The sequence below is a fragment of the Leptidea sinapis genome, chromosome 10, assembly GCF_905404315.1.
Source record: "Leptidea sinapis chromosome 10, ilLepSina1.1, whole genome shotgun sequence".
In the NCBI taxonomy this organism is placed as follows: domain Eukaryota; kingdom Metazoa; phylum Arthropoda; class Insecta; order Lepidoptera; family Pieridae; genus Leptidea; species Leptidea sinapis.
Genome location: NC_066274.1, coordinates 4,437,176 through 4,499,121, shown reverse-complemented (window position 1 = coordinate 4,499,121; position 61,946 = coordinate 4,437,176). Strand labels below are relative to the sequence as shown.

Sequence of the window (61,946 nt, the reverse complement as noted above, 5' to 3'; positions counted from 1 at the left end):
CGGGTGCAACAAACTCAGCGGGCTTTTTTTTTCATCAAATAAATATGTTTACAAAGTAACATTGTACAATTAAACTTACTATTTAATAGCCTGAATGGAGCGACCACCCGCTCCATTTCCAATCTGTGGTATCATTAAGAAAGTCATTTATGTTATAGTAACCTTTACCACACAAAGTTTTTTAACAATTATTTTGAATAACGTAATACTTTTGTTTTGAACATTTTCTGGGATCCTGTTGTAAAAAGTATTTACATCGCCCCACAAAAGACTTGATAACTCGACTTAGCCGAGTAGTAGGCATTATAAGCTTATGTCTGTTCCTGGTGTTAACACATATAGGTATATAATTTCTTGTATGTTATTCTCACGAGCTCATTTTTTCCCAAACTAGAAAAAGAAATATTCATAGCGATTATTCAAAAACGCTTAGCCGTATCATAATAATAATTGTAGGATAATGATTGAAGGATTGGCGAACAGTTTTGCAGAATACGCGGTTAAATAGATTAGACAATTAACTGACATAGATACGGAGCAACTAGTATACTTTAGTTATTTCCATAGAATTATGTGCTATGGTATATTGATGTGAGGCAGAGCTGCCGATATTAATACAATATTTGTGCTGCAGAGTGCTATTCGCGCTATTTATAACCTAGGCCCTACGGAATCATTGAGAGCAAAATTCAAAGAAATTGACATCTTGACTGTTGCTTCTCAATATATTCTTGATAATGTAGTGTATGTTCATAGGCACATAAGTGAATTTGCTAGAAACTGTCATAACCATAATGTTAACACCAGGAACAGACTATAATGTCTATAATGCCTACTCGACTAAGTCGAGTTAGCAAGTCTTTTGTGCGATGAACGAAAACAAAAGTATTACGTTAATCAAAAGAATTGTTAAAAAAAGTTTGCGTGGTAAAGGTTACTATAACACAAATGAATTTCTTAATTATACCACAGATTGGGAATGGAGCAACCGCCCTCAGACTATTAAATAATAAGTTTAATTGGACAATGTTACTTTGTAAACATATTTTTTGATGAAAAAAAGCCCGCTGAGTTTGTTGCGCCCAGTCTTCTCAGGCCAGAGGCATTTATTTTGAAATGGGTGGTAGTTATTTGACATACAATAAGTGATGTCACATCCTATTTCGAATAAAAATATTTTAATTTTGAATGATTAGATTAAGAATAATCTTTATTTGACTTTGGCTTTGATTCGTGACACAGAGAATTTAAACACTATGTTCAATTCGTCTCATTATTGAAGTGAAACTTCTTTATCGACGTATGAGAGGAATTTTATAGTTTTCTATAGAAATTTTATAGATGCGTCACGATTTTTGGTTACGCACCATCTTGTTTTAATCCAAGATGGCCGTCGTGCAAATTTATGACTTCAACAATATGGATCGAATCGTATTCGAGGTTCGAGGGTGCAGAGAACCAATTTGGGATCCTTTTTTTATAACTATATTGTGACATAAATAATTATAAATGATTCTGAAAATAATAAAATATAAAGACTTATTTGTATGCATGTCAAGAATATTAAAATAGCTTTAATTTAATATGGAATTTTTATTTCTTAAGCCTATTTTCCTATTTTCTATTGAATATCTGAGAAGTTGTAATTAGTAGAAAAATTATATTTTATAAGTTTCACTTCTCACCCATATTGGCATGGTACCCATATTTTACACACGTATTTTTTTGTAGGTACAACTTTTGCACAAGTTAGCAAATCCGATCTAAATACTACGTTATAAGAGGCGGGACTGTAAGGTACGATCTGTTATACGATCCTTACCTGGTTTGGATGCGACAAATTGAAAAAAAATGATCAGACACTTACGGCCGTTTTCAATAAGGTTATTGATAGGTATCTATCCTTAGTTTAACTTATTAGAGGTAGATAAATCTATCCTTTAACGCTTACTTACATTTCAATAACCTATCAATATAAAGCATTGGACTATAACTATGGATAGATAAGATCTTGTCATTAAACGGTGACAGTAATGTATCCGTAACTAGAGATACGGGCTCATCAAACTTAGCCCCCCAAAAAAAATTTTTTTTCTATTTTTGAATTTTCAATCTCGCATATCGTTAGTTCGTAGTTTGTTCTTAATTGTTCGCTATAAATAATTGTTTGTTCTTTTGTTGTTTATTTAAAAACAATTAATTAAAAACATACCCTTTAGTTGGCCCCCGCCCCCTGTTAATGGGGGGAAACGCCTACTATTTGGTTCTGGCACTCGCCGGCCGCTGCCGCGGCACGCTACGCTCGGCTCGTGCGTTGTTTTAACTGTTCTAACATAACCTAACCTAAATAATATTAATGAATTGCAATTTTTTTAAATAAATAAATCGAGAACAAACAAATGTTTATAGAGAACAATCAAGAACAAATGGCGAACTAACGATGTAATAAAAAAAATAAAAAAAAAACCGGGGGGCTAACTTTCTTGAGCTAGAGTTACGTGAAAACGGCCGTCTATATGAACATAAATGTATTATTTTACTCTTTGTAAATATACTCCCTGCTCTTTGCAGAACACAATTGCTCTGCGATGTTTATGTCAGAAAGTCAACTTGATTTGTTGTTAAATGTCAATTGTCAATTGAAAATTGAAATATGTCCGTTGAAATTGAATCCGCTTTATAGTACAAAAGTTATAAACATTGCTTTGAAGTAGTAGAATAGTGTGTTATTTAGCTAATGATATTATATAAAAAGTGACCTGGATAAGTGCCTATCTATAAATTTACACAATGAACCAAAGTCCTACACTTCAGTCACCTCTTACAAGGTTGAGCATTGGCGGGAGTTTAAGTAGTCCTCTCAGAAAACGCGATTCTCAACGACTTGGAGCTGCAAGAAAAGTACCGCAAAATCGAGCTGATGTATTACAAAACGAGGTATCAAATACTATTATATTTAAATCCTGTAAAACGTTTATTGCATATCGAACTCAGAACCTAATTTAAAAAAAATCCTTATGTGATGATAGTTATTATTGTCTATTATATGTATTAATGTAGCTAAACGTTATTACAGTAATACGATGGTTAACCTGATTGAGCTATATTTTTCAGGGTTTAGACAAGAGTTGTTAAGGTAAATAATAGCTGTGAGATAGAGACATTGATGTTCTTATGTTTCCTCTGTTATATGTAAAGTGATATATAACTCAAGCATTAAATACTCAATGTGTTACATAAGTTAAAAAAAAAGTAAATTTATAAAAAAAATACAAGTGTTATTGAATATAGTATCAATCCACAGCATTCAAGAGCCTATGTATAGATCACTACTACTGACTTGACTTGCTTTTAGCAGTTTAATTACTACCAGTAATAATAATTATTAGTGTGTTGAGTATAATATACAATATTTATGTTTTAGGTACAGAATGACGATGATGCTGAAAGATCATCACTTTTGGCCTCGGAGAGAGCTGTGGCCACATCCACACCACTTTCAAGAGGTACCTCGAGAGATCTTAGAGAGTCTATGTCTTCATCACCATTAAAAGAACATTATCAAGGATGCTTAAAACTTTATGCAGAAAATGTAAGTTTAAATGAACACTATAACTACTGAAACGTCCGGGCAACTAGAGCGGCTTTTTTCTTTAGACAGTCAAACATCCAGGCAACCAGAGTGGCCCAGTCGACTTGCGTATTTATTTTGTGTTATAATCTGTAGTATGAGTGAATTAGCTTGTCAAATACGATTTTTAAGACTCTATGGTAAGTAATTGTAATAGGCTTATCTTTAAATATCAAGTATCCGAGCAAAAATTAAAAGAAATAATTAATTGAAAATCGGTTTGCGTGGGGAATTGTCATTTGTTTATTTTTGTAGTGTCAAGTGTTTTGTTATTGTTTTGTTTATCATGTAAGTGTAATATTTTAATTACGTATTATATTTGTTTTATATATGAAATTAATCCTCATAATATCTTGTTTCCGATTTTATCTACAAATTACATATAAAATTCTTCTTACGACATTAAATCGACAAGTTATAACAGTATGATCGATACTACTTTATCGATTTGGTGTAAATATCAAATTTTTATTGTAATCCAATTAATTAACAGTAAATCATTGCTTGTAATAGGGACAAAATATCATAAATATAATGTTTATAATATTCAACAATCTGGATGTATTGAGACAACCAAGTATTTCACGTTTTACTTGTGCATTCCGCAGATAAATTGTAGGTATATACTAAGAATGGGTGCTTTATTTTAGTTTAATGCAACAATCCCGTAAGTCGAAGTAATGACATATTAATATCAAAAAATAGGTTGTATAGTCTATTTCAATAATAATCAAGTTGTATTAATGTGTGCGCTAATATTTTACATAAAAACTTAATATAATGAAAATGTTATCACATTTCTACCTATAATCTCGAGCTTTAACCTTTTTTTTATATATAACTTGGGTTCAAAAACATAATTTATGATTTTACACGTTGATTTTCTATACTTTTAACTACGTGAATGTATTTTTTATATAGCCATAGGTGGAGTCGTTATGTAATTATATCGCTTTTAATAATGATGAATCTCGCGCTCGCCGTCGGATAATCTTAATCGCGTCATCGGACGTTTCGCTACCTGCCAGCTGTCATTAATCGGACGTTGCAATAGATAACTGCATATACAGTTGTGGTCAACCAATTAGGGACATTCAAGATAGTGAAAAGAAATAACTGGTTATTTCCATATAAAACCCTATTGATTTCTCAGTTGCTATTATTTGCATAGTTTGGTCCAATTATTATGCAATAAATGGCTGTATATAAAAGATATGATTAATATATAAAAGTGTTTAATATCAAAGGTTAACCATGTATTCAATTTAAGGTATAATTCTGTAGCTGGACATTTAATTAAGGAAAGTAAAGTAAAATGAAAAATAGAGTTAAACAAAACTATTAATCTGCAGTATTTTAATTTCTTTAACAACTCCATTTTATTATGTGTACAATCAGTACCCAGTAGCAAAACCTTTGTTAGTAATTACCTCTTGATACCGATGTGGCATAGAGATTATCAGTTTCTAACATGTTCCAACAGGAATGTTTGCCCATGCTTCACAAAAAGCTCCATTAAGTTCATCTGAAGTTGTGGAGGCAACTTTTTTCTTGATTTTGTGCCAAACATGCTTGATTGGTTTGAGGTCTGGTCTATTTGCTGGCCAATCTAGCACTGATACCGACTGACTGTTAAGAAATGACTGAACTGAACAGGGAGTATGTTTCGGGTCGTTAGCATGCTGAAACATCCACATAATAGAGATATGTTCCTCAGAGTAGGGAAGTATAGTTTCCTCTAATATTGACTTGTATTGATGTTGTTCTAAATTTCCTCACAGGTCCCACTCCATGTCCAGAAAATAAACCCCACATTTTAATGTTTCCGCCTCCATGTTTCACCTGGTTTTTTGTGAATCTTGGATGCATTTCCGCTTTCACCAGATGCCGTACGTTTTGCCTTCCATCTGAAGAAATCAAATTAACCTGGGTCTCATCAGAGAATAATACATGTTGCCATTGGGTGTAGGTCCAATGTCCATATTTACGTGCAAAAGTCAAACGTGCATTTCCATGTTCAACAACGGTACTTTTCGAGCCACTCTTCCAAACAACCCAGCTTCTGCCAGATGTCGTCTAACGGTCCTCGCTGATACACCGGGTCTTTCGTTCGCCCCAAACACTTCGTGTTTAATTAAAACCGAGCCTAGAAACGGATCTTTCTTAGTTAGTTATCATTCCTGGTTATCTTTCTATCTTCATGCTTAGTTGTTTTTTTTCGATCTTTTTTTTCTGGGCACATTTAAAGCCGTGTTGTTGCGCCTGAAATGTTGCACTGGATTGCATACCATAGTTTGTGAACAATAGAAATATTCTGCTATCATGCGGTATCACCAACCACACTCGACAAACTCCTTGATGATTTGCGATTGCCCATTTTTCTTCAAAATAGTCAAAACTTAAAATTAATAATCTAGATTGCCTCCAAAACTACCAACAATAGGAGAAGAAATAAAAAAATATTCAGATTTTGAAAATAGAACGCAATATCTCAGTGTCCCTAATTGAAATGACCAGCCAGCATTTTTTTAAATTATTAAATCTTGTATCATTTTACAAAGAAATTTCTGTAAGTTTTAAAGTCCTTGATTCCTACTAACAGATAACAAATTTCTTGCTAATCTTTCAGAAAATAAATAAGGACAATGCATGGAATCTTCAGTTGATTGATTTCATGACATCAATGCTGAGACGTCACGATGCAAGAATGGAAAATTTGCAGACGGCCTCCACAGTAGTTGATGCTTCTACAAGAATTTACTCATTCAGAGTGGATGCTGTGCATTACGATGTATTAAAAATGGCAGGGGGATTGATAAAGGCTACCCAGGTTAGAGTCATACTATTTTCTGTCATATTATGTTTTAAACAAATAGTAAAATTTCGGTAGCAAGTATAAATTAGCAATAATTATATGATAAAAAACTAAAAAAATCTTTCCCAAAGAGTAACAAACTGTAAAGTAGGAAATTTAACGTAAGTATATTTTATAACTACATTTTAAACAATGTTTTAATGTTTTAATTTCGACTTTTCCCAGTTAATAATTCTAAAACATTGAATGTTAAAACAAAATTTTAAAATATTTTATATTTATATTATGTCTGAAAAAAAAAATATATATTATTGAAATAAAGAGTGTTGTTGACTATAACCAGTTATTTATAAATCATAGAGCAAAAGAGGCAAGAAAGATGATGATGCAGTAGAGGATGAAGGTGGAGAGGAAGGCAATGCAGCTGCAACTAAAAAGAAGAAAAAAAGGTCAAAAGGGGCTATTGCTACAAATCCTGACACACTGAATGGTGATTTTGATGCGATTGATTGTGTTGGTAAGTTACTATTTATTGAGGTTATTTAGTTTTCAAATGGGAGGCTTCTCATCACAGCATCACTTTTTACTGCCATCAAGCAGTAATGTGCGAGCATTACGCGATTGGCTCTGTTTGAAGAGCCCCAAAGCTAGTCTTATGTCTCACACTGACAATTCGTGCAAATTTTTATGTTTATATTATTCACTTACACATAGAGAAACAGACAAATTTTATAAACTACTAGCTATGAATACCCGCTTCGCTGGGTCATTTTTAATTGTTTACTTATTTGTTAATTTTAATAATCTATCACTATTTACTTCACAATTTTTTCACATAAAAGACACATTTTCTTTTTTCTTATTAATTTATTGATCTTACTTATTTTTACATTAAAATCTTACGACTAAGTAGACATTAATATCTTTTATCATCTAACATTAACTGATATCTTAAACATTTTTATTGAAATACATTCTTATATACTACATTTACAGTTTTGCATTCTGGTGCATAAACAAATACATTTTCTTTCTGTCCTACGCGTGAAAAAGCTACAGAGTTGACCATGTGAAAAACAGGATTCTTTTAAATTAACTCCACTAAATCGGAACGTCTGACCTTGCGCCTTATTGATATATAAGCTAATCGTACAGGAAATTGTAACCGTTTAAAATAGAATGGTAAATCATTCGAAATTATTGGAATTCTTGGTATAAAAACCAAGTTTCCTTTTTCTTTGCCAGTGAGAACTTCTGCCTCAATGATGTTGTTCAAAATTTGTTTTACGCATAATCTTGTACCATTGCACAATTTTGGCGTATTAAGATTTCGCATTAATATGACTGGTGATCCAATTTTTAGCTTTAATTCATGAGAAGGCATACCAGGTGGGTTTAATGAATTTAAAAATTCCGTTGGAAAGTTTAAACTTTCATCTTGATTCTTCATTGTATCTATTGATTTATAGATTTTTTCCTCTCCCGGTATCATTTCCTGTATTTTTTCATTTATTCGTTTTACTGCATCATTTTTTGTAACCAAAATTGTTCGCTCAGACAACCATGTTTTATTTAAATAATTTTGTTGTATGGATGGATAAATTTTGTCTATAAGGTGTTCTTCGGTGTCTATCACATGACATATCTCCTCAGTTAAAATGATTTTACCAGACTGTGGATCTAGTGGGTAGGTGCCATTCCCAATTTTCAAAAGATTGTCGGCAAACTCTTGTGCTTTTGGATCTCCAGTAATTAACGCTCGCATATTTTCTGTCAGTGATAACTTTTCAACATTGTTCCAAAAAATTGATCGCTTTAAACATGCATTTATTTCGTCAGCTGGTGTTGATTTTGGAATAACTGGTAACGTTTGTCTAAAATCCCCTGATAGTAGCAATAAAGCATCTCCCATTAGTTTTGTATTTTTCCGAAGATCCTGTAATGTTCTATCCAGCGCTTCCAGTGATTTTCGATGAGCCATCGTGCACTCATCCCATATTATAAGTTTGCATCTTATTAAAATTTGGCCACGTACAGAAAATTTTGTGATATTACAGACTGGGAATTCTTGTTCAGCTACATTTAATGGCAAATTTAGTGCAGAATGTGCCGTTTTTCCACCTTCCATTAATGTCGCGGCAATTCCAGAGGATGCCAATGCTAATGCTATTTCATTTTTCACCCGAATTGTAGCTAGGACCAAATTAATGAGGAAAGTTTTTCCAGTACCTCCGGGTGCATCTAAAAAGATTATTCCTCCTGCATTCGTCTCAATACGATTTATTATTGTGTTATATACTATTCGTTGTGTTCGTGTTAATTTTGGTTCATTTTCTTCAATGTAACGTTGCAATTCATCTTTATTATAATTAAGTTCTTTTGATAATTCAGAATTAGTCACGCTTAATTCGTTTCTTTTAGGAGATTGCACTCCGAGAGTAACTAAAGTTTGATTACATATTGCGAAACATCGATCTTCTAAAATTATCAAAGCTTCATTATAAATATTATCGTTGAATGTAATATTCATATCTTGATTTTCTCTACGTAGTCTTGCTAGAATATCATCACTCATACTATCACGATATTTCAGCCATAGTCTATTCGGATTTGAAGGATTACACGATGTTAGAATTATAGCAAAGAGTTCTCGCAGTTGATTCGCTGTTGCTGTTTCTGCTGCCTCTTTCATTGCCTGCTCCCATTGATTATCATCATCTCTAATAAACCACGACGCTGGCATGCTTCACGATACGTTTCGCAAATGTAACCATCTACTGTTCGAAGATCTTCAAAAGAAGTTGGTCCACGTACTTCATGAAGTAGTAGACGTAAATAGAAACATTCAGCATTCTTTGGATGTACCGTATATACTCGACCAATAGCTTTATCTTTAAAGACACCTTTAAATCCTTCAACCGAAACTCCTTTCTTTCGTCGATTAAATACTTTTCGCGATGAGTCCCATGTGTAATAACTGGGAACATCTCCATAAAGAAGAGTTCTAGCAAACAGATCACTTCGACACAATTCGAAAAATGCAGTTAACGTAGTATTCACAGGTTGGTTTGCAACTTTTTGTGCTGTTTGATTAGTAAAATATACCCGTTGCCCATTCTCAAGGTGAACTGCTAAGTGAAAAACAGCTGGATCCCTGCCATGAATCGGAAACCCCAATATACGCCAAGCTGCCTCATTACTATTTATATATCGTCCCATTTGATAACTTAAAATTTCATCATATCTATTTTCATTTGTAATTTCAAAGACAGCCATATCACTTCCTTTGTTAATATAGTTACACACATATTTAATTGACTGAACTGAACTGCAATATTCTACATTTATATGTGCATTAAACATTTTCGATAATAACGGATTATAAGGGACAACCCATCGATTATCAATTTCGATTTCTTCACCCCGTACTCTAATTTTTGCTGTAAATCCTCCTTCACTCGGTGGTCGACGTCGGTATTGCGGATATCCATCATCTCCCGTTTGCGTCTCACTCAAAAATGATCTTGGATATCGTTTTGAGCATTTATTATCTTTTATACAGGGTGATTGCATATTAAGTGCCCCGCAAGGTCCATGTATCATTTGTTTCACGATTATTTCATATAGAACAGGATCTTCAACCGGATTTGGGAATTCTGCTTTAATAACGTCATCGATTTGATTTGAGTGAATTTTTTCTTTCAGCCAAATTAAATTGTGTGAGTGTGGCAACCCTCTCTTTTGCCACTGAATGGAGAACATCCAGCTATTAACATTTCCGAAAATACAACTCTTCATAATTGTATTAATGAATTTTACTTGTTTCTGTTTAAACACGCGCGCAATTAAATCATGTCTGTCATGTGACTTTTGTCCAAATTGTAACTCATCTTTAATTTCCTTCCATGACGAATTGCACGTACACGTTATGAATAAGTCAGGACGACCATATTTTCTCACATACGCCATTGCGTCTTGTGCATATTGAAGCATATGCCTAGGGCTACCAATGAATGTAGAAGGCAAAATTACTAATCGTCCCAAATTTTCAACATCCCCATCATTGGCTACCGCATCTCGTAAGTGAATATATTCTACACTACATATATATACATATATATATATATATATATCCGTTCGTAATTTATTTTGATTTAGACGAATAAATAACAATCTTTCTGCTTCTATTTTTGCTTGCATATCAACAATAAACTGTAAAAACAATTTCCGACAATTGAGTATATGATTGTATTTATTCACTCTCTCCATTATCCGATATGCGTAAAATTCCTTGGAAGAAACTTTTATGTTTGTAGGGCTATTTGTTTGTGGATTAACATGCTGAATATTAAAATGGTAACCGTCTTCACCATGACAAAATATTAGTGGATACTGTAAGGCGTCATACATGTGATGAGTTTCAGCGATGCGTTCCAACTTATTACTTCTTCGTTGTACCACAATATCCCTATAACTACTTTCATTGTCCACCATAACTACGGCTATTTCATTTACTTGAGGTGCATTAAATGGTCTTTCGTGTTCGCCAATTGGCTTTATATCTGCCCGAATTATTATTTTATAATTATCCGAAACCATTTTTTCCATCGCAGTCTTAAATATCTTTATCAACATTGTTTTCATGTAGGAAGCGCTGTAAATGAAGAATTATATCTCGACGCAATTCTGTAAAATTTGAAAGCCTTTGATCCAGTTCGTCTTCTTCATTTCCTACAAAGTAAATTTGTAAAAACTTCGGAGTATTATTTGGGAGTGACAATAATGATCCAATTTTATGATATACTTGTCCCTGTATTTTAAATACTGGATTAAATCCTTTTTCTTCAATTTCTGCAGTTGCTCCAAATGAAGTCATTTGAAAGCATGCATTGTAATTTCTAATTTGTTGTAAGAATTCTTTAGAATTTTGTGTTTCTCCTTTCATATATTCTAGAAATTCCGGTGGCAGTGATTTTAACTCTGGTAATTTAATTTTGCGACTTGAACAGCATATACTTTGCGTTTCTCCTTTGAATTTTTTAGCTTCACAAAATTTGCATACTTCATTCATTCTTCCGATCACTATACTTGAATGTTCAAAATAATTTCTAGTAGGATTATAATGAAACGCCTCTTGTTCAAGACTGTATTTTTCCCGACGTTTTTGACGAACAGAATATACAGTTGTTTTAGAAACTTGAGCCTCCATTTGTTCATTTAGTCGAAGATCACGCATTCTTATTGCATTTTGTATTCTTCTATCATCTGCCTGTTCATTTGTCTTTCTTTTTCTTTGCAATCTTTTTCTGATTCGGTCCGTTTCTTTAGAATCATTAAGCTGCTCTTCAGTCTGATTATTTCGACTTTGATGATAATTTTCTCGAAGTAATGTGAGACGTTGTTCTCTTTCGTCTGTAGTTTCATTTCTCCGTGACATTTTTTGCCTTTTCGATACAATTCGAGAACGTGAGAATACGCATTTACGTTTCGGCATCGTTAGTAATATTTTAATTTTTTTTTCACCTTTTTCACACTGCACTAAAATAAAAAAACTAAAAAAAAAAGAAACAATATTGTGTATTACACTGCACGTTAAAACTTTTGATTCTTCACTTTAAAAAACACTATACGCTGTTATTTATGATTATTAAATTTTTAATATTTATTTTTTCGTTATACAATTCTTATAAAAAATCGACTGAAGCACGGGTTTGACATTTCGGCTTATATAGTCGCAAAAATTATCCCCACTACCGACCAAATTTTCCGGATTGTTCTAATAATTTCGACTTTTAAGTATCTCAAGAAATTTTAAAAGTTTCTAGAACGATCCAGCATATTTCTAATCTATCAAAAAGTTGAGATACATTTTGGAGCTTTCTAGATCATTGGAGGAATTTCCAGAACATTCTATATTGATCAGAAAATTAGCATACAATCTAGATCAATCTAGTAATATATAGAACATTCTTAATCGTTCAAAACCGTGGCATATAAATCATTTCTAAAACATTCTGGAATATTCTAGATCATTCTAGAAATTTCTAGGTGATTCTAGAATTTTTTCGAACATTTCAAATATATTTGAGCGCCTTGGAATAAATTCCAAAGATATCCAAATTATTCTTGGATGTTCTAGATTATTCGATAAATTTCTAGATCATTCTAGAATTTTCTAAATCATTTTTATTCAATCAGAATCTAAACGTAGATTTTAGAACTCTTTATATAATTCTAGAATTTTCCAGATCATTCTAGACATTTCTGGATCATTCTAGAATTTTCTAGAACATTCTCATTCGATTAGAATCTAAATGTAGATTTTAGAACTTCCCAGATCATTTTGGAATTTTCTAGATCATTCTAGAATTTTCTAGAACATTTTCGATCGATCAGAACATTGGTATACATATTAAAGCTTTCTAGAACATTCCAGAAATTTCCTGAACAATCCAGACCATTTTAGATCAATAATAGTCACATTTTCAAAGTTAACATCTTTCAACCCCCGTATCTTTTACACCCTTATAATTATCGACTTGCAACCACCATAGTGCACAATGGGAACCTTGTACCTATTGCCACATACAAACACTTTTGGTCTGCGATGCGTAGTTTTGGCTGCAAGGTGAAATATAGGGACACACACCTCCAATTTTATATATATAATAGATTTTACAAGTCATAATTCTTTAAAAAATATATTATCATCAACATACTATAAACAACAAAACAAAAGTCGTCGAAATAATTGTGAGTTGCGGACAACATTAATAAAGTACATATAATATGTTAACACTAGTAACTTATACAGATAACATTTAAACACTCATTCAAATTAACACCCTTATTTGGTAGTAATATTCAGTCTATTGTATAAAACTCTGCCTATTAGATGCATAGGCACAGTTTTGTTTCAAATGATACAGTGTCCACCAATACAATATTTTTCAATGTCCTACAATATTTTTCATGCAAATATAACTGTTTTTATGATTTTAAAAGAGTTATTAGTGCAGTGGGTCATGAATCAATTTTGTTGATGGTACATTGTAACGGGAAAGGCATGTCACTTAGGTACCATCTAGTGGGTGTCTTTTCTGCTACTATAGGTAACACACCCACTTGGTTAGAACTTATAAAAGGAAATAATCGAAACATTTGAGTATGCCATGTCTAAATCAGGTAGGTAAATTTATATCACAAACATCTTGCTAGTGACATTATATATATATATTGGTGCATCATTATTTAATTAAAGTTTTAATAAGCCTACTTAAGACTCTTAAAATTAGTAACAATAATTTTTTTAAGAACTAATTGTTTCAATTTTATTATCAAATAGGTTTTTATAAAAAAATTTTTAGTATTCTAAAATTCTTATTTTATAAATTAAATTTAACTATTAATGTTTTATGTTAATTGTTATAAATAGGTACAATGCATGTATAGCAATTAATAGAGCTCCCCTCGATTCCCGAGTTTGTATAGATATTATGAGTAGTGGTCGTCACACGATTCATTAATTGAAAATTCATTCGGACGCAAACAACCGAGCCGTGCGCAGCTCCAGTTATATTATTACTTACATAAATAATATCCGGACGACCGAGCCTTGCTCGGATTTTTAAGAATGTACAAAACTTGAACAAAAAAAACTAATAGGACATCTGGATTCGAACCGGGGTCTTCTGCTTTCCGGATCACCCAATGTCCCATCTGAGCTATAATATAATAGCTATAGAGCTTTGTATTCTAATGTTATTGTAGCTGTTTCTCATTCAAACATGGATAAAACCATTTTTTTTTCTTGTATGTATATATATATATATACAAGAATTGCTCGTTTAAAGATATAAGATTCAATAAAAAGATTTTAGAAGAACTTATAGTTTGAACTACGAATAATGGTAATAGTTTTTAAACACTACAGCTTCCAATTCTTTGTCATTTTATTATGTAGGTAATATTAGTTATGAATTGTTTATATGTTTTCAGATCCATTCTTCGAGAGGCTAGCAGCAACAACAGGAGATGTCAATTCATCTAACAGAGCCTTCAATGCAACACTATCTGTGAATGATAAAACTCTTGCTTTAATATTAAGGTAATTCACTTGTTTAGATAATTAATGTACTTGGGAATGATTATATTCATTATGTATAATGTGTACAAGCTGTGCCAACCTCTTTGTCAGTGTGGACTGAATACTTTCATGGCATAACATAAAAGGCAACGTGTGTTTGTGTGTCCATTAGTATGTACGTTTTTTTGGTATTTAATGATAATAATGTGAGTTTCAATAACAACCTGTCTGTCTGAAGCCGCAACCAATGGTAATGCATGTCTATAATCTCTGATTTCCATTTTGATCAAAATGGAAGTCAAATTTACAGGAATATGTGCATGAAAGTTATTCTGTTATTATTGCATTATAATTATTACTTTCATAGGTAGATAAAGTCAACATTTTTCATATTTTTTTTAATTTTTTGTTTCTAGGACAGATGAAAAATTTCTAGAAACTATAAAAGAAAATGTACCTGAAGATATTGACCTCTCTGAAAAAATAACCCTTTCATCTAAACTCCTGCCAGCGTTCACGGAAAACGATCCAATTTGTGAACCGTTTGCTCGCTTCTCTATAAGCAATTGGAATCCAGATGCAGAAGACGGGTTAGTTCTTTTTGCTTTTCTGAAATGCAACCACGCAAAACTACGCCTTATTTCGATATGGCCGCAGTTTAAACATTGAAACTATTTTGAATACAAAACTGTAGTATTTAGATGTCGTGGTTACTACAGTGACCCGTTCTTACGTATTTCGTCACGTACTAAGTAAACAGTTGGAATATAGATATAATTCACACTGTAAGATTTGGCGAATATTGTCACGGTGTCGCAAAACAATGACGCTGAAATAATGTTTTCCCTCAACACTATAATTTCGCAATAACATATTTGGCTCAGATTTACACCATATATAAACATCTTATAATGAAATTACTGGGCAATTGAGACTTAACATCTTACCTCTCAAGGTGACGAGCGCACTTGTAGTGGCACTCAGTATTTTTGGGTGTTTCAAGAATCCTGAGCGGCACTGCATTGTAACGGCGTATCAATTATCATCATCGATCTGCTCGTCTCGACCCTTTTTGTTAAAATAAATCTTAAAAGTTACAACACGCACTCAAATAGTAAGATCGTTGAAATTTATTTCAGTGAAAACAAAATAAACAATTGGATGGATGATAATGTATTAAATTCGTCCCAACAAGCTCTTGCATTTGATGTCAATGCCGAAGTGGAACCGATACCTCAAGATGAACAGCACAATGATTTATGTGGTAAGTCTTCTATTTTATTCATCAATGTTATACGTAGGTCACACTAAAAGTTTTGCGTAACTTAAAAAAACAACATGTTATAACCAAAATATTATGTTTATTGCTTTCAAAATACCCATTATATTTTAAACATTTTTTCATGCGACCCATTTTTTAAGATAGGAGGACCACAGATCTGAAGGCATTATTTCTACGTGCTGATTAAACGTATCAGGAATTGGTAAAAGTGAAACCTCTTATCAAATCTTTGATTTTAGGGAAAATACAGACATCACAGACGGGTGCTATGCTAGGTCGGGGCAAAAAATGACGGAAGCTAAAAATGACAGTTTTGTTGGCCGTGTGTGAAGAAAACGCTTCTTCACACACGGCACGGTAATGATGTAGGAGACCGCGGCTCTTTGGTCGTCTATCGCGAACTTTTTTTAACACCCTGGGTAAACAAATGGTAGAATACCACTCTGCATTAACACTCTTTTGATCTTCAAGTGGAATGGTGCATATGAGAAAAAAAATGCGATCATTTTATTACCAACGTTTCTCGTCTGCCTCACTTTTGTTGGCCTGTTCTCATTTTCAACCATTCACAAGATTGCTATTTTTTTCGAATTTAAAACAATAAATCCACGTGCGACAATTCTCCTGCGACAATGTCATAAACAGCATTAGAACGTCCGTGGTCGTACTTCATTAGCATCTGTGAGCACCATACCACGCGAGCCCGCTTCTGCTCCGTTGTCAGTTCATGAGGGATCCAACGACAACAAAGTTTCCGAACTTTAAATTCTTCGTGTAATTTTTCTGAATTTGACCATACCAATCCCCGATAGTCCTCGAATTGTCTCATAGATAATCCGCGGGTTTTCTTCAATTAGCCGCTTAACAGTAGCTACATTATTTTTGTTAACGGCAGTTGAAGGCCGCCCTTCACGAAATTCGTCATGTTAAGAAACCCGACCTCTCTCAAAATCAGGAAACCATCGCCTCACGGTGCTCAAGCAAGGTGATTCTCTCCCAAAACCATTTTAAAGACGAATGGGACAGTCTTGCGGAAAGAGAGAACTTTCAAAATCATAAAAAATCAAAGCTCTAAAATCTTTTCGACGTAATTCCATTTTCCTTGCGTACGTAGAACTTTGATGTGTGATAAAAACAATTGACAAATGATTTCCCGACAATTGTTTTTTATTACTAAGAAGGTGGCAACGTTTCAATAAATATAACATTCGAAATTCAAATAGTTCCAGTTAGCTAGAAGAGCAAAACTTTTAGTGTGCCCCATGTATTACATCAACCCAGCACCTTCCTATAAAACTAATCTTTAAAAAAATTCAGGTCTAATCAAACTTAATTCTTATTATTTTTGCTTTTGTTCGCGCCAATCGACTAATATTCATAATCCTAATTCATCTTCCCTCTCTGAAGATATGTGACCCGTCAACTGGTTGATTGAATCATTTATTCAACGAAATTCCAATAAGCGAAAGATTTTCGTGCGTTGCATCGCACCGCTTGCTGACCGCACCGCAAATATACTCTCTCACCTTTTGCGTGGTAAAACTCGCCTCATCCCGCATTTACTAGTGACAGTATGAGATGTGCTGATGATTAGTGCGCTTGCTTCTTTAATCAATCCTTTTTTTATTTGTGTATCTATTTTTCTTTAACATGAGACGTTCAGTGAGACGTTCCAAGGGAACAATTTTAGTTATAATTCGAATGTGTATTTAATCTTTTGTTTCTGTTTTGGTCTCCAATAAAGTGGATAATATAGAATATATAGAGAATGCATTAGTCATTGAGGCTACTTGCTGAACACGCATAATTTAGTGCTTTAGCCTGGTCACTTCAAGTATAAGAGGAGTCCCAGGAGATCTCCTGCCATTAACATCAACCCTCTGAATCCTATTATTTAAATATGAGATCAGAAGATTGAGCGCAGATCCTCTTATACGATAGTGACATAGCTTCTGACAAGCGTTGAATGTTGAACACAATCAAAAGCCTTATATAAATCACAGAAGATACCAAGTGCATTCTGTGATTCCTCCCAGGCCTCAAAAATATTCCTGAAGAGTTCAACGCCTGCATCCGTAGTCGAGCGTCCCCAAGTAAAGCCATATTGTTTTATATGAAGTAACTTACAAGTGTTCAAGTGAGAAAGAATTTGGCTTAAAATATTTTTTCTTTCAATTTTACTAAGGGTTGGAAACACCGAAACAGGCCGGTAGTTATTCGGGTCAGAAGTGAGCCCCGATTTAAATATTGGTGTAATTTTACTATATTTTAGAAGCTCAGGAAACACGTCATGTTCAATACAGCTATTAAAAACTAGTGCCAGATATGGTACTACGAGGGCGGCACTGAAAATTTCGGGAATCTAGGAAGTGACACAACATTACTATTTAAAAATGTATTTATTGCTTTTCGAAGTATTCTCCGCGAAATTTGACACATTTTTCCATACGATGGAACCAATCATTGAAGCAACCATTCTATTCGGCAGTTGGGGTCTCCAAAATGGCCGTTTTGTAGGCGTCCACAGTTTCTTCAGGTGATGAAAATCTCTGACCACGCAATTTATTCTTTATTTTAAGGAAAGTATAGAAATCATTAGGGCTTAAGTCGGGTCTTTACGGCGGATGGTCTCAATTCTATGTTTTCTTGCTCTAAAAACTCTTTTGTTCTGTGCGCGGTGTTGTGTTGCAGTTCTCTTTACAGAGTTCAGAAACGACCTGTGGCAAACAAATGCTAGCATACCATTCTGCATTAACCGTTCTTTGTCCCTCAAGAGGAATAGTCGCAACATGGCTGGTTTTGGAGACAAACGTGGCCACCATTTTTTTTGCAACACTCCGTGAACGAACAATTTTTGTTGGCTTTAACTCATTTTCGAACACCCAAACTCGTGACTGGTTTTTTGTTTCGGGTACGTACGCGTATATCCAGGATTCGTCACCTGATACGATGTTGTATACAGCATTTGAGGATCCTGCGTGGAATCTTTCGAGAGTTCTGACGCACCAAGTAACGCGAGTCGCTTTTTGCTCTTCACAGAGCAAATGCGGTATCCATCGGGAAATCAACTTTTTTACACCTAATTGTTCATGCAAGATTATTTGTATTTGACTCATGCCAATGTCTAAAGTTGCCTGAATTTCGCGGTATGTCACATCTCGATCTTCCTCAATCAGCTTACGCACAGCATCAACGTTTTCTTTGGTGACTGCAGTTTTTGGATGACCTTGACGGCTATCATCACTGAGCTTAACACGTCCACGTTGAAATTCAGCAAATCAGCGATAAATTATAGTTTTGGATGGGGCTTCATTACCTAATGCAGAAATCATCCGGTCAACACACTGTTTTTGTGTTAAATCACTTCGAAAGTCATAATAAATCATCGCTCTAGAATTTTCTCGAGTCAATTCTATTTTCTCAACGACTAAACAAGTTTGGTAAGATCTTGTGACAAGACCGAGAATCTTTTTTAAAAAAAAATGGTATTCGATTTATTAAACTAAGGAGTTTTCAATTAAAAAGATTTTAATATGACAGGAACAGTGGAAATATTCAATTCCCGGTACTTTTAGTGCAGCCTATCTATGACATCAATAACTGAACTTATTATTTTTACAGATATATATGAGCAGATTTTTTTTTCATTGCTAAAGATCTGAAAGTTTTAATTATCTCTGTTGGGCTAACAACACTGAATTTGAAATTTTGTTTACATTTTGTAACATTCTCAAAAGAAGTGACTCAGCAACACTGGTGGAGTAGACGTCGAGGATAAATTTCGCATCGAATGGTGATAGTTTCATGTCGATACGATCCCACTGGTCGTAGGCGTGATTGAGCCTGAAACAAAGACCATTTTCATTGTATATATATAGATATTGGAATTTACTAATATGTATTGAATATTTTAGACGACGAGCCCCTGGGCGGCATCGATAGCGAGGAGGAGGCAGACGTAGCGGTGGCCGCGTGTGCGGCGCGAATACCGCCCGCGGCTGTGGCGCGGCTCACGGACATGAGGCCCGCCGCGAGCACGCACTCGCGGCTGGAGTACTCGTACTGCGCCGTGCTGGCGGCCTGGGCGGGGCCCGCGCACTGGAGGCTGAAGAACAACCGCGGTAACTACTGACTTGTATTGATACTGATATGATAGCGAGCAGGAGGCAGACGTAGCGGTGGCCGCGTGTGCGGCGCGAATACCGCCCGCGGCTGTGGCGCGGCTCACGGACATGAGGCCCGCCGCGAGCACGCACTCGCGGCTGGAGTACTCGTACTGCGCCGTGCTGGCGGCCTGGGCGGGGCCCGCGCACTGGAGGCTGAAGAACAACCGCGGTAACTACTGACTTGTATTGATACTGATATGATAGCGAGCAGGAGGCAGACGTAGCGGTGGCCGCGTGTGCGGCGCGAATACCGCCCGCGGCTGTGGCGCGGCTCACGGACATGAGGCCCGCCGCGAGCACGCACTCGCGGCTGGAGTACTCGTACTGCGCCGTGCTGGCGGCCTGGGCGGGGCCCGCGCACTGGAGGCTGAAGAACAACCGCGGTAACTACTGACTTGTATTGATACTGATATGATAGCGAGCAGGAGGCAGACGTAGCGGTGGCCGCGTGTGCGGCGCGAATACCGCCCGCGGCTGTGGCGCGGCTCACGGACATGAGGCCCGCCGCGAGCACGCACTCGCGGCTGGAGTACTCGTACTGCGCCGTGCTGGCGGCCTGGGCGGGGCCCGCGCACTGGAGGCTGAAGAACAACCGCGGTAACTACTGACTTGTATTGATACTGATATGATAGCGAGCAGGAGGCAGACGTAGCGGTGGCCGCGTGTGCGGCGCGAATACCGCCCGCGGCTGTGGCGCGGCTCACGGACATGAGGCCCGCCGCGAGCACGCACTCGCGGCTGGAGTACTCGTACTGCGCCGTGCTGGCGGCCTGGGCGGGGCCCGCGCACTGGAGGCTGAAGAACAACCGCGGTAACTACTGACTTGTATTGATACTGATATGATAGCGAGCAGGAGGCAGACGTAGCGGTGGCCGCGTGTGCGGCGCGAATACCGCCCGCGGCTGTGGCGCGGCTCACGGACATGAGGCCCGCCGCGAGCACGCACTCGCGGCTGGAGTACTCGTACTGCGCCGTGCTGGCGGCCTGGGCGGGGCCCGCGCACTGGAGGCTGAAGAACAACCGCGGTAACTACTGACTTGTATTGATACTGATATGATAGCGAGCAGGAGGCAGACGTAGCGGTGGCCGCGTGTGCGGCGCGAATACCGCCCGCGGCTGTGGCGCGGCTCACGGACATGAGGCCCGCCGCGAGCACGCACTCGCGGCTGGAGTACTCGTACTGCGCCGTGCTGGCGGCCTGGGCGGGGCCCGCGCACTGGAGGCTGAAGAACAACCGCGGTAACTACTGACTTGTATTGATACTGATATGATAGCGAGCAGGAGGCAGACGTAGCGGTGGCCGCGTGTGCGGCGCGAATACCGCCCGCGGCTGTGGCGCGGCTCACGGACATGAGGCCCGCCGCGAGCACGCACTCGCGGCTGGAGTACTCGTACTGCGCCGTGCTGGCGGCCTGGGCGGGGCCCGCGCACTGGAGGCTGAAGAACAACCGCGGTAACTACTGACTTGTATTGATACTGATATGATAGCGAGCAGGAGGCAGACGTAGCGGTGGCCGCGTGTGCGGCGCGAATACCGCCCGCGGCTGTGGCGCGGCTCACGGACATGAGGCCCGCCGCGAGCACGCACTCGCGGCTGGAGTACTCGTACTGCGCCGTGCTGGCGGCCTGGGCGGGGCCCGCGCACTGGAGGCTGAAGAACAACCGCGGTAACTACTGACTTGTATTGATACTGATATGATAGCGAGCAGGAGGCAGACGTAGCGGTGGCCGCGTGTGCGGCGCGAATACCGCCCGCGGCTGTGGCGCGGCTCACGGACATGAGGCCCGCCGCGAGCACGCACTCGCGGCTGGAGTACTCGTACTGCGCCGTGCTGGCGGCCTGGGCGGGGCCCGCGCACTGGAGGCTGAAGAACAACCGCGGTAACTACTGACTTGTATTGATACTGATATGATAGCGAGCAGGAGGCAGACGTAGCGGTGGCCGCGTGTGCGGCGCGAATACCGCCCGCGGCTGTGGCGCGGCTCACGGACATGAGGCCCGCCGCGAGCACGCACTCGCGGCTGGAGTACTCGTACTGCGCCGTGCTGGCGGCCTGGGCGGGGCCCGCGCACTGGAGGCTGAAGAACAACCGCGGTAACTACTGACTTGTATTGATACTGATATGATAGCGAGCAGGAGGCAGACGTAGCGGTGGCCGCGTGTGCGGCGCGAATACCGCCCGCGGCTGTGGCGCGGCTCACGGACATGAGGCCCGCCGCGAGCACGCACTCGCGGCTGGAGTACTCGTACTGCGCCGTGCTGGCGGCCTGGGCGGGGCCCGCGCACTGGAGGCTGAAGAACAACCGCGGTAACTACTGACTTGTATTGATACTGATATGATAGCGAGCAGGAGGCAGACGTAGCGGTGGCCGCGTGTGCGGCGCGAATACCGCCCGCGGCTGTGGCGCGGCTCACGGACATGAGGCCCGCCGCGAGCACGCACTCGCGGCTGGAGTACTCGTACTGCGCCGTGCTGGCGGCCTGGGCGGGGCCCGCGCACTGGAGGCTGAAGAACAACCGCGGTAACTACTGACTTGTATTGATACTGATATGATAGCGAGCAGGAGGCAGACGTAGCGGTGGCCGCGTGTGCGGCGCGAATACCGCCCGCGGCTGTGGCGCGGCTCACGGACATGAGGCCCGCCGCGAGCACGCACTCGCGGCTGGAGTACTCGTACTGCGCCGTGCTGGCGGCCTGGGCGGGGCCCGCGCACTGGAGGCTGAAGAACAACCGCGGTAACTACTGACTTGTAATGATACTTATGAATGTTCGCTCGATATTCTGACTTCATATCTAAACAATACAATTCAGAGGGTCGACGTGAATGGCAGGAGATCTCCTGGGACTCCTCTCAGTATGGGGGTACCACAAGGGTCTATTCTTGGACCGTTCCTCTTCCTTATCTATATAAATGATCTTCCTAAGCTTATAGAGAAAAAACATTAGATAGTATTGTTTGCAGAGGACACTTCACTGATTTTCAAAGTGAAAAGAAACCAAGCTATGTATGACGAAGTCAACGATATTTTATCTGACATCGTGTACTGGTTTAGCGCTAATAACCTATTGTTAAATAGCAAGAAAACTAAATTCATTAAATTTACCGTACCAAATGTCAAAAATGTAAATGCAAATGTTTTGTTAAACGGAGAGGTGATAGAACCGGTGGAATCTGCTATATTTCTTGGCATAACTCTAGATTCCAAATTACAATGGGGCCCCCATATTGAAGGATTGGCGAACAGACTTAGTTATGCAGCATACGCGGTTAAAAAGATTAGACAATTAACTGACATAGATACGGCGCGACTTGTATACTTTAGTTATTTCCATAGTATTATGTCCTATGGTAAATTGCTATGGGGCAACGCTGCCTGATAGGATGGACTCCAATTATGTTGCCCCATTCTCAGGAGAATGTAGAAAGGGAAGCTAAAATTTGCTCGTTGACTCGCTATCAAAGGACGCGAGCACTCACGCAACACTTTTGGAACAGATACTACAAAGAATATATGTCAGAGCTCTAGAAACGCACAAAATGGCAGCGGATAGACCGTCGGAGACTTAGTGGTGCTGAAAGATGATCTTCCGCCAAACCGCTGGCTGCTTGGCCGGAACACATGTTTATTTATTTAGGTTCACCAACAGATTATACACTATTACTAGCTTATAAAAATAACAAAATAAGTATTAATTATGATGTAAATCCAATTACAGGCAAACCAGCATGCATTTTTGAGTTGCACAAGTGCGGGGTTGCAAGTTTACAATGAAAAAATATTGTGTTGTACTATTATAATTTAGAAGTGAACAAGTGAAAAAAATAAACTAAAAATTAAATTTTGGATATAAATCAAAACAAAGCATAAGTTATGTGGTTTCTGCACTGATAAATTGCTGCAATATTTTTTTGTCATGCTGAGGGGAGGAGGAGTGGATGTCAACACGAGTAGTTTTGAAAAGATTATTGTGCTCCCGGCAGATCCTTTCTAAAACACTATTAGCACCGAGTTCAGTTCTATATAAATTTCCAATAAATGGTTTGAAATTTGTAAAACGTGCACTTTCGCGTGGCACTGAAAATTTAATTTTGGCTAGGATATTGGGACAGTCTAATTTGTGATTTAAAATTTTGTATTATTATTATTTGAAGAGGGTGGCTATTTCCTGGTCCTAAAAGGTTCCTAGTAACACTGCGTCCAGAATTGGACTATTGTGTTCGCCACTCATACTAAAGCTCATCGGCAAGCCCTGCCGCCTTTACGAACCGCAGCAGTTCCTTGACGCGAGTGTTGCAAACACTATCTGGTGGTACGAAGTAGTTACCAAAGATTGTGTTACGCTTATGCATTAGTGGGCCGCAGTCGCAGAGTAGATGAATAGGTGTTTCATCATCCTCAAGGCAGAACCTGCAAGCTTTGTCGCTTCTGATGCCGACCACACTGAGGTGCTTGTTTAGGCGACAGTGCCCGGTTAGCATCCTAGTGAGTATGCATAGATTTTTCCTGTTCAATGATAGGGCTTCATTCGCATAGCTACTGTTGAATGCCCTTATCAGTGCTTTAGAGTGGTTTAAACCTGAAGAGTTGTTCCAGCGTTTAAAAGCTTCTTGTTTACATTGGTTACTCAGGGTGTGTCGGATGGCGCTCTTGGGCAGTCCACAAATGGGTTCCGGACCATATCGGACTGCTTTAGCCCCAGCTCTTGCGAGCTCATCAGCCATTTCATTGCCTATGATTCCGGCATGCCCTGGGACCCATCTGAGAATCACTCTGTTTTTCATGCCAAATGAATTCAGGCATTCAACGCAATTATTGACTAACTTAGACGACGTCAAGTCAGCGTCTAAAGCCAACAAAGCTGCCTGACTATCAGAGTGAATGTATATGTTATGATTGAAGTAGCCTTTTTGGATATTGGTTTCCGCGCATTCCAGGATGGCGTACACCTCTGCTTGAAATATGGAGGTAAAGCTTCCCAGGTTTGTGCTGGATTTAAACCTGGGGCGTTCTCCATAGACCCCACAGCCGACTTCATTTTCACATGAGGCTCCCGTCCTTCCACGTGGCTTTGTTGTTCATCCAGTCGTCCCTGGAACGTAGTTCCACGATATAGCGTTTAACAGAGATTAATTGTGGAATCATCTGATCAGGTAACATGCCTAATATGTGGTCTCGCAGAACTGAGTCCTCTAAGGTCCTAAGCGTTTGCGACATCCAGTTACATGAACCCCCCTGGGCGATTGCCCTCAGCATGCTTGCCTTCGCCTCTTGCTGTATGAACAGGCGGTAGGTTTAGCATTGCTTCAATGGCCGCACCAGGACTAGACGTCATGGCCCCGGTTACCAACATACAGGCACGCCTCTGCAGGCTATTTAGTCTGTCTGCAGTTGTTTTCTGGTTGGCTTTGTTCCACCACACAATGGAGGCGTATGTGATTGTTGATCTCACAATTGCTTTGAATAGCCATAGGAGGATCTTGGGGCGCATTCCCCAATGTCTCCCTACCAGACGTCGACATACACCCAAGGTTGTTTTAGCCTTTTTCACAGCTTTGTCGATGTGAGAATTCCATGTGAGTTTCTGGTCGAATGTGTCTCCCAGATACTTAACCTCAGCTGAGAATTCCAAAGTAGAGCCGTTCAAGGTGGGAGACTTCAGTTTGTTAAGTGTCCATTTCCTCGTGAATGGCACAATAACAGTCTTTCCTGCGTTGACTGACAGTTTGTTGGCTGTACACCACTGTGAGATGGTGTTTAGCGCCTTTTGCAATATAGAGCTTAGTAGGCTTTGGCAGAAACCTCTGACGATAATAACTAGGTCGTCTGCGTACCCTAGTGCATCAATCCTGAGTTCTGCCAGCTTACTAAGTAGTTCGTCTACTGCTAGTGTCCATAGAAGTGGCGAAAGAACGCCACCTTGTGGGCAACCTCGCGTAGTGTATAGCTCCAGTGATGTCCCATGGAGGGAGATTAGAGCTTTGCGATTTGAGAGCATTGACCTTACCCATTTGACAGTGGTGAAGTCTACATTTTTGTAAATTAGGCCCTTCACTAGCGTGTCTGTCGGGGTATTGTCAAAGGCGCCCTCAATGTCTAGAAACGCACAGAGTGCAATCTGTTTGTCTTGTAACGCCTTCTCGACTCTATCCACAAGTTGTAGAAGGGCCGTTTCTGTAGAGCTGCCTCTACAGTAGGCGTGTTGAGAACTATGAATGGGCTTTAGGCTTAGAGCATCCTCTCTTGTGTGTCTGTCCAAGACTTTCTCAATAACCTTCAGGAGAAAAGAAGTAAGGCTTACCGGTATATCTTGACTAGTAGCGGTACTAGGATATCCAAGCCTTTTTGAAGAAGCGCTGGAAAAATGTTGTCTAGACCGCTTGACTTGTAGGGTTTCAGAGTCTTGATGGCGCACCTTATATCCCGGGGTCTCATTATCTTTGCCGCTCTACGCCAGACCTCGTCAAGAGGCCGTTGTGTAGGCGTTGCTACAGATGGTTGATGGGTAGCCCCCGGAAAGTGGTGGGCCATCAGTACTCTTACGTTTTCTACCTCGTCGGCTGCAAAAGATTTATCTGGTCTCTTAAGCAGGCCGATTTGGCTAGGTTTGTCCTTGGCGAGCAGTTTGTGTACTCGGGATCCTTGGGGAGTTTTAGATAAATCCTCGCAGAACCTCTTCCAAGATGCTCGTTTGGCCTTCCTAACTTCTCTGTTGTAATCTGTTAGGGCTTCTTTGTAGGGTTCCCATTCTTGGGTCTTTTTAGCCCTGTTAAACAGCCTTCTGGATTTCTTCCTTAGTTTGTTCAAGTTTGAATTCCACCAAGGCATTTTCCTGTTTGAGTGTTGTAAGGAGAGAGGGCAGCTAGCCTCGTAGGCGTCAGTGATGCCATCCGTGGTTACTTTCACTGCCAACTCTAGCTCATCCAGGGTTCTGATGCGCTTAGGGATATTCTCCAAATTACTCCGGAGTTTCTCTTTGTAGACAGTCCAGTTTGTTTTCTTTGGATCCCTAAACGTATATGTTTGTTTTTCGAGGCAAGCCAAGATGTCAAATGCTATGTGTCGGTGATCCGATAGCGAAATTTCATCACTGACTCGCCAGTTTGATATTCGCCTGGCAATGTTGTCGGTAGCGAAAGTAATATCTAGAACTTCCTGCCTGTTTGAGGTAACGAAAGTTGGCTTATTACCTCTGTTTAGTACCTGTAGGCCTTTAGTGTCTAAGAAATTAAGAAGTTGCTCACCTCTGTGGTTGACGTCGCTGCTTCCCCAAGTTGTGTGGTGCGCATTGACGTCGGCCCCGACAATCAGTTCGGCGTTGTTGCGTCGTGCTCGTACTCGACCACTCTCGCCAATTCTGTTGTCGGGTCTCTTTCTTCATATGGAAGGTACGCCGAGCAAACGATCACCTTGGTGCCTTCCCAACCTTTGAAACAGATATACGCCGCAACAAGGTCGTCGGTGCAAACCTCTGTAATAGGTAAGAAATTAGTGTTCTTGTTGAAGACTATGCAAGCTCTGGGTTTTGATCCGCTGGTATTGTAGATTAACTTACCAGCGGTGTTCAGTCCCAGTATTTTGCCGGTGTTAACCCACGGCTCTTGTAGTAGGAGTAGTAATTTCTTGTCTAAAATAATTCCAAGGTCTCTGATGTCATCCACCTCATCTAACAAAAGATTTTTTAAAGAATATGAAGTATTAAGCGGTATTCGTTTCTTTGTAAATTTTATATGCTGACATTTTTTAACATTAAGGGGCAATTTATTTTTAATAGACCATTGGGAAATAGTGTTTAAGTCTTTTTGAAGGGAAATCGAGTCTAACGGATTTTGGATAGCTTTGAAAATCTTTAAGTCATCAGCAAATAACGCAAAATTTGAAGATTTTATATGGTTACACAAGTCGTTAAAAAAATACTAAAAATAATATAGGACCTAGATGGGATCCCTGAGGGACTCCAGATGGAGCCATGAATGGATCTGATTGATATCCGCAAACCACAACTTGTAGTTGTCCGACGAGAGCCAGGACAGTAAAGTTCCTTGAATGCCAGCGTTATGTAGTTTACTTATTAAAATTGAGTGGTTGACCCGATCGAAAGCTTTACTAACATCCACATATATAGCGTCCACTTGGTGCCCCTTGTCTATATTATCGATTACTTGAGTTGTAAATTCAGTTAAATTTTTTATCGTAGACATTTTATTGCGGAAACCATGCTGTTGAGAGACTAAAATAGATTTCAAATGAAAAGAAAGATAAGGACATATTAAAGATTTGAAACCTTACCAAAAATGGACAATATAGAAATTGGCCTGTAGTTTATATCCAGGGCCCGACGGTGTAGCTCGTGTTGCTGATGTAACTACTTCTTCTGGAACCGTTCGACGAGCATATAACAGAATTTGTGTCCTGCCTGCCTCTGAAAAGTAACTTGGATCTTGAAGATCCAACCCCGGGGAGCATGTTCGCGCGTTAATAACCGGCTGTGGTCTCATCGCCTCATACCCCCCACCTAATCTCGATCTAAGCGCATTCCGTTAATGACATCAAAGAGTGTCACATGTTGTCAATGCATTAACTTTACTATACTTTGTCTTTATTAAACCAGTGAATCAGTATAACCAAAACTTTAATTTTCAAAATTGGAACACCTGGCTAGTGAACCTTCCCTAACATAGAATGTGAAAGCTGTGAAAACGTCGAAAAAAATTAAGGTTTATAGTTATTCTCTATTTTGAGCAATACCCGCAAACTAACACAAAGTCACATACAAATCGCGAGTGCAAGACGTAGCTTGTCACGCACACTAAAGTAATAAACCTGGCCTGTTTATATCGGTTGTCTAGCAGCATAAGGCTCTATCAAGATGCATAAAGTATCTAAGGATATAGCGTTAAAATTTCAATAGAATTTCCATCTGAAGGGCGACGTAGCTAGTAAAATTACTGGCCAAATGAGACTTAACATCTTATGTCTCAAGATGACGAGCGCAATTGTAATGCCGCTCAGAATTATTGGGTTTTTTAAGAATCCTGAGCCGCACTGCATTGTTATGGGTTATTATATATTATACGCTGCAGCTTGCTGCAGCACAATGCTGAGTGACAGACTTGTATTTGATCACACAACAATTATGGTTGCTTTTATTTTAGATTTAGTATTGTTTTATTGTATATATTTTTTTGTAATTTTTCTTTTAGTGTTTTAAACTGTGTGATCAAATAAAATATTTTTTTTGTTTCATAAAATAAAATCGTAATACTTTTGTTTTGGTCATTATCATTCAAATTCAAATATTTTTATTCAAAATAGGATGTGACATCACTTATTGAAAGTCAAACTACTACCACCCATTCCAAAATGAATGCCTCAGACATGAGAAGAATAGGCGCAACAAACTCAGCGGGATTTTTTTTTCATTGAATAAATATGTTTACAAAGTAATATTGTACAATTAAACTTATTATTTAATAGCCTGAGGGCGGTCACTCCAGTCCCAATCTGTGGTATCATTAAGAAAGTCATATATGTTATAGTAACCTTTGCATGAAGCATGAAGTAAGATAGGGTGCTTCGTGTCGTAATCGTAATTAGAATTGGATAGTCTACCGCCAACTCGGATTTATTTTTCATTTGATATGAATGGATTTAGACTTAGGATACGTGTTTTAAGTGGTAGAGGTTTACCTTTAAGTAGAAGTGTGTATTCATGGGCAAACATATCTAGTTGCACTAGTCTGCATAATGTGTTAGTGGCAGAGTTCAACTCAAACACCGTTAAATGTGTGATTGATTTCTTGCTAGGTTGCCTACAGTTGTAAAAAAATCGTAGTACATCATATGTTGCAAGTTGCCATAATTTGAATATTTATAAATAAAGTGATCTTGTTCACAAATCATTTTGCATTCAACTTCAGTTTCTGGTAAAATGGTAGGTATAAAATTTGGTTGAACTGGCCATTTCGATTCAGGTTGTAATAAAAATGCTGGACCTGAGGACCGAAGGTTTGAATTTTTTCACTGTCTCGCGTTGCATCCTCTTGATCCAATGTCAGCCGGGTTTTGATGAGTAGGTACATATCTCCAAGCTTTTGGGTCAGTGTGTTCTATTATTTCGTTCATTCTATTTAACACAAATGTTTTTAATGTCGATTTAGGAGCACGAATCCATCCTAAGACAATGCGGTAAAAACTTTGCTGAAGTACACAATATATGACGTGGGATCATAATATAATTTAATTGCGGAAGTGACTCTATGAAACCCAACCGATCTTTCTCAATTTCTGGAGGAAGGGGTTCGTCCCACGAAATCTTGGAAGCCCATAGTTTTTGTAAAATGATTTTGCCTTGCAAGATACAAGGATTAACGAGTCCTAATGGATAAAATATTTGTCCCACAGCGGACAAAATTGACCGTTTGCTTGGTCTATCACGTGATGAGTCTGAATGAACAGAAAATAATAACATGTCTGATTTACATGACCATCTTAGACCTAACGTCTTTGCATGATCGTCATTTATGAGTTTGAGCAAGCTGTCGTTTGCATCATCGCCTTGAATATTATCCAAAATATCTGGGCAGTTCGATCGCCACTTTCGCAAGTTGAACTGCCCTTTTTTGAGGTCAGTGATCACTCCTTGAATTATGTGTAGAAGAAGTGTGGATTTTGAGGAGTCGATATATATATCATGTAATATGGCATCTCGTACTAAAGAATCGCTACATTCATGATCTAGCTGTGTAAGACATCGTGTAGCTCAAGAAGGAGCCGATGCTGTGCCGTATGTTACGGTGTTGAGTTTGTATACATCTATTTTATGGCTAGGGTCAAAACGCCACAATATTTGTTGCAAATATCTTAGATCCTCCGCAGCAGTACGCAGCGGTACATTTTCTCACAATCAGAAGTAACAACATATTTATGCTGTCTAAAGCGAATTAAAATTGAAATTAAATCGTCTTGCACAGTTGGTCCTATGCTTTGGATATTATTAAATGATATACCCGTGGTAGTTTTCGCGGAAGCGTCAAATACAACTCTTAGTTTCGTTGTAAGACTAGACTTACGTAAAACACCATGATGAGGTAGTATATATGAGTGTATTTCATTAGAACATGAGCTATTTGTATTTACAGACATGTGGCCGAGGTCAATGTACTCATGCATAAAATCACAATATTTTTGTTTGAGTAATGGATCACGTTTAAATTTTCTTTCTAATGACTGCAGTCGTATTAATGCCTGTTCATACGAATCGCCCAACACCTCATGAGACTGTGTAAGGGGAATACGGACAACAAACCGACCGTCCCTTTGACGTTTAGTAGTCGGAGCGAAATGTCGTTCACACTCATTCTCTGCTTTTGTTATTTTACGAGGAAAGGTGTGGATTCTAAATCAAAAAATCTATTAAGCTGTTGTTGAAGCTCCACTTCATTTAAGAAATTGCAATGGACTGTATTAACGCGCGTATTTTGAGTATCCAAATGTTGTGTAGACATAGCGCCAGACACTAACCAACCAAATTTTGTTTTACTAAGAATCGGTCGATGTTTACCTAATGCAATGCGTTGGTTCTCCAATGACTTCCAAAAAACATCAGCGTTTAGCAACATGTCGATTTCGGACGGTGTATTAAAGCCTGGATCATCTAAACGTATGTTCTTGGGTATGTTTAATGAATTTGTATCGAAATATGTGGCAGGTAGCATTTGAGTTATGTGTGATATAATGAAACACGAAATATCTTTTTTGTACGTTTCCGTTCTAGAGGATATAGTGACGGTGGAACGTTTGTTAATGCGAATCGCTTCACGACTCAGTCCTTGGACGGTTGTCGAAGTTGTATGAACAGGAAGCTTTAGTACTTTACTAAGTTTTTCAGTAATAAAGTTTGACGTACTACCGTTATCAAGGAGTGCACGAACAACGTGCCATCTACCGTCGCCGCTAAGAACGTCGATAAGCGCTGTTGACAGTAGAGTGTAACTATAATGAGTGGATGACAAGCTTACATTAATTTGTTTTGGTTCATCATCACTGGTGGAATGGGAATCGCGACACTCGACATTCTGCTGCACAGGCGTCGTCATCATGGCACGCTTCTCGCTTGTGATGTGTGAGCTTGTAGCACCAGACTGTTTCGACGTATTACACGATGCATCATCAGTATGCAATAGAGTATTGTGCCACTTAGCACAGACTCGACATGGACCAAACCTGCACCGTTTAATTTCGTGACCGTGACGCAAACAATTAAGGCAAAGTTTCAATTGCTTTGCTTTGTTTATTTTGGCTTGAACAGCTAAAGCCGTAAATTTAGGACATTGGTAAATGGCATGATTTTGTTTGCAGTATGGGCACGTATATGAACGTTTGCATATCTGAGTTCATAACAAGTGCACGGGACCTGATTGGTGCTGCACGACTTTTCAAAAATTTAATAGTATAAAATAAAGTTTTCTAAATCTGACATTTTGTCTAGTTCGTTTATATATTCTCTCCATTTCCTATTTGTAAAATTATGTAACTTACTAGAAACCATGTGAGTTATAAGTAGATCCCAGTTCTGTGTACTAATGTTAAGAGTTTGAAGTGACCTAAGATTTTTATTAATGGTGTCGATCACGTGGCGCAACGCAAGAGATGACTCTCTCGTTATGGGCTCAATATCAAATAATGCCTGAATATGATTATTAATCAAAACCTTATTGTTATGAAAGCGATCACACAATAACTGCCATGCAATGTCGTAATTATCGGCGGAGAAATCTAAGGACGTAATAACGTTTTCAGCTTTGTCTTTCAATGATGATTGCAGATAATGAAATTTATTTATCTTTGGTATGCTATCATTTAGATGTACAAGTGACATAAAGGTTTCATGGAATCTCCAATCATCATAGCGACCCGAAAAGGTAGGTAGGTGTATCGTCGGTAACTTTAGGTTTGCCCTACTTGCCATAAGTTCAGTACCAGATACAGAGTCGGCCGACCCATGGTGGTCCTTGCCCGGCTGCGCATCGGTAAACTTGCTCACCAATTCTCGCGCTGCCAACTGTCGAGAAGTACTCAATTTCAAACTTCTCACGATACTGGCACTCCTTTTCACACTCAATTTCAGAAATATTTGGAAAACTCTATTTCAATCTGTAAAACATCATATTCACCATACCACTCTTCGATTTTAGATAATCTAAGGTTTAGATCACTGATTTGTGATTTACTTGGTTTTTCACAAGTTCTTATGGTCTCTTAATAAGAATTAAATTGAGTAAGTTTGGCTTTGTAGGATGCTCGCTTTTTTTTAATTCAATAAGTGTAGACATATTGTGTTATTATATGAATATTAATGAAAATAATAAAGTTAAAAAACAAAATGTTAATTTAAAATAAGTTAAAATACTTAATTTGTTAAGTTACATCTGTTACTTATTAAATCAATCAACTATACGTTGTATATGAATGAAGTAAAAAACAAATAAATTTGTTTAATTTACCGAAATGTTAAATTAAAATAACTTAGAATTTTTTAACTAAAAGAAAATGCAATGACAAATAGAACGTAATACTTAAATGTTTAATGTGCGAAGACCCCAGGACACGAAGGCATTAATTAACTTATAGCGGAGGTAATGAGTAAAGGGTCTTCGATTACCTATTGGTATCCTCGCGTCACACTGCACTTCGGTTGCTGAAACGTAATAAGTAATACTAAAAGCAAATTGCTAAATATTTGTTATTATATAGAAAGGTATGAAATCGAGGAAAGTATTGATAAAGCAAATGATTTCACTTAATTTAAAGTAACAAACATATTAAAATTCGTTTTGCATAGCGAAATAATTATTGTATTAATCTTGAGGGTACTTGTAAAATGGAAAAAGGCATCAATTATTTACGTTTCGATTTAAATTTTACCTGTTTAGTAGATAGATATAATGGTTATATATAAAGAGGTGATGATTAAATGGAATAAGTAATTTTACTTAATTTTTAGTACTTATGATTATTTATTTACCAAATAAGTACCTATGTATTACGTTTAATGGCTGACGTTTACGAATGAACTAGCAATTTGACATATGAATTTAGATAGTAGATAGATTATATACGCAATAATATAATAAATTCAATTTGGATTCAAATGTTATGAAAGAAATAAAGGTAAAGGAGTAGGTATGTTACGGAACGAACTCACAATATTAATGCCACTGCATTATTAATTCCATGGGGATACGATACATCTTCCTTTTCCTTCACAAATTATTGTATAACGATTGCGTGTGTGACATCTTCAGCTTCAACACAAATATATTATATCGGAACAATAACGCTCGCCATGAATAAACTTCCAACATAAAATGGCCGCTGGTGGCCGCCGGCCGGTGACCGGGCGTTGTTCTTGTTAACAATTTAAAGTAATTTTATCTTTTCTTCTCACGGTCTCCGATGTTTATCCGTATCGTAGGACCTCTGTTAGGAAAGGTTCACTAGCACACTAGGTAGTAGACACAAAATGAAGCATCGTCCTCCGCAACGCCAAGCTATGTAGCCGTTCACAGAGTGTTTGGACCCTGACAATTCGAGGAGCGTTGTCAAATGGTTCTGGAGCTGATACTGGGGTGCCGACCAGAGATGACAGCAATAAGAATGCGTTAGGATGTGTTTTTCGACAGCTATTTGGCTTTGCCTTCAAGATGACCGCGGATTTTGCAATCGCTCGTGATTTCGAGACCCAGTATTCCGATTCCGAGGTGAGGCTTTGAGGGAGGTGTTGTCAAAGAGCGGTGATACGACAAATGGGGTTTTTAGTGGTAAACGCGCAACATTAAGTCTTCTGGGTAACTTTGCACAAGGTTTATTTTACCCCATTCCGCGACCTTCCCAAGAGAGGACTCTACCCTCCATAGAAGACGCAAGTTTCTTCCGACATCGGCCGACGATTTTCCGAGAGAGACTGCATGGCCCGTGTATACGACATCTCCAGTACTGTCATCTGCATATCAATGTATGTTGGAGGCGTCCAACATGAAAGAAAAAATGTAATCCTAATCGATTGTAGTTGGACAATTTTTTTTCATTATAAAAGTCGTAAATTTATTGATAAATTCATCGGCTGCGAATATATTTCTAAATTGTTTATAGTTTTACAACGTTTACAACTATTTGTATTCTATGGAGTTTGCTAGAACCATTTAAAATCACGATTATTGAATTATTTTTACTTTTTAATTTTATTAATATTTTGAATACGCATAGATTATTTCAGGCAATAATAATTATACTTACACAAAAAATTATAAAAGTAACCAAATTTTATGAACAATGCGGGACCCGCGACCTCTCGGGTTCCGTCCGAGCGCTCTTCCACTGAGAAATCCTTTCGAGTGACGTATGGTTCGTAAATCTTGGTATGTCTTGTTCAACTGTGTCAGGTTGTGGCTCCATCTACGGGATCTACTTTACATTTAATAACCTGCTCAACAGCAAATCACTATAAAAATAATAAATTGATAATAATATAATTTCAGCATCTAAGATTGCGGAGCGCACGCAAGGCACAACGACCAAAGTTGTGGAGAACAAACGAGCGCGCACCAAGCGACAGCTGGACTTCATGGGCGCGGGGCTGGCCCTCGACTGCAGGTCCCAGCCGGGCGCCGAGTACGAGCCGACCCAGGCGGCCAAGATCATGATCAGCAGGAAGACCCTGGCGACGGGACACACCTGGAACGAAGCTAATTACAAGACTACCATTGACAGGTATCCATTCCATGTCTCATTTCCATTCCATGTCTCATTTCTCATCCAATCTCCTCGCTACACATGTCTCTTTCATTGTAAAGCTTTCTTTCATCATCATTCGTTATATTTGAATAGGGTGACCTGAATGAAATGAAAAGAATGAACGTAACAAAATAAAAATTTTTTAATGTAAATAGTTTCCCACCATCTATCGATGTTTGCTGAGGTTGTCTTCAGTAGTTTTAGTACCACAGACTCTCGCTACATGGCCAACAGCGCCAAAATGGCGAATATCAAACAGGCACAAAAGCACTTGACAGCCGCCAGTCCAGTGGTACATAGTAGGGGTAACCATAACAGTGGACATAACCTAACCATCTAAAAAAAAGCCCTCACGAGTCGACATTAGTAGTATTAGTAGTAGTAGGTACAATTGTATAGTCTTGTTACGCTTTAAATGGTATACAAAGAGGTCGTGCTACGCCTAGGACTACCTCTTTTCGGCGTGTTTAAAAATCCAGATGTCGGATCTAAAGTTCCCTGGTTTTAGAACGAATATTGCATCCGCACAGGGATTAGTCCCTGTAGGTGCAATTATTCGTTCCAATACCTCAGTTCCAAAGCGTAACAAGTCTTTTCCTTTTTAGTAAGTTTGAGATAAGTATGACAAATTGTTCCATAAGCGATAACCTATAACTTAGATTAATGAGTGGTCTCCATTGCGCACCAACTAGATTGAGCAGGCATTTAGGCAATAGGCGTACTCGACCCAGTCTCGCGCGGTCTCGTGGCCAGCATTGTGTGACGTTGACATATCACAATGTCATGTTCTGTCAAACTTTTAATTAATTTCAGTGTAAAATAGCATCAGGGGCGTGAATTTCATATATGCCAATAGGCAAAGCCTACCTACCATATTTAGAGTCTAATTAATATACCTACACTAGATTCCAAGTTAATTCAGATAAATTTAGTTCTTTTATTCTATAATCGAACTTCTATTGAACACCCAACCAGCAAGTTTTTCGCTACGCGATATACTAAATGCTCATAGTAAGCAGTTCCGATAATGCTTACTACAGGCTAGTAGAATACGTTCAATTTCTTTAACAAAATTTATTTGTCAAGGTAATACGACCACAGCAAAAAATATACAATTACTATTTATATCGTTCTTAAATATGACCATCGCAATTTGACATCTTTAACACATCCGGGGTAGGCCAGGTTATGACACTTCGAAATGACAAGCCAGCTGTCACGGATTAAACCAACTTAGGTTAGGTTAGGTTGAGTTAACCAAGGTTAACTCAACAAAAGGGTAAAATTATGAGATATTTCAATACCAAGTATTACGAAAAATACACTTGGCTAGCTGGATGCCGCCATTCCAATTTATTGTTCTGTTTCCCCTGCTGTTTATTTTCTACAACGAAAACTGTGTGAATACTGGTTACGGTGACTTGCATAATTTGACAAATCTTGCTAAAAAACACGATCAATCTGACAGAACGGCAGAAAAATGTTGGTAAGTGAACTTATATTTATCCTTACAACAGGACAGGAACAATTTTTTTTTAATATTAATCACAATACGAAAAGTTGGACTTCGAGTGCCTACCGCGCTGGAAAACCAATGCACGCCCCTGAATAGCATGAACCGTATATTACAAAATTTGAAAGATGCCACGCACACAAGCAATAGTAGCCGTAATAAAAATCTATTGTTCTTAGATAGTGCGGTATCGAGGTGTAGTGTAAGGATTGCCTTAATCTAAGACTTTCTAAAATTACCATAGAGAAACAAGTCGATAAATGAATGCAGTTTACATAGTTGATGTTACTTTCAATATTTCTTCATAAGTCTATATTTTCGTTTCAAACTGTAACAACTCGAGTTGTTCACTTTTGAAACCCTTTCCTGAATTGTTACTCTTTGGAACTGAGGTCTGATGCGTATGAATGGTTTTCCAAGTCATCCTAACCAAGCTTTTTCTATAGCATGTCATAGAAGCTAACATAGTGGCGAACACTGCACACTACTTTGCGCCTTGTTAGCAGTTGACACATTTTCTCCTAGTTCATGTTCGAGCGCACAGTGCTCGTATAACCATTTTAGATCTAGTTTAACAGACTTTCCTTAAGTCTTCTTTAACTTATGAAATAAAAATTATTCCACTATTTACGGCAAGCATAATATCGTACACCTAACATTTTTTAGACTTACGGAAAATATAGTTAGAATATGTGGCAATTTTAACTCGGTTTTGATGTTTTTAAATATAAAAAAGAACACGTTGACGTATTTCGTATAGAGGCGTGCACGTGAATAAAAAATTCGGACAGAAAAAATACAAATCGACTGACATCGATTCTGACATGTAACATTTATGATAATTGTCAAAAGCCGCGTACCCATCTAGCGCACAGGCTCGCGCGGCAGCCTCGAGAGCAAAATGCCTCGGCTGGTGTGGACGTGCCTCGGCCTGCCTCGGGCGCGCGTTTGCTCGACCGAGCACGGGTCGGCCCCGAGCCATCTGTTGTCGGTAAACTTGACGCGCTCAAAGGTGCCTCAGTGAGCGCTGTGCGTTAGGTGGGGACGGTTATGTTTTGGCTCGCGCGCGAAGCTACTTCAAGTTTTGTCTCTTGCCGTGTTTGTATTTTGTAATTTTGATATCATGGGCAGTCAGGAGGAGTCCATTCGCTTAATACAACTGTACAGCACGTACAATGCGCTTTGGGACCCCAAAGATCCAAAATATTTAAACAAAAATCAGCGGGAAGATAGTTGGCGGCAAATATCTGCTCAAATTAATATGCCTGTCAAGGAAGTGAAAAACAAAATGGTGTCCTTGTGTGGTTCTTATCGTCGAGAGAAAAGCAGGTAGAAAAAAAGTCGCATAACAGGTTCAGGTATGCATTTTTATACTTAAAAATATGAACTTACAAATTATTTGATAAAATAATTACTTAATATATACTAATTAAATTGAAGAAAATTTATTTATACAATTAAAACATTTTAAATTATGGAAATATAAATTTTATTTTTTGTTCTGTTTCAGGCGCTGCAGATGTTTATAATTCGAAGTGGTTTGGATATCCTTATTTCCATTTTCTTAAGATTAAAAATGAAACTGGTGACACTCGGGAAACGATGCCGAATGTAAGAATTTTTAACTATGCATAATGATTTTGAAATGGTATAGAACCATTAGTTATAAAATGTTCTGCCAAGTGCAACCGTATTTCTTTTGCGTTATTAGAACTACGCCTTGGAAAAGCTGCAATTGGTGCGAATGTAACTTCATTTATTTCATTTCTCCATTGGCCAGGAATCAGTGCGCCATCAAGTTCTCTGTCAAACAATTCCGGTGAAATAAGATTAGTTGAAGTATTTTTTCGGATGTAGTTGTACAAATATACAGCTGCTAAGACAACCTTTGTTGCTTTATTTGGCTCTAGTAAGATAGGTTTTCTAAAAACGTGAAATATGGCACTTAATATACCAAATGCATTCTCAACGACACGTCGAGCTCGGCTAAGGCGATAATTAAATATTCTTTCTTTAGAACCATTTTCTGGGTTGCCCTCAAATGGTTTCATGGTATATTCGTTGAGTGCAAAGGCTTTATCGGATAAAATAAAATAAGGAACTTCTGTTACATATGGTATTTCCAATATCTTCTTTTTAGGCATGTTCAATTCTTTCTTTTCTAGCTTTTTATACAACGTTGTGCTTTTAAAAACACCACCATCAGAAATTCGCCCTTTGCTACCAACATTTACATACAAAAAATTGTAGCTAGCATCAACTAATCCAAAAAGCACGATGCTTGGAAATTGCTTGTAATTATCATAATCAGTGCCACTGTTAATCGGTGCCTGCAACATAACATGTTTTCCATCCATCGCTCCAATAGCGTGGGGAAAATTCCATTTATTTTCAAATTCTTTTGATATAGCAAGCCTTACTCTTCTTCTGTAGATGGGATCTGTAAAAAAAATTATAGAGTACTCAGCATGACAGGACCCTCCGCTGTTTGAAAGTATTCAGACTAAACGTATTTGGCCCCTATGAGTGGTTGTATTAGGTACTATACACCACTCCATATTTGGCCCCTTTTAGCCGAGTAGTCCGAAGACGTTCAAGCAATGGAGAATCTGGCTAGAAAAATATTTAAGATATCGCTACTAAGGTACTTGAAGGTATTAAATACTATGGACGTTAAACTTTTGCTTCCAATCGGATTAAACGTAGGGTCCTGCCACATTATATACACATTCACACTGCACCACAAATTTATCTATTAATTAAAATTATGTTTTCAGGAGACAATACCGGAATCTTCACAAACTTCTGACGTAGAGAGACACACAGAGGCTGAAAACGCTCCGACCAAGTCGCAATTGCCGGAGGCTAGCATCGAGGAAGCGCCACCACAACAACAACAAGACCTAGCCTCGGAAACTATCATGCCTTCACCATCAGAACCTGCTCGTAAAAAAAACGACATAATCCTAAGAAAACGCAGCCACAGGAAGATCCGGCAGATATCATGCTCTCAGAAGCCCTTGAATGCTTGCAAAAGTCTTCGACCGACACCATCGATCCATACTCTTCATTTGGAAGATACATAGCCAACGAGCTAAGGAAATATGATCCGCACACATTAGCGTATGTTAAGAACGCTATCAATAATATAATTTTTGAAGCCGATATAGGGAAATACACACAACAACAAATTAATACAGGATACACAGCAGTACAGTAATTCCCCTACAATGGACTCATCTGGCACTTCATCATCAGCATCACATACCGCTACGTCTTCTCATGCCATTACACCATCACCTAATGCCAATGATGGATTCGAAACTATCACTGAATTGTAGTTATAATAAACAATTGATTTTTAAATTTGTCAAATTATTTTTATTTACCTTTACATAATCACTTAAGGCTTCAATAATAGCGTCACAAACTTCTGGAACTATTCTTGAGATACTCTGCTTCGATACTCGAAATAAATATTGCAAGCTGCTATAAGAATCTCCGGTTGCTAAAAATCTTAAAGTTATTAAAACTCGTTCATTCACAGTGATTGCTTCTCTATATTTTGTATCGCACTTTTTTATTTTATCAGACAACAATGAGCACAAATTTTCGAACTCTTGTACGGACATTCGTGTAAAATTATGTACAGTCTGATCATATACTAAATCTCCAAGTAATCTATTTCCATATTGGTGGCGACGCTCATACATTTTTCTAATCCAGAAGCGTCTAGGTTTTTTCTTGATACGTGACCGTTTTCGTTTCTTTAAACAATAAGCAGCTAGGAAAATAGCTGCAGCTGAAAATACACGACTGTCCATTACGAATACTCGCGGACTTATCGGCTCAGCCTGCCTCGCGAGGCGGCCTCGTGTAAATTGAACAAAACTACTGAGGCTGCCGCGGGAGCCATCGCTCGCGATCCGGACACCGAGGCTGGTGCGTGACAAGCTACGTCTTACAGTGGCAGGATGATCCTGATGCCGGAGGCTCGGCTTCAGATTCTTAAAAGTTATTATATATTTTTTTTTATAATCGCTTATAAAATGCTGACAGAATACCTTTATTTATTTATGTTGTGTGTACTCAATAACTTTTGTTTTGTATTAATTTACATGTTTACTTTTTTTACTTACGTGTGTAAGGTGTGACTATTTGACGTTTGAGTATGTTTGTTGCATCACTTTACATATGAAATTGTAATTGAAATTATTTGTAAAACGATGAAAATGTAAATCTTGATTTAAAAAAGTGGCAATGAGTTTCTTGCAACTTCTTCTCATTAGCCTTTACGAAAAAGCAGTAGCTTCCATAAGAAAAAAATTAACCTTGACAATTGTCAACCTCAATATTTTCGACGTTTTCATAGCTGTCAGAGTCTATATGTCACATTATCACTGAATAGACTGACACTTGATGTATTAATTGCAGGGGTCTGGATGAGTCGCACTTCTGCAAGTTGTTCTTGCGAGAGAACGTGGTGTTAGTGGGACAGCGGCACTCGGCGCCCTGCGAGCAGAGTGCCCCGGGTCCCGAGCAGGAGCCCGTCACGGTGGAGCCCCAGGACTACAACTACGACAACGAAAACGACGCCTCATACTGCCCCAACACAATGCCGGTACCTAACTTTTCATAAATTTTGGTTACAGATTCGATTTGTATAATTAATCTCAGAAGTAATGGGTATAATAAGAAATCATCATCATCAAATCGATATAAGAGAGAGAGACGAATATAAGAGCGACATCTCAAGTCAATTTCCTAAAATGCAATTATTGGGGTTGAGCAGGATATCGATTATAAAGTAGATCCTGTAGATAGAGCCACAACCTGAGAGTTGAACAAGATACACCGAAAATTACGACCCAAGCGCACTTCAACGGTTGGCTGAGTTGGAAAGAGCGCTCGGACGAAACTCGAGAGAAGTTGAAGGTTCGTGTCCCGCATCGTTGATAAACTTTGGTTACAAATTTAATTTGTATACCTAACTTATGTATTTAGATCAGGGATTCTCAAACTATTTCGGTCACTAATCCTTGCTATCAGCAATGAAATTTATGACGGTCCTCTCTTTATGTATTACTTATTTTGGTGACTGACGTTGACGCAAGCTTATGATTTTATGTCAATAAAATATTTTTGACATTGACTCTAACTGCTGGCCGCGGCGTCGTCCGCATGGACGCTTTAAAGCAGCAAGAATATATAGCAGTCTGCATCTAGCGTGACAATATATACAGCCTATATGACTCGACAATTTGATTAAAATTGCAAATTTTAAATTGATGAATTCAGTAGATCGGCCGCCACCGGACCGCACCATAGTATCGCGCACTCGGTTGGTCATCGTCGTAACTACTAAAAATATTACTGTACTTTAAATACCAGATGCGATAAAAGTATTTATTTTAATATAAGTCATATATCAATTTGTTACTACCAAATCTGCTCTAGCAAAAAAAATATCAGTTGTTATTGTACTTATGGATCGCTATTTTGGCTTACACATAAAATTGTAGATATATGCTGTCGCAGGCCTTTTTGAAGGACTATATTTTAATATGAACATTTACAATATACATTATAATATACTTATATTATATTTGTAACTCCATCAGTTTATGCGGCGCACGCCAGAATAGCTCGCAGATGGCAGATTTTTTCCTACTTTCTTGAAACTTGTCGTTATATTTTGAATAATTCTCATTATATCATTATTATAAATTATAGCCTATGTGTTATTCTAATGTGTAAACAGAGCTCAGAGCGCCATTTGTTTGCGAAGCCTTTTTATGCATTTTACTGAATCGAACAAATTATGCCAATGTTTAAACTTGTTTCATGTGTTTCATGTATCTATGAGAATAATTCCTCTACGGCAACATGATATATTTTTTTACATAATATTCTATTAATAGTAAGCATATTGTTAAAAATCTTCAGTCGGACCTATTTCCTACATAATTAGCGTTACAAATGCATTGTATTATTCTGTCTGTAGTACGTCTGCGTTAATTGAATTGAGCTCCCATGGGAACTCTTAAAAACATGTAGAGAAAATGCCCTATACCCTTTTCTTGTGAAAAATATCACGAACATTGGTTAAGTAGTTACCCCATGAACAACTACATATGTAAAAACGGCTTTAGTACAGCTTTGTTTCATTATGACCAATGTGATAGAAACGGGGTACGGATTTAATACTAATATGTATAATACTAGCTGACCCAGAAAACGTTGTATTGCCGATTTTAAAATCGCGATACAAAAGTAACTGTTGATTGTAGATGGGTGAAATTTTGAAGTTGTATGTATTTTTAATGCTGACTCATAATCAAACAAATTTAAAAAAAATGTCAAAAAAATTAAAAAAAAAATCGTGTGGACCACCCTTAACATTTAGGGGGATGAAAAATAGATGTTGTCCGATTCTCAGACATACCCAATATGCACTCAAAATTTCATGAGAATCGGTCAAGCCGTTTCGGAGGAGTTCGGTCCCGTACACCATGACACGAGAATTTTATATATTAGATTTACCAGATAAGTGCTGTTTTGCTGTTTAGTTTTGTTATAATGTTTATGACTCCAAAAATAATGTAAACTGTTTTTATGTGCAGGAGGGTGAGGAGTGGGCGAACGAAGATGGCCTGGCCGCGGGAGGACTGCATGACCAGCTCGGAGAGATGCTGGAGCCTCCCACCAAGGTATATCAACAAACAGACTACGAAAACCAATTAGTTTACTTGTGACATAAGCACGCCTACGAAGTTCCTTAATAATTATTGACAAAAAACACTTCATGGATGCTGTTTTTTTTTCTTTCCAATAGTGAAGCTACTTGTTTCTCGGCCCCGATGGTAATTATCGATATTTATTAAGCTCAGGCCGACTTTACCACACAACATAACCGTCCGTGACCTCTACGCGACCTTGCTCATAAATTTCCGTTGTTGCAGATTGCGAAAATCTTCATTCCGTACGCGATGCGAGCGAAGAAAGTGGACATGAAACAATTGAAACACTGCTCGTGGAAAATGTTAACGGAGAACACGCCATCAGGGGAGAAGGAAGATGTCAAGAGTACGACGTTCTTCTCCGTGTACAAACGACTGCCGAGCAAACTGTCAAGCAACATGGCGGACACGCTCAGTGTGCCACTGGCCTTACTGTCGGTACTACATCTGGCTAATGAGAAGGGACTCATTCTACAGAAACAAGACGACCTAAAAGATTTCAGTATCAAAGGTCTCATCAAAGAGTCATAAAAATTTTAATAATTTATTTGTTCTGCGACGTTTCGTGCGAATTATATGTATCAGTAAATAAGTTTTAGATATATTTACAATTATTTGTAGTTAGTATAAGGTTTAATATGAGATACATTTTATTGTAAACTAGCTTTTGACCCGTGAATTTGTCCATAATAATTTAATTGAACAAGCCATAATTGTGTCCACGTGACGCCCGATTTATGTTGTATAAATATACTGTACAATGATATTTGATATAAATATACATTGTTTTAATTCAGAAATAGTTTATTTTTGATGGTATAATTTTAACCCCTGTATAACTGACATCCAAAACATTTATAAGTCAAGATTAGCGAGTGAGAAATAAGCAGCTTGGACGACTGGACAACTGAAAAATGAAGATAGATGGATGCAAGTCGGACGGTAGTATTTTGGAAGTTTGAGAAATAATATGGATATGTATGTAAGTGATGAGAATGGGACAATTGTAGAAGAAATACGTACATCTGGGGTACCGTGTCAAATAAAGGATTTTGACAGACAGACGGACCGACAACAAATCCTATAAGGGTTCGGTTTAAATTGACTGAGCGTCCAGAAGGTTCTCGTATATGTACTGGCAGTGTACTGCCATAATATTAATTTTCCTAATCTTTTCTTTCAATGAATCCCTTGAACGCATTTTATAGGCTGCTCGAATTGTTTTTTTTTGCAGCACAAATATGTTGTCAATATCTGCGGCCCTACCCCACAAAATAATTCCGTAGGACATGACACAATGAAAGTAGCTGAAATATACAAGTCTAGCCGTAGCTTAAAGTGTATTGTAATAGTCCATTAAAATGTTGCAATTAAAGGCCCGAATATTGCATTTTTTAGAGGACGCAATTTCATTTTTGGGACATGTGTTGGGGGTCAATAGAAGCTTAACCTCAAGTTTTTGGGGTTGCAGCCCTTGTCCCCCGGCCGCCATCTTGGAAATAGGGGTGCAAACACCTTTTTCGCGATATCTCGGAAACTATGCGTCCTTCCAAAAATTCGTAAAGACATAATTTGTAGCAAATCGCTTTGCCTACAAATACGTTTAAAACCTATTTGCCCTTAACTTAAAATTAAAAAAGTTATAAGCAAAAAGTGAGAAATTTTCTATAAAAATTTTCTTTATTGCTCTTTAACTTTTTTTATACATTTTACAACAAGAAATACTTTAGACCAATCTTGGTGATTAATGGTCTTCTAAGGAAAATTTTGCTGTATATATTTTTTTATTTCCTTCATTTAAAACGCTGTTAAAGAGCTCCAAAAATGACCGGGTTCGTCAATGCTCATGAGAATCCGGTCAAATTTCCTTTTCTTTTTTTCTTCAATGGTACAGGCTGTGGCTCAGAATGTAATTGAACGTCGAATGTGAATGTTTGGGGAATGACAGAAGTTAAAATTGAAGTCATAGTTGGAAGTTCATCTTCAAATCCATTTTCTTCCAATAACTCAGATATTTCCATTATGTTTCTGCATGTTTCGCTAAAATGGAGGTATCTGTAGAGCATTAGAGGCCTGCTTTTCTGCAGCCATACATACTTCCACAATTTCCTTTGTATCTGCAAAAAAATTATTTCATGAGATCGGGGGGTGCTTCGGCTTGGAAGCTGGTATATGCATCCAAATGTTTGCATGCTTTTTCCAGCCCCATTTTTCAGGATTTTGATATCTTCCGAGCTACGACTGGACATGGTGATATACTCGGAGACTATGAAAACGAGTCGTAGCAGACAGATGTTCATTTGTTCCCAAACGTTAACTCGGAACTTTTATACCTGCTTAACATTCTCGAAAATGTACCTACACTCTCTTAGAAATTACAATAACAAACAATAATTTGGTAAGTTCTATAGAAAGGAAAACAGTTAGGAATGAATAAGTAAAGTTGTACGGATTTAACAAAAAAATTTTAAGAATGTATTTAAAATAGAAAAGAAAACAAACTTAGGTTAAACATTTCGTTTAGACCGGATTTCTTATGAGCATTGACGAACCCGGCAAAGTTTGGAGCGCTGTAATTGCGTTTTAAATGAATGAAATTAAAAAATAATTATAGAGAAAAAAAATTCTGAAACACTATCTACAAGATTGGCCTGAGATATTTTTTTGTAAAATGTATAATAAAAAAGTTATAGACCAAAAAATATATTTTTTATAGAAATTTTCTCACATTATTGCTTATATCTTCTTTAATTTTAAATTAAGAGCAAAAAGTCATATGAACATTTGGCAAAGCGATTTGCTACAAATTATGCCTTTACAAATTATTTGTAGGACGCATAGTTTCCGAGATATCGCTAAAACGGTGTTTGCACCCCTTTTTCCAAGATGGCATGGCAATGGGGACAATGGCGGTAACCCCACCAACTTGGGGTTAAGCTTCTATTGAATGTCCCCCACACATGTCCCAAAAATAAAATTGCGTCACACGTCTTATGTAACAATTCAATTGGCTATTAGGAATGATGTGGTTTCTACTACATCAAGTTTGTCATTAATAATATTTATAGGTGTTGATTGGTGCTTCATATTTGGACGTGTAAACCATTTTGTTTTCCTTTCGTAAGTAAGTTATTAACATTAAACCAATTTACTACTTCAGCAATGTTGTTATTAATCTGACAGTTTTTCTGCTAGCGTTTTATTTTAAATAAGAAAGATGTATCGGAAGCAAACAGTACAATAACATGTTTATTTTGAATTAGATATGGCAAATCATTGACGTAAACCAGGAACAAAAAAGGACCCAAGATTGAGCCTTGTGGTAACCATTGATATGATAGATCTAGTTGATCTTTGTCCATTGAGATCCATTGTCCATAGAGACATCTCTAACTCCATAGTGGTATGTTTTTAAATAGTTTCATGATGGATGCAGTATTTAGGAACATAATTTTGCTAAAGGTTGCTGGTACCGTTATGGGTCTAAAATTGGTAGGGTCAGCTTTATCTCCTGACTTAAATAGAGGAGTAATCTTGCTGTGTTTCATTAAGTTTGTAAAACAATCGTAGCCGACATATATTGGGCCCCTTAATAATAAACTAGCGTTATTATTATTTATATTAGGGGCGGGAGTTCTCATATAATAAATTAATATATTATACCTAAACTAACGTTTAAGTTTAGACGCGGTGCAGATGTTTCTGCGATTAATACATAATTAGCATCAATAGGCCTATTGTAAGTACCTATTGTACTTCTACAGACAAGACACTAATAATAAGATTTTTAATTTATAAAACCATAGGCCGCCTCGCACGCGATACAAATAGAATAAGAAATATTATTTAACACAAAGTTGCGTTTAGTAACACTAAATATGAATATATCTAATTACCTATTCTTCAGTAAACCAGCATAGGTACATACGCGTGTGAGATAAACGTATATAATAATCTAGGATCCGACACGAAGTACTACAGAAATGGTTGATTCATTTGCCTTGATGATTGGTATATTTAGAAGGACATAAAAATACTAATAATACTGGCAATCCTCAGAAATGGTTTCGTCTGAGGGGTGGATCTTTAATGAGCTATTTTATATTGTAATATTTTTGGTGGACTGTTTATTAATTAGGAGCTAATTCAGCTCAGATCCACACGGCATTTGGTTCTAATCTCAAAAAACCTTTTTATACAGGTGTTTCCTAATTAGCGTCGAGCGGCGTACTGATCGTACCATAGTACTGATTGTCCAAGGGAAAGAGAATGAATAAGGATATGCGAAAAGGTGACGCATAGACAGCTTATTCAATAACCCCCGTGGCTGTGTTCTCTGTATTCGCGCCGCGTCTGAATTTGGCGCGAGTTTGAACGAAACTCAACATACCGCAATCTACACAATTATGGAATATTAAAGCTAAGTCTGTGACTACAATATCTATTCAAAATTTCACAATGTTACGTGGGTAACACTGAAAATATTTAGAACTGGCCAGTTAGAAACATTGCTAATGAAAACTTTTATTGAATTTCAATTTAAGAACTATTTGGTAACCTAATGTAGTATATTGCATTCATTTGTCCTTTACTTTTGTGAATTGGCGTTACATCTAAAACTGTTGTTACACAAAATGAACCTAATGTGAGAAAATTTTCGGTCAATGATTTATTATGACTTTCGTTGTGGGCTTACTCAACAACAAAGCTATGATAGGCTGCGATTAGCATTTCTTAATGAAGCCCCGTCTCGTGCCACTATTTACAATTGGTTTTTCGAGTTTAGCGTACACGTAGCAATCTCAATGATGATCCGCGTGAAGGACATCCTTTAACAGCGATTACTGAAGATAACATCAGTGCTGTGCGTCGCATGATAGAGTAAGATAAGAGAGTGACCTATCAGCTGATGCGGGCAAGCCTAGGCATTGGTATGAGTCAAGTCCAAAAAATATTACACGAACATTTAGGCGACAGGAACCTTTGTACCACATGGATTCCTCATACTTTAACCGACGACCAGAAACACCTTAGCATGGACTGGTGTCTCCAAATTTTAGATAAGTTCATCGGCGGTGACTCAAATGCTGTATTTGTCACAGGTGATGAAAGCTAGATATATTGCTACGAACCCGAAACCAAAAGACAATCAGCTCAGTAGCTAGGTGTTTCCTTTCGAGGATCGGCCTTAAAAATGACTCAGCTGTTGGATGGGACAATATATCACCAAAAATAATAAAATTGAGCAGACACATCCTTGTTCCACTTATAACACATATGTATAACAATTTATGTATTGAAACGAGTACTTTTCCACAGGTTTTCAAACTCTCCATAATTCTACCCATATAAATCAGGAGAAAAATCATGAGCTATCGCCCTATTTCAATTTCATCGACTTTTTTCAAATTATTTGAAAAAATTATGAGTAAAAGACTTATGTCCTTTCTAGATAAAGAAAATATCTTATCTAAGCATCAGTATGGCTTTAGGGCAGAAAGATCAACAGGGGATGCAGTATCGGATCTATCAGAATTTGTGGCAGCCCGTCTTGATGCTAAAAAAAAATGCGTGGGCGTTTTTCTTGACCTTGCGAAAGCCTTTGACACCGTTTCTATACCACTTCTTTTAGACAAAATGGAGGCAATTGGAATAAGAGGAAAGGTGCATTCACTTTTTAAGGACTACCTTACAAACAGAAAGCAAAGTGTAAAAATAGGTGATTATGTAAGCTCTTTTCAACCAGTAACTCACGGTGTACCTCAGGGCAGTGTGCTCGGTCCTGCTTTGTTTCTGATTTATGTGAACGACCTTTGTCATCTTAATCCAATTAACTGCAAAACATTTATGTATGCCGATGATACGGCCTTAATTTTTCATGCCGATTCTTGGGCAGATGTCAAAACCAAGGTTGAAATAGGACTAAGAAAAACTTTTCTATGGCTTCAACAGAATTCGTTAACTCTAAACATTCTTAAAACAAAATATATCACCTTTGGCATTACTACAAGACTAATTCTCTCCGACGAAAATTTCTTCGTATAAGTTCATAATTGTAAGAAAGTCTTGACTCAAAATAAAGGATGCTCTTGTGTTTACCTTAATAAAACGAATATAATTAAATGCCTAGGAGTTCTAATAGATGAGACTCTATCATGGAAACCGCAAATTGATCTACTGTCAGAAAGCACTAGAAAACTTATTTTCGTTTTAAAACCTTACGTCAGATTGCTGATTTCACTCTTTTGAGAAATGTTTACTTTGCATAAGCACAATCCTTATTAACTTATTGTATTAAAGCGTGGGGTGGCGCACGAAAATCATGTCTTTTGAAGCTTGAACGGGCCCAACGTGCTCTATTAAAGCTCTACTAAAATATGCAAACCCTTTCGGTATCCTAGTTGTGAACTATTCACTAAATGCGATGTCTTGTCTGTAAGACAATTGTTCATAAGGGACACTATAATGGCACAGCACTCAAAACTTATATTTGTTCCACAAGCAGTAACAAAACGACGTAAAGATAAAGTCTGTCCTACAAACACTTTTAAAACTTTTTTTATACGTAAATTTCAATGCTATGTTGGTCCCATGCTCTATAATAAATTAAACAAAATTATTAATATCTACTCTGAAAACAAATTCAACTGTAAAAAAAAGCTAACTGTTTGGTTAAAAAATAAAAAGTATGATGAAATTGAAAATTTGTTTATAGCTTTACGTTAAATTATTAATTATCCAGCCTTATTTACCTTACCGATATACGCACAACATACAGAAAAAAAAACTTTAAATTTCATTGTTTATTTTATACCCTTTATCTTATAAAATTATAATATGCATAAAAATAGCTTATATTTCACATCTACAATAAATTAATATTTCTATTTATCTATATGTATACATGTACCCTTATATATTTATCTTTATTACTTTATTATACATTAACTATTACTTTTAAAAGTTCAAAATAAACCCAATCAATAATACCTTACTATATTATTATATGAAAATAAACCAAGTCAACAGTCTTTGTAGTCAACCCAAATGTTTTTCATAAGTTAAATTCTTATATACGCTTTTACGTATTGAAGTAACTGTAAAAAACAATGTATCTGGAAGTAACTAGTATTAAAATACAGGCCTGGCCTAGTTTATAGTGACAACTAAAATAATATAAAATATTTTAACTAACTATTACAAACACTACTTATTTAAAACTAGAATTACTTTCGTCTTACGCTTATTTCTTGTGATAACATTCATATAACGTCTTCACAGATATACTGTTTTATTTTTATCTTTGTATTTTTCAGCTGTTCGTATTAAATTTGTAAAAAATTTGTATTTTTAAAATATAGAATAATTGAACTAAGGTAAAGAAATGAAGAAGTCAAGGAAAAAAGATGATTACCTCTCATTCTTTGGTCGGAAAGGTCATTTCGCGACTGTTGTGGTAGAAGATGGAAGGACAGTTACTGCAGACTGATATGTCAATCGGTGTTTGCCTGTTGTCTTGGAAAAAACTCGACAGCAGCGCCCTCGAAGCAGGATCCTTCACCACGACAATGCTTCAGCGCACTCCGCAAAACGGACTGTTGAATATTTGACTAAGGCAGGTGTCGAGATAATGAGTCATCCGCCATACAGTCCTGACCTGGCGCCCTGCAACTTTTATTTATTCCAAAGAACTAAAGATAAAATTCCAGGTATTCGCTTTACGAGCCCTGAAGATGCGGTGAAAGCGTACAAAAATGCCATAAAACAGACGCCTCAGGAAGAATGGGCCCACTGTTTTTCTCAGATGTTCCATCGAATGCGACGATGTGTAGAGCGGAACGGAGATTACTTAGAAAAACAATAAAAGTATTGGCAACTTCCTACGTTAAGCCGCTTTTCATTTTTTTAACATTTTCAGTGTTTGAAGAAGATAGCATACAGTCTTGGGAACTTCAAGCGTTCACAAGCTTCGGGTTCTACTAATATCTTTTAAATTATTTTTTATTTAATTCTCCCTTGCTTTCGATATAGTCGATTTTCATCTGTGTTTAAAAAATCGCCACCCGATCGACCAATCAAAAAGCAGTATATATTCAGGAGCACCCAATTCTCAGATCAATGCAATGATATTGAAGCAACAGCGTGTGTGTTGAAACAATAGACTGTGCGTTCAATCATACTGATAGTATGAACAGTCGCACCATCATTTTAGTCGGACGCACGCATCATCACTGAGGTAAGCGTCAAAGGGCAAGAGATATATGGCCACAAATATACATTTGGCTATATTTATGTTTAGAAAATTAGTATAATAGAACCACAGCCCATGTGCGGTCGCTCTAGCATTCTTAAATATAGTAAACAGTAAACCTTTTTATGGTAGAGGAGGACAAAGGAGCGTACGGGTACGGTATCATTGCCGCCCACATTCTCTTGATTCCCAGGGGAATCACAGGAGAGTCGCCGGCCTTATAGAATGGAATCCGCGCTTTTTTGACGGTACCCATGACGTTTCGTCCTGAACACACCGGACAAGGAAGCTCATTCCATAGCTTGGTTGTACATGAAAGTTCCTTGCAAAGGTACGGATGATATCATGCGGCGTGTCGTGCGAAGGTGAAATTCGGTAGCATATTTTTAATTTTTGATAGAATGGTTGGTACGCGAGTACCACTGTGTGCAGAACGCTTTTTTTTACTGGCTCATCATAAGAGGACCTTTCCCCCGATGCCAGGTTATTATTACGTTCTGGGACACACTGTATAAAAATTGAATTTAATTCAAAAGTTCAAAACAATTAATGTGGCTTCATAAGACTTTATTAAAAAAAATTATAAACACTCGAGTTGACATTATACATATTATATACACGTTTTTTGTCAACAATATACAAAGGAATGTAAGTCTTTTCTTAAATGGGACTATGAAACCCACATACACCTAACCTAAAATATTTCAAATCAAACACAGAAGTTTGCAACAACTTTTTTATAGAATCAACCTTTAGTATATTTATTTAGCATCAAATGGACATTCTTAAGATAAAAATCTTATAAAATGCATCATATATTACTCTAGCTGCAGAAAGTTATAATATAGCTGTGTCACGTCAATAAACTTGAATGCATTTAGTTATACCGATAGTAAAAGTTGAAAATAAGAAGTTTAGCATTTGGGATTAACGTGATTTTACCACTTTACTACTTTGAGTCACAAAAGTTGCTTGGCTACTTTAGCATATAAATAAAAGTAGTAGTTCGAACTTAAAATTATAATAACTCTATATTAAAAGTTTTATTCAAAACCAAAACAATATTTTCTTTCTCTGAAACATTATTAAATATGAAACAATCAACATGAGCTCACCGAGCATCATTAACAATAAATATAATAACATAAAGGGGTTGTTATTTGTCACACTGATTTAGTTCTGTTAATACCTTATCTAAGCCAGTATACATTTCACTAAAACTGTGCAACTCCTGCCTCCTTCGTGTTCTCTACAGAGTCACGTTTTTTTTATTTTCACCATCATTATCGTCTTTGTCCAGGGATCCTTCTTTATTTATCGCATCTACCGATTTTCCTTTATATGCATTGCCATCCGTTTTATTAGATTCTATAGTGTTTACTGAACCATTATATTCTTCTGTTTTTATTGAATCATTAATTTTTTCTACTTCGACGGATTTCGGACTCGTGTCTGCTGAACACGTAACTGTATCATCAGAATCATTGAGAAGTTCGATACAAGTTTCATTAGCAGAGACAATTTTATTTTCAAGACATTCTACTGCATCTTCAATTTCAGCATTGAACAATTTATTCTCAACTACAGTTTGTATGCTACTAATGCTCTCATTAAGATCTGATTTTAATGCATCTATATCATTATTCTCAGATTCCTCTACATTCTCGTCTGCACCATTAGATTCTTGTACGTCTAGCTGTGTTTTTTCATTTAATACTGAGATAACATCTACTCCATCAATCTGTAACTTCACTAAAGAAGGTTCAGTTAGACTATCCAAAAATTCTATTTGGAAACTAGTCTGTTTTGCGACTAGATTATCTAGCTTAAGTTTAGTCTCTTCACTAAGTGCGTTTTCTACGTAACTTAAGCGAGAATATTTAGCAAGCGGTTCTAATTCTGATATTTCTTTAGGCAATTGTCTGAAGTGTTCGCATTTAGCTTTATTGCCGTAGTCTATAAACTGTACATGGCAACCCACATCGCAAAATTCTACAATCCTCGCCCTATACCACTGTTCATCTTTAGTCCACAACGCGGCACAAATAGAGCCCACTTTTAATTCAGAAACCGGTTCAAATTCCTCGCCCCCTGCTAGTATTTCCGTCACTTTATCAAGATTAGTCACTGAGTCATCCAAATGAATGAAGATTTCTTTCAATGTATTAAGGTAACAAATCTTTCCAGTGGCCCATTTATCTTGTCCAACTGGGGTTAGTCTAACCAGTGTCTGTTCTTCACACAAACCAAGAAGTTCTTCAGTAACAGATTTCCCTTCAAAATACAAATCCACAATTGAAATATCTCCAGAAGCGATAAATTGAACGTTAAATATAGTAGCACCTTCTGCCGCCAATTCATTGAACTTCACTTCGGACTTTCGCGACCATTTTATATCTCGTGGTTTCTGAAGAGCACATTTTCTGGATAGTGCCGGTTTTATTTTCAGTTCGTCAGGTAGATTTCGCAACTCACCTGTTATAGAAGCGTTGCCATAGTCCATGAATAAGACTTCAGTTCCTTCAGAGCCATCAACGATCACTTGAGCCCTGTACCACGCACCATCTTCAGGGTATAAAGCGGCGCATAAGACTCCCTCTTCCTTAGATTCAAGCGGTGGGAAATTTTCAGCATCTACCATCGCTGCTTCCATGGCTTGAAGTTCAACAGTCGCCGATTCTAACTGTATCCAGAACTCGGATGGAGAATTGACATGGCTCGCAAAGCAAGAGGGCAAATCTCCACATTCATCTTTGTCCGATTTAGTTGCGTGCCCTTCGGAAACCAACTGGTCTGTCAGATTTTGGCCATTGACATAAACATCAACGTACGTTGTCACATCTTTGAGAACAATCAGAGCGTCAACGGGATTGGAAAGGTCACCAACCAATTGAGTGAAGTAATCTGATGCCGGTTCAGACCATTGCCCCGTACCAGTGGGGACTGCGTTCACGCTTGCCTTGATTGCATAACGTTCAATTTCCTTCATGTTATCTGGTATTACTTTGATCAAGCCTGGCTGGTTGTCGAGTACATCAGTGTTGCCATAATCAATAAACCGGACTGTCGTTATATCAGAATCCGCATCTAATATCTCTGCACGGTACCATTGATCGTCAGCGGAGTACTTGGCAGCACACAACGTGCCCATTTCTCTGTTGTCTATATCCGCATAAGATTCAAAATTGGCTTGGAGTTCTGCTTGAATTTCTTCAATTTTATCAACTTTATCAGACATTTGCAACCAGAATTGTCCAGGTGTGTCGATATGGCTGATGTAAACTTGTGTGCAGGCAGCCGGGACTGATATAGGTTGAGATAAAACTGTTTCTTCTGGTGACTCTTCTGTAGCTGGTTTCGGCGTGGCTAAGTTTTCGTTAACAAGTTTTACAGTTAAATCTACACCGTCTAAATGGAGACTTGCAAGCCAGCCGTCGTTTCCAAAAGCCAAAGTGACTTGAACTTCCTTTTCCGTGGTCCATTCACGCAGTTTCTCTATCGCGTTATCATTGCAAGCAACTAGATTAAGTCCAGCCACAATCACGAAATAACATGGCTCGTAGAACTTTGTATCTAGTTTTCTGAGAGCATCTTTGTGGACTTTTTCTGTGTTGCCATAGTCTGGGAACTGCACTGTCACCTCATCGTCTGCGACACTGACAATAGTAGCTCGATACCAGTTGCCGTCTGATGATTTCGCCGCACAAAAATCACCCACTTCGCATGTTTCTAAGGCTTCAGGAGTACCTTCAATAAATAATAAAATTAGATGCGTATACATTCAAATCTCATTCTGGACCTTTATGCTTAGCATACACAAACCTACCTTCCTCGTAGAATTGATACAATAACTCCAGGAATGCTGCGATGCCGTCGCTGTCCGTGGCCTTCAGCAAATATACTTCGTTGAGACTTTCGACGTGCGACACGTATGCCATACCGAAGTTGTAATTGAACACTGCTTTCGGGCACAACGGCGTCACCTCGTCATAAGCGTCCGGATCAGGCTCAAATATGGCTATTTTTTTGCCGGTTACGGGATCGTATAGCGTTGACACCAACCTGGGGGAAGTAAAAAAAACAATTTTTTTTTTAAATACAGTTTGCCTAACAGTGAACATCAAACTCCTTGTTACTCCTGGAATCAATGTATCAACTGACTAGTTTAAGAGATCTCGTCAACTGCGAACATAATAATATTAGCCCGTGTATATTTTGCACGTACCTGATGCCATCTACGTCGTTAATGTACATGACGACCTTGTTCCCTGCAAGCCGAGTCCTGAGCTCGTCGAGTGCTACCAGCGGTTTGGACTCCGCGTCGAAGTTGTGGAGACAACACTCCAGCGACTGGTAGTAGTACAGGCTCAGCTCTGGCGGCAGAGCCATAAGCTGAAATAGTATTGCAGTTTTATTATATGCTTTATCTACACCTATGCTTTAAATCCTCTATTAAAGATTCTGAAACAGTTAGCTTATTGCCAACATTAAAACACCCAATGTCCTAATAACCATTACATCATCCAAACGGGTGTTGTAATGTTGTACTGAATTTCATAACAACAATCTTTTGTTTTTTTTTCGATCCCTTCATGCGCAAAGAGTTTCAACAGACAGCCACATTCTTATTGCTCGATGCGTGATATCTGTATGAATTTCAATACTACTAGGACTGGCTGGTTGAATGTTAGCAGTAAGCTAACTGTTTCAGAATCTTTTATAGAGGTTTCATATTAGGGATAAAGTCTTGTATTAAAACACTCATGTGATACTATTACCACATTCGTGTTTTAATGCCTCTTATTAGACAACAGTTGCATAAATAACTATTACTGGTTGGATTGCAACGGAGTGGTGGTTTTAGATTTAAGTTGTACCACGACTACAGCATTAATTTAAATATTCAGATTTGACAGGAAAATACTTTTCGTGTGCTTTTTTTTCCGGAATTTTATCATTCAAATTTCATTATAAGTATGTTGTTTGCAAAATAATGGTAATCCACTAACTTAACTTAATTTCGCAGCATGAGTCACAAAGCAGTTCCCATATAATATTCAAAAAACAATATACAGAATAGAACTACGAGGAGAACTGCTATTTTGATCTTTTATGTACCTATTGCAAACCGTCTTCCCGACAATGCATCAGCTTGGACACCGTGACAAAAGAGTTTGTCAGGCTTGAAGGAAAAAATATTGTTGCAGGTATTCTTTGAATATATAGCAGAATATATAGAAGCATCGATGTAATATAGACCCCTGTACTCACATTGTCCACAGTCACGGTGACGGTGTGCCCGTAGTCCGGCAGCACTGCGGTGACGGCCGCGTCACTCACGTCGGCCAAGATGGCGCGGCGTGTCTGGTCCGCCCCGCGCACGACGCAGTGCGAGCCGGGCGTGAGCTGTAATATAGACCCTGTACTCACATTGTCCACAGTCACGGTGACGGTGTGCCCGTAGTCCGGCAGCACTGCGGTGACGGCCGCGTCACTCACGTCGGCCAAGATGGCGCGGCGTGTCTGGTCCGCCCCGCGCACGACGCAGTGCGAGCCGGGCGTGAGCTGTAATATAGACCCTGTACTCACATTGTCCACAGTCACGGTGACGGTGTGCCCGTAGTCCGGCAGCACTGCGGTGACGGCCGCGTCACTCACGTCGGCCAAGATGGCGCGGCGTGTCTGGTCCGCCCCGCGCACGACGCAGTGCGAGCCGGGCGTGAGCTGTAATATAGACCCTGTACTCACATTGTCCACAGTCACGGTGACGGTGTGCCCGTAGTCCGGCAGCACTGCGGTGACGGCCGCGTCACTCACGTCGGCCAAGATGGCGCGGCGTGTCTGGTCCGCCCCGCGCACGACGCAGTGCGAGCCGGGCGTGAGCTGTAATATAGACCCTGTACTCACATTGTCCACAGTCACGGTGACGGTGTGCCCGTAGTCCGGCAGCACTGCGGTGACGGCCGCGTCACTCACGTCGGCCAAGATGGCGCGGCGTGTCTGGTCCGCCCCGCGCACGACGCAGTGCGAGCCGGGCGTGAGCTGTAATATAGACCCTGTACTCACATTGTCCACAGTCACGGTGACGGTGTGCCCGTAGTCCGGCAGCACTGCGGTGACGGCCGCGTCACTCACGTCGGCCAAGATGGCGCGGCGTGTCTGGTCCGCCCCGCGCACGACGCAGTGCGAGCCGGGCGTGAGCTGTAATATAGACCCTGTACTCACATTGTCCACAGTCACGGTGACGGTGTGCCCGTAGTCCGGCAGCACTGCGGTGACGGCCGCGTCACTCACGTCGGCCAAGATGGCGCGGCGTGTCTGGTCCGCCCCGCGCACGACGCAGTGCGAGCCGGGCGTGAGCTGTAATATAGACCCTGTACTCACATTGTCCACAGTCACGGTGACGGTGTGCCCGTAGTCCGGCAGCACTGCGGTGACGGCCGCGTCACTCACGTCGGCCAAGATGGCGCGGCGTGTCTGGTCCGCCCCGCGCACGACGCAGTGCGAGCCGGGCGTGAGCTGTAATATAGACCCTGTACTCACATTGTCCACAGTCACGGTGACGGTGTGCCCGTAGTCCGGCAGCACTGCGGTGACGGCCGCGTCACTCACGTCGGCCAAGATGGCGCGGCGTGTCTGGTCCGCCCCGCGCACGACGCAGTGCGAGCCGGGCGTGAGCTGTAATATAGACCCTGTACTCACATTGTCCACAGTCACGGTGACGGTGTGCCCGTAGTCCGGCAGCACTGCGGTGACGGCCGCGTCACTCACGTCGGCCAAGATGGCGCGGCGTGTCTGGTCCGCCCCGCGCACGACGCAGTGCGAGCCGGGCGTGAGCTGTAATATAGACCCTGTACTCACATTGTCCACAGTCACGGTGACGGTGTGCCCGTAGTCCGGCAGCACTGCGGTGACGGCCGCGTCACTCACGTCGGCCAAGATGGCGCGGCGTGTCTGGTCCGCCCCGCGCACGACGCAGTGCGAGCCGGGCGTGAGCTGTAATATAGACCCTGTACTCACATTGTCCACAGTCACGGTGACGGTGTGCCCGTAGTCCGGCAGCACTGCGGTGACGGCCGCGTCACTCACGTCGGCCAAGATGGCGCGGCGTGTCTGGTCCGCCCCGCGCACGACGCAGTGCGAGCCGGGCGTGAGCTGTAATATAGACCCTGTACTCACATTGTCCACAGTCACGGTGACGGTGTGCCCGTAGTCCGGCAGCACTGCGGTGACGGCCGCGTCACTCACGTCGGCCAAGATGGCGCGGCGTGTCTGGTCCGCCCCGCGCACGACGCAGTGCGAGCCGGGCGTGAGCTGTAATATAGACCCTGTACTCACATTGTCCACAGTCACGGTGACGGTGTGCCCGTAGTCCGGCAGCACTGCGGTGACGGCCGCGTCACTCACGTCGGCCAAGATGGCGCGGCGTGTCTGGTCCGCCCCGCGCACGACGCAGTGCGAGCCGGGCGCCACGCGCTCCGCGCTGAGCGGCGTGAGCTGCAAGTGGGACGCTGCATTACTTACTACGACGACATCAGAGTAGCGCCTCACGCATGTCGCTGACACTCAAATAACAAAAGGACACGAAAAGGAAACAAAACTCCAAAAGGCTACTTTGCTATCTATGGTTACATAACAATGCCAAGCGGTAGGCCGTATCAGTTACCACCCAGCATTAATGAAGTCATCCGTAGGGCATTTACCGCTCTCAATATACCAGCTGTTTTAGAGCCAAATGGTATTACCCGCCGCGGTGGCAAGCGTCCTGATAGAAAGACGCTGGTGTCTTGGGCACTGGGAAGGGTGCTGGTGTGGGACGCGACTTGCATCGACACTGTGGCTCCTTCCTCATGTCCAAGCTACGTCATTTGGTGCTGAGGCTGCTGCTTCGACTGCTGAAGACAGCAAACGTCGCAAATATGTCGGTCTACGTGAGTCTCACATCTTTGTGCCGTTTCGTGTCGAGACAAAGCAATCGCGCCTTAATAAAGCTACTGGAAACCCAAGGGCTGGCAGCTATTTCGGTCAACAGATCAGCTTACCTATCCAACGCGGAAATGCTAGCAGTATTCTTAGTACGCTTGTAATGATAGTTTTAATTCTATGTAATCATAGTATTGTAAATATAGTTATAAGATTTATTTTGTTTGAATAACTGAATATGCTAAGTGTCTTCACCTGAGCCGTGTCAAATTCGTCGATGGCGCGCTCCACAAGTCTCGCCTTTTCCAAATCCAACTGAACATAGAACTTGTCGTATGACTCCACGTGGGTCACTCGGCACAATATCTGCTGCCCGATTATGATAGTCAGGTCTATCGGTTCATCTGAAATAACATCTCTCATTAATAAAATTATTTATCATATCTATTCGAAAATAAAAATGATTTTTCGTAAGCATAAACTACAATTATAGCTCCTGTATTTCTATGGCTAAAATGTGTTAGTAAATGTTTTAATCAAAAAGATGCTGTAAGATAACGAGAACAAAGCGCGATGCTTAGGCATATGTCATGACTCTGATGTCTGTATGGTTCTAGTTTGGTAGCTTACGCACACCACAGTAGCGCCACCGTGGTACCGTGGTGAAATATAGCCCTAATAGCTCCGTACGTCATTGTTTACTTAAATTGGGATTTTACTGTAATATAAAAAATGTGTCTTTCTCAAGTGGTAAGAATAATAATAGGTTTTTACCTATAAAGTTGCCGCTCTGCATTACTGGCCATTTCAAATCAAAATAATTTTTGTTTGGCTAAGAATTCTAATTTCAAATTAATTTTATTTTAAAAACATGGAATTCTTTTTCCAAAAGTTGTCATTTGTTTATTGATTAGTGTTACATTTTCATCGCATTTCAATCTATTTCGTCATCATGGATACGATAAAAATTCGACTAATAATATAATAGAATATGAGTACCGTCGTGGCAGCAACGCAGCACAAACGGCACGCAACATCAACGATGTTTACGGAGCTAACATTACAAACCAACGCACCACCTGTTATTGGTTTGTTCGCTTCCGTTCTAGAAATTTCGACCTGAAAGATGAACCTCGCGGTCGTCAAAAGACTTTGGTCGACAATGACATATTAAAGGCGATTGTGGAAGCTGATGATACCCAATCTACGGATGAATAAGCAGCAGCAGCTTTCGACGTTAGCTTCAAAACAATATTGGTCCATTTGCGTCAAATTGGCAAGGTAAAAAAGCTTGACAAATGGGTGCCCCACGAATTCAATGATCGCCAGCGCGAAGTGCGCGTCGAGACGTGCCTTGCACTGCTCAACAGACACACAAATGAAGGAATTTTGAACCGCATTGTTACCTGCAATAAAAATGGATTCTATTTGATAACCGCACGCGCTCAGCAAGTTGGTTGGATACGCATATGGTTCAGCACCTAAACGAAACTTACCCCTAGAAAAGTGATGGTCACTGTTTGGTGGTCTAGCGCCGGTGTGATTCATCACACCTTCTTACCAAAACGGGGGGAGCATTACTGCAGATGTGTACTGTGAAGAACTGAACACAATGATTGAGAAGCTGGCACATCTCCAAACAGCATTGGTCAATCGCTCATCTCCGTTGCTCCTGCACGACAACGCGCGACTTCATACTGCACAGCAGACGGTCACCAAGTTGCAAGAACTGGGGTTGGAAGC

The 61,946-nt window shown here is 39.1% G+C and overlaps 2 protein-coding genes across 15 annotated transcripts; one reads left to right on the top strand and one right to left on the bottom strand.

The window, feature by feature from the left end:
• The first annotated feature begins 2,650 nt into the window (after positions 1 to 2,650).
• LOC126966490 (condensin complex subunit 2) lies at positions 2,651 to 44,829 on the top strand. Of its 14 annotated transcripts, XM_050810575.1 has the most exons (12): positions 2,651 to 2,937; positions 3,425 to 3,592; positions 6,261 to 6,461; positions 6,807 to 6,963; positions 14,445 to 14,553; positions 14,949 to 15,122; positions 15,672 to 15,796; positions 19,729 to 19,935; positions 35,521 to 35,752; positions 41,724 to 41,910; positions 43,913 to 43,999; positions 44,252 to 44,829. In XM_050810575.1, exons 1-12 carry the CDS (start codon positions 2,791 to 2,793, stop codon positions 44,558 to 44,560), a joined length of 2,103 nt encoding a protein of 700 aa, XP_050666532.1. In that variant the 5' UTR covers positions 2,651 to 2,790; the 3' UTR covers positions 44,561 to 44,829. The 14 variants fall into 14 exon arrangements, with proteins under 14 accessions (XP_050666532.1, XP_050666545.1, XP_050666544.1 ...); XM_050810588.1 differs by lacking the exons at positions 2,651 to 2,937; positions 3,425 to 3,592; positions 6,261 to 6,461; ... (3 more) ...; positions 15,672 to 15,796; positions 19,729 to 19,935 and adding an exon at positions 19,992 to 20,149; XM_050810587.1 differs by lacking the exons at positions 2,651 to 2,937; positions 3,425 to 3,592; positions 6,261 to 6,461; ... (3 more) ...; positions 15,672 to 15,796; positions 19,729 to 19,935 and adding an exon at positions 20,206 to 20,363.
• An 8,001-nt stretch (positions 44,830 to 52,830) lies between these two features.
• On the bottom strand, positions 52,831 to 57,692 carry LOC126966479 (tudor domain-containing 6-like). The gene is made up of 4 exons (XM_050810556.1): positions 57,552 to 57,692; positions 56,506 to 56,672; positions 56,107 to 56,342; positions 52,831 to 56,027 (listed from the first exon to the last, which is right to left on the bottom strand). The coding sequence occupies exons 2-4, from the start codon at positions 56,667 to 56,669 to the stop codon at positions 53,530 to 53,532; spliced, it is 2,898 nt and encodes a 965-aa protein (XP_050666513.1). The 5' UTR covers positions 56,670 to 56,672; positions 57,552 to 57,692; the 3' UTR covers positions 52,831 to 53,529.
• Between the last annotated feature and the right edge of the window lie 4,254 nt (positions 57,693 to 61,946).

Bases quoted from the DNA above. Each gene is read 5' to 3' on its own strand.
- LOC126966490 (XM_050810575.1), top strand. From the start codon at position 2,791: ATGAACCAAAGTCCTACACTTCAGTCACCTCTTACAAGGTTGAGCATT. The intron at 3,593-6,260 runs GTAAGTTTAAAT...CTAATCTTTCAG, and splicing joins TAAAACTTTATGCAGAAAAT to AAAATAAATAAGGACAATGC. The intron at 41,911-43,912 runs GTACCTAACTTT...TTTTATGTGCAG, and splicing joins ACTGCCCCAACACAATGCCG to GAGGGTGAGGAGTGGGCGAA.
- LOC126966479 (XM_050810556.1), bottom strand. From the start codon at position 56,669: ATGGCTCTGCCGCCAGAGCTGAGCCTGTACTACTACCAGTCGCTGGAG. The intron at 56,343-56,505 runs GTACGTGCAAAA...TACTTCCCCCAG, and splicing joins AACGACGTAGATGGCATCAG to GTTGGTGTCAACGCTATACG. The intron at 56,028-56,106 runs GTAGGTTTGTGT...TATTTATTGAAG, and splicing joins GTATCAATTCTACGAGGAAG to GTACTCCTGAAGCCTTAGAA.